General features: G+C 45.5%; 1 long non-coding RNA gene across 2 annotated transcripts; it reads left to right on the forward strand.

The window, feature by feature from the left end:
- Nucleotides 1-25,840: 25,840 nt before the first annotated feature.
- On the forward strand, nt 25,841-29,496 carry LOC119974875. Of its 2 annotated transcripts, none has more exons than XR_005462600.1 (2): nt 25,841-26,940; nt 28,888-29,496. It is a non-coding gene; the product is annotated as an uncharacterized LOC119974875 (long non-coding RNA). The 2 variants fall into 2 exon arrangements; XR_005462599.1 differs by having other exon boundaries at nt 25,841-26,921.
- The last annotated feature ends 42,593 nt before the right edge of the window (nt 29,497-72,089 follow it).

Here is a 72,089-nt window from a genome sequence, read left to right on the forward strand (position 1 = left end):
TGAGGTAATTATTGTGCTAGATGTAAAGCCTCCTGCAGCTGGACCCAAGAATGGGGGCAGTGCAGGAGAGCGTACACTTTTATACAGAGCATGAGAAGAAACATTGTGACCAGGGTGACCCACCTGCAATTCATTTGAACTCCTAATGCATCACTGGTGTGCCAAATGGCCTCAGAGGAAATCTTGAAGCTGGTAAGTATATTATCTTATCTCAACGTTATAACTTTTAGCACCTGCAACTCATGGGAATTATCTTTGTTGTTATTACAAGAACAGTATTGTGAAATTAGAAGGACGTTCTTAAAGGGACAAATATTTTGATGTGGTTATTAGGCCACTGTTAACAAGCTTACATGCAGAGGGGCTGTGCTGTGTTGCCACTGTTTTGATGCATCTGGTGACATGCAACAACCTACAAATTAATCAATTTTAATTTAAAAATGTATTTTTTAAATACATACAATGGGAAATATTCAAATTTGATGCAGCACAGACTTTTTAAAAAAAAACTTAATAGCAAAAGATTAAGCTGTCCAGGGAATCTTTGGAACTAATTAGTCTTGGCTTCTCAAGAACTGAATATTTCTGAAAGCTCTGCAATGCAGCAGCAACAGCTCTTTAAAACAAACATAAGTTTAAAAATCACAAAAAATAAATTTGTTGATGGCACTAAATCAAGCTTGAATGGTGTTTGCATGAATTTATTCTGGTATCTACTCCAGTTTCAAGTTGACAAAGAAGTCCAGAATGCACCAGGGCAGTGGCAACACAGCACAATCCCTCTGCACACAAGCTTGTTAACGGCAGCCTATTAACTGCATCAAAGCTTTTGTCCCTTTAAGAACTTCCTTCCGTTGACTTCACAATACTGTTGTTGCAACAGCAACAAAGATCATTCCCACAAGTTGCGGATATTAAATATTATAATCAGAGATCAAACAGTATACTTATCTTCTTCAATATTTCCTCTGAGGCTATTTGGCACATTCATGACGCATTAGCAGTTCCGATGAATTGCAGGCAGGTCACCCTTGTCACAGTGTTTCTGTCCACCTTTTTTCAACTTGCTGTGATGCCTTAAAAAACCCACAAATTTACCAGTGGGCCTTTATGTACTTTCAGATTGAGCGAAAGTCATTCATCCTGATCCCTATCAATACAGATAACTTTGAAGAAGTTTATTTCAGAGCAACTGACAGAAATTAACAAAGGACAAGATTTCATATTATAAGGCTTTACTGCAACAAACTAACTAAAATCAACAGAGATCAAATGTTAATTAAGAGGCAACTAATACATCCAGCAAATTAAAAGGTATTTTATTACCTAATCAACGCAATCGAGGGATGTCTCAAGAAAAAACATTTGTTGTGTGCCATACCTCTGGCAGATATGAAGTATTTAGGCCCACAGGTACTTCCAATTCTCCCAACAGGGTCACTTCTGCCCACCAGGCTAGGTCAAAACTTCTAGTGTCTTTCAAAGATTGGTCCACTCTGCCAGGTTTTCTGGATTTGATATTCATCAGCAAGGCCAACCTTGATGATTCCCAGTTCCTGCTATCTCCAAGAACCCCATATGTTCATTTTCATTCTCGATCCTTTTGAACAGAAAATGAACTCTTGCAACAATTCTGTGTGTTTGTTAATACAAAAAGTACGTTTTTGTTTCTACACAGCAGTATGTAGTATGATCTTTGTCACTCTGCCTCGAGGATGGTGTCCTTTTTCTGTGAGACACTGAAAAGGTATTAATTATTATATGGGTTTCTGTTTGAGTTCCTCCTCTCCCCTCCCCCCCCCCCCCCCCCCCCCCCCCCCCCCCCCGCCCTCAATGGTAACCAGATCATACCTGGCATGTTTCTGAGCTGAGGTGTTATCATTACCTCAACCATCCCACTTTTCAAAACATTGATTGGAATCTTACCAGAATTTGTCAAAGTGAGAACTGGCGTGTAACTCTCCAGTTGCACGGACCTGTTTTCTCTACAAATATTGAGCCTTTTAGAAAAAAATGTGGACGTGGTTTACGCTGTCATTCTGGCAGAGCGAGTCCTCATAGAGCCCATAGAGATGGTGCTCCACAGAGATTGTGGCACCATTTTTAAAGGGCGACCCGATCAGTGTTGCAGCTTAATGGCCCCCTGCACCATCATGGAGATATCTGGGGCTCTCACCCATTCTCCGACAATCCTCACTAGCATTCCCCCTCCACCCACAGCGATCCGCACTGGTTTTCCAACCCCCATCAAGCCGCATGCCCTCTCCACTGTCAGTGTCTACTTCCCCCCCCCCCCCCCCCCCCCCCCCCCCCCCCCCACCCAACCACATACAAATGTACCACCCGAAGAGTCTCTCACTGGGGCCTGGCACTGCCCCAGGCACAGGCTGGAACTTCCAGAATGGCACTTACCTCTGCCCCCCGGAGGGATCCCATTGACTGCTTCTTGACTGGCCAAAACTGTTGTGAACCTCACAAAAGTGGTAGCACGTTGAGGGGGACCATGTGGCAGAGGGGCCGCTACGAAGATTTAAATTGGTGCAAATTTATTAAAATGAAGGGCATGAACCTCGGAATTATGCCGGAAAATCGGGAAACACAATCTCCTCAGCAAGATTCGTATTTCCCGATTCTTGCAGGATTTTCCATTGATCCTGCGCACAGATAGTGCAGGCTCACAATCGCTCCCATTATTTCACCTGGGGGACATTTTAAAACAAAAACGGTGTGTGAAGTTCAGCATTCATGAAAATGCCACTCCTAAATTGGTATGCTTTTTATCTGTTTTATGCCTGAAAGATAACCACAACAAATACAAATTTTCACTCCAGAATTTAACAGGAATGGAAAGAGAAAGTGCTGTAAAAACTCAGCTACTCTGGCAGCATCTATAGATAAACACAGTTAGATAAACAGAGTTAATGGAGGAGATTCTCTGGGGCCACTGTACCAGCCAGGATTCACGATGGCCCGTTGAATCCGGCAAGACGGCCAAATTGAGATTCTTGCTAAGTGTCAAACCCATTGCGGGCCTCCCAGCCCGCTGTACCTGGCCTATTCAGGTTCTCGCCCACAGCAAGCAAGAACCTGATTACAAATAATCTACATGCATATAAATATAATTACCGGATTTGAGGTTGGATGCTCCAGCCACCTGGTATGCTCCCGGCCCAGCAGCTGGAAGTCCCCTGGGCTGGGCGCCAATCTCTCCCGTTCGGGATCAGGCACCATGGACTGGGGGGGGGGGAGGTGTCAATGCAGTGAGTACCTTCTCTACATTTACCTCTAGGGTGCTGAGGGGAGTCTTTCAGTGGAGGTGCGGGTCAGTGGGATTCGGGCTGGACTGAAAGGGCTCAGGTCGGGAGTCTTTCCCAGGATGGGGGTCATGTGCCAGATCTTCCCTCTGTAGGTTTCAAAATCCTTAAACTCTCTATCAACAAGTTGTAGATAAAGGTCTTCCCTCTGATGTGTTTGAACACTTTGATGTCTCTCCCAGCATGTCCCTCAAGTTCAAAGATCTGTCAGATGAAGATTCAAACCTTTGATGTCTCTTCCAACATGTCAATATTAATGTCAGATGAAAGTAAAGGTATTTCCTTTGAAGTGCCTTTTCACATTCAAGTTCATTCTCCTTTAACTTTTTCAAGCCTCTCGGCATGCTGAGAAGTCTTAAAGCTATGAACTGCATTGTTTACATTTAATTTCAAGGACCATTACCTTTTACAAACCTTTTGATTGACAGATCCAGGCTATTTCAAAGGAACAATTTGCTTTATTTGTTTTCATAGTTCTTCATGGTCCATTAATTCTGAAGTGCTTCCTCTTTCAAGCGGGTGTTGTTTCTAACCGCAAGTTTTTTTAAAGAGGCTGTTTCTTTGTTCTGAAGAGCTTCCTAGATAGACCAGGTGCAAGAGCAGCACTCAGAGGAAAGGCTTTTAGTTACAACTTGACATGCTGAAAGACAGTATAATGATTTTCAAAGCTACAGGGGGAAGGCCTGCTAAGCGACCCCCATCACAGGAAAGACCAACCTGAGCACCTCCAGTGCAGGCCAAGCCCCCCCGCCCCCCCCCCCCCCCGCCAAAGCCTCCTCTGCCATGAATAATTACTCTTGGCATCCTAGAGGCAAGTGTAGAGAGGGTATTCATCCCCTTTTCCCCTCCTCAGATTCCACAGTGCCAGGTTCGCACAGCCACGGGGTGGGGACTGAAAGGGGTGCTTGGGGGAGGGGCCATAATGGCTGTCTGAAGAGGCGGAGTATTTGGGAAACCTAGAACATGGTGTCGCTCATTATCGGGGGAGAGTTTGCCAGCGAATGGGAGGCTGCAGTGTTATTCTGCGATTGAGGCGCCCCTTAAATAGATCTCTGAGGAGTGGGGCCTGTCAGCGGGTTTAGGACCCACCGCTCTCAAGGTCAGCACACACCCTCTTCTCCCCCACCCAAAGATTTCAAAGTGCAGTTGAATCCCACCTCAGCAACGCTGCCAAAGACTGCGGGAAACGCACCAGTTTTCCCGCTAGCGGCAGGGTTTAGTTTTTCATTGTTTGAATTGCGGCCAATGTTCCAAGTCTAAAATGACTCTTCTTCAGGACTCAGACTTAGGCCATCTATATCATTGTCTTTTTGCTGATTTCAATGCATAACTATTTTCTGAATTTTGATTGAACATGTTTTTCCTAACATCACATTGCAAACAAAGTGTTGAATCGTTTGACAACTATTCCATTTTAATTCCCTCTTTCTAAAAAACCTTTGTTATTCCTTGTGGCCAAGTCTATTGTTGAGTACTTCCGCCAACCTTGTTTTGTATCAGCTAATAGATGCAGGGTGAACCTTTTTTGTTTACAGGAAGCAATTAATGTTTATTCCATTATCACTCCCCTTTATCACTTTGTACCTTCCCAGATTATTTGAATTCAAGACACCTGATGAAGCATCAATGTATTTGCCATTGCATGGCTTAGTCAAATCCAGTAAGTACCATTCCGTGAAACAGCAGAATCTAAAATGGCAATGGCATTGTACCTCTTCGAACATTATTAAATAGCTCAAGCAGCAGACATGTTTAATTCTAATACATGCATCAGATGTATCCTATATTGTAGCTTAAGCTGACTTTTAGAGTTGGCATTGCTTTACAAGAAAGTAAGCAAGGATGAAAATACTGTATTGTAGACTAGAAACGGAAACAGAACACACATGTTTTGCCAAGAATGTTTTTAAAAGTATCAAAAGCCACAACCTTTTCATTTGTCATGGTTAAATTCAGTTTTCAGAGAAACAGGACCTCCACGCTAAGTGTAGTACTTGGGTCTAATGGCCTCCTTGCAGCCTAAGAGCTTATTGTAATAAAAAGAGAACATGCAGGATAAAGTCAGCAGGTCTGGCAGCATCTGTGGAGAGTGAAACAGAATTAATGTTTTGGGTCCATATGACTCTTCTTTAGAAAGTTTGTGTTCCATCAACTTCTAGCTCTACCATGGTGTGGCCTTTGAAGTTACATAGGGTGCAATTAATGCACATCTTTCACAAACCTTATGATATGGATCTGTTCTGTTTCATTTTGGCCAGTGGAAAAGGCACTGAACTAAATGGTACCAAGAAAACTCCAAAGGTCACCCGTGCTTATGTCAGCTGAAGCTCAGTTGATAGCGCTCTTGTCTTGGAGTCAGGCAGGTGTGTGTTCAAGTTTCACTTCAGAGAGTTTAGCACAAAGATTTAGGTTGACACTACAGTGCAGTACTGAGGAGTTGCTGCACCATTGGATGTGTGCTTTCTGTCTGATGAGACATTAAATTGAGGCTCTAGCCTATCACGTGGACATTGTTGGCACGATTTAATCAAAAAAAACAAGAATCCATTCTGGGTGCTACAAGTGCCGAGAACGACCCCCTATCTAACGGTACTTTGTCGCTATTTTGGCCCCGGAGGAAAACGCACCCCCGAGGTCGCACTTAGCCGCGTTTCCTGCACTGAGGAGCTCCGACAAGTGAAACTCCTCAGCGCAGGAAGAGATTGGGCGCCATTTATAAATGCCAGCCCGATCTCTAGACCCCCCCCCCCCCCCCCCCCCACCCAACCCCCGGCAAGGTCCCCGGAGTCCCCCAATGCTCCAACTCACCTATAAAGGGGGTCCTTGGGGCCCCCATACCATACCTCAGACAGACAGGACACCACTGGGCCTGATCCCTGGTGTGGGCAAAATGCCAGCCCGGCAATGCCCCTGCCAGCCTGGCAGTTCCACCTGGGCACCCTGGAAGTGCCAGATATCCTGGCCAATATTTATTCCTGAATCAACATTATTAAAATAAATATCTGGTTATAATCACATTGCCCTTTGTGCTTAAATTGGCTCAGATACAACAAGTCGGTGGGATTCTCTGGTCTCGTCTGTGGGGTGACTCGTTGTGAGCAAAATGGAAAATTTGGCATCTGCCCAAAACTCCATTCACTGTCAGTGGCACTAAAAAATCCCAGCCAGAAACAAGGACAGAAGATTTCAGCCAGTAACTGCACTTCAAAAGTGCTTCGTTGGCTGTAAAGAGGATTAGGATATACTGAGTTTGTGAAAGGTGCTATATAAATGCACGTCTTTCTTCCCCTCCCCAAGAAAGACAACACCAGCATTAGAATCCAAGCAGCCTATTCAAATTAAACAGGAATATGTTTAGGTGATGATTAATTACAGGGCTGGTTTAGCGCAGTAGGCTAAATATCTGGCTTGTAATGTAGAACCAGGCAGCAGCGCGGGTTCAATTCCCATACCGGCCTCCCTGAACAGGCGCCAGAATGACTAGGGGCTTTTCACAGGAACTTCACTGAGGCCGACTTGTGACAATAAGTGATTATTAGTATAGTTAGGTTGTGTCAATTAAATATTCCCATCCCAATACGGCCAACAATCATGAAAAGCTTTAAGTCAACTGGTGGACAATGTGTGTTACACTACGTGGTCACCCATGTGCATAAGTGCATCATGGATCTGTGCATACCAAATTTTCCTATAGGCCCTTGAACAAAACGATTCAAGGGTGCATGTCATGTTCATGAGCAACAATCATAGCAAAGAATGAAATGGCTCTGAAGAAGTCATATTGACTCAAAATGTTAACTCTGTTTCTATTGCGACACACCTGCTGAATCTTTCCTGCATTTTCTATTTTTATTTAATGAAATGGCAGAGGTAGCTTCATCTCAATCGATTGATTCCTGGCTGGCAAAGCATTAGCTTCAGTTAGGGAGGAGTTTGTTTCTCAGAACCACTTTCTCGGTTCCAACTGTTATGAGCCAGGGTTTAGAGAACCCCAAAGTGTATCATGGAGTTCACCTGATAGATTGTGGTATGGGGAGCACATGGCCCACTCTACAGGTGTGATACTGCAGAAATGGAAAAGTATTTCTTAAAGCAAGTTAACCATTTTAAAACATACATGGAACATTTTAGCAACCACCAATTCAAATACAGCCCCCAAAGAATACAACACTAAGTAATCCTTAATAACTTCCCAAACAACATCCAGAAGACAAAAGAAACACCTTTTAACAGAAGCACATCAGGTTTACATTCACTATTGAGAACAATTATAATTCTGAATTCACCAAATGATCAAGAGATAGTCTTTTCATGGTAGAGAGAACAGCGGTACACCTGCTTTGTCTGGCTTCAGCTCCAACACTGAAAACGAAACCCCAAAAAAACACACACACCCAAGCTTTTCTCAAAGTGAAACTAAAAAGCAGAGCCAGAGCTCAGCTCCATCCACACTCTGACATCACTGCAGTAACATGAGCAGGCAGACATTTCTTAAAGTGACATTCTCATGACACCTTCCCCCAAGAAAAAAAAATAAACCATCAACTTCAAGATGGTTTCATTTTTCCCCATCTCACCATCCTTTAAGAAATGCACACAGTAAATATACTTTTCTGTTTCAAAAAACAACACACCCGAAAAAGTATAATAATATAGTCAATTTTTTTTTTGTTCTTCTTCCTCCAACTGAACCTGCTTCCGTTCATCACATTCGTGACAAAGCATCGGCTATCACGTTTTCTCATTCTGCCACATGTACTATTTTTAAATGAAATGGCTGTAGCAATAAACCCCAGCAAAACAGCCTTGCATTGTTATTCCGGATTCGCTCCAAAAACGTCAACAGATTATGATCAGTCTATATAATGGTGTCAGACGCATTGCTGGTCACATAAATGTGAAAATGTTGCAAAGCCAGCACCAAACCCAAAGTCTCCTTCTCAATCGTGGAATACTTTTTCTGGTGAGAACTCAATATCTTTGAAAAATAACCAATAGGCTAGCCCTTCATCGTCGTCTTGTAGAAGCACCGCACCTACACCCACACCACTTGCATCAACCGCCACTTTGAATGGTTTTGTATAATTTGGGATGTCTAACACAGGAGCAGTGATTAACACAGCCTTCAGGTCGTCAAATGCCTGTTGACACTCCGCTGTCCACTGGAATTTGTTACGCTTCTTGAGCAAGTCTGTCAGTGGAGCGACCACACTACTAAAATTCAGTACAAATTTCTGGTAAAATCCACTCATACCAAGAAATCGCATTATTTCCCGTAGTGTCAAGGCTATGGGAAACTACCCAATAACTTTTGTTTTCACATCCCGTGGGACCATTCGACCTTGTCCGATTGTATGGCCAAGGAAAGTGACTTGGGCCTTTCCAAATTCACTTTTGGCTAGGTTTATCACCAAACCCGCCTCTTGAAGGCGATCGAATAACTCCATCAGATGTTTCAAATGTTCTGTCCATGTCTGGCTGAAAATTACAAAATCGTCGATGTATACCGCACAATTAGGTAATCCTGAAATGACTTTCTTAGTTAACCATTGAAACGTGGCTGGGGCGTTTTTCATGCCAAATGGCATAACTTTGAATTGGTATATACCATCTGGAGTCACAAAAACTGAAATCTCCTTTGCCCTTTCGGATAAAGATACCTGCCAGTAACCTTTAAGTAAATCCAGTTTGGAAATAAAAGCTGATTGTCCCACTTTCTTAATGCAATCCTCCAAATGTGGGATAGGAGAAGAGTCCATTCTTGTAACTGCATTAACCTTTCTATAGTCTACACACAACCGTTGGGAACTGTCTGGTTTAGGCACCATCACTATGGGTGAGCTCCATTGGCTACAACCCACTTCAATTATGCCATTTTTAAGCATACTCTCAATCTCTTTGTTAACCTGTACCAATTTTAAACGGTTAAGTCTGTATGGACATTGTTTGATTGGAACAGCATTTCCCACATAAACATCATGTATAGCCATTTTAGTGCTTCCCAATTTATCTCTACAAACTTGCCCATGTGATATCAATAACTCTTTCAGGTCAGTACGTTTTTCCTCTGGAAGGTAACTCAACAATTTATCCCAATTTTTAAGAACATCCTCGTTTTCCAATTAAATTTGAGGTATGTCAAATTCCAAGTCATTTGGATTTGATTCGCCACTTTGAGTTACAATCATTAAAACCGCCTCTTTTTTCTCTCCTTCCCTTTTTTCTCTCCTTCCCTTTCAAAGTACCTTTTAAGCATATTCACATGGCACACTCGGTGAGTCTTCCTTCTATCTGGTGTTTTTAACCACATAATTCACCTCACTTAATTTCCTTTCAATCTGATATGGTCCACAAAACCTTGCTTTTAAATGTTCACCTACCACTGGTAACAATACTAAAACTTTATCTCCACTGGCAAAAATACGAACTTTGGATTTCTTGTCCGCTACCCATTTCATCACATTTTGTGCAACTTTTAAATGTTGTCTAGCCAATTCACCTGCTCTATTTAATCGTTCCCTAAAATTTGGCACATAATCCAATAATGTAATTTCCGATTTCTCACTCTTCAATTTTTCCTTAATCAATTCACCTCATGACCAAAAATTAGTTTAATAGGACTGAATTTGGTTGACTCATTAGGTGCATCCCTAATTGCAAACAGTACGAATGGAATTCCTTTATCCTAATCCTCTGGATAATCTTGACAATAAGCCCTCAACATTGTCTTTAATGTCTGATACCACCTTTCTAATGCTCCCTGCGATTCTGGATGCAGTTGATTTAAATTGTTTTAGTCCTAAGCTATCCATAACTTCTTTGAATAACTTTGAGGTAAAATTTGATCCTTGATCCGATTGTATTTCTGTGGGTAGTCCATATCTGGTAAAGAATTTAAGTAACTCCTCCACAATCTTTTTAGCTGTAATATTACGTACTGGAATGGCCTCTGGAAACCTAGTAGACACATCCATTATAGTCAAAAGATATTGATTCCCACTTTTCGTTTTAGGAAGTGGTCCTATGCAATCAATCAGGACCCTTGTAAAAATCTCTTCAAATGCTGGAATGGGTATTAAGGGCACTGGTTTTATCACTGCTTGAGGTTTCCCTGTCACTTGACATGTGTGACATGATTGACAACATTTAACTACATGTTTATGTAGTCCAGGCCAATAAAAACATTTCTGGATTTTAGCTTGAGTTTTCCTTATCCCAAATGACCTCCCACTGGTACCTCATGTGCCGCTCACAATACCTCCTTTCTATATCCTATCGGCAATACTACTTGATGAACTTCTGCCCACTTTTCATTCACCTGCATATGTAAAGGTCTCCATTTTCTCATCAAGACATAATTTTTACGGTAATAACACTCAGATTCCTCTTCCATATGTACTTTCTGATACATACGTTTTATTTCTACATCGTTCTGTTGTAACTCCGCCAATTTTCCTGAACTAAAAATATCTGCCTCATCCTCTAACTGTTCTTGTTCTTTTTCAAACATCTGATCTACCTGATCAAAAATTGTTTCTGATAATTGTACTTCAACTTCGTCTTCCTCTTTGATTTCTCCCCTTGTCTTAACCTGTGACTTTGCGATCTTGTTACTACACAATCCAGAAAAATCCAAGCATATTCGTCCTTCAACACTTCAATAGTCTGATTTTCCACTGGCTTATCAACCACAGTCGGCATCACTCCCACCTGCGATCCAGCTATATCATTACCCAAGATAAACTGTATTCCTGGACAAGATAGTTTCTCTATTACTCCTACTACCACTTCACCACTCTTCACTGGACTTTCCAACCTTACCTTATATAATGGAACACAACTCCCCTCACCCTGAATTCCACATATTACCACCTTTTCTGGCAACATTCTTCCCAAACTACATAACTCCTCATCTCTTACCATTAAAGATTGACTAGCTCCCGTATCTCTTAAAATTGTGACTTCTTTACCTGCTCCTCCTGATACACATGAGTAAACTTTATCCACAGAAGTAAATTCTTTAAAGAGATCTGGCACCTTCTTATCAATCACCTCTTGATCAGCTGTACAATCTTTTGCATCTCCTTCACTTCACTTGGGCTTTCCTTTACCATTTCAACAAACCGCACTGTTTTATCCTGTTTTACCACATCAGCCTTCCCAGTGCTTTTCTTCAACCACCAACACTATGACTTTACATGGCCTAGTTTATTCCAGTGAAAACATTTGAAACTTTTCATACCTTTTTCACCCTCCTGGATTTTCTTTTTAATCTGAGGTACACTCTCCTTATTATCTCCCATCAGATCACCTTTACCACTTGAGTATTTCTCATGTCCCCAGTTTCTATCCCTCACAGGATGAAACTGATGTCAGAAAGCAAACTTTAATTTATGAGCTAATTCATAATCATCTGCATTTCTGCTGCTAATCTCACAGCTTTAACCCTCTGCTCTTCCACATGAGTTCTCACTACATCAGGCATTGAATTTTTAAACTCCTCCAAAAGTATAATTTTTCCGAGAGCTTCATACATTTAATCTATTTTCAAAGCCCTTATCCACCTATCAAAATTACTCTGTTTGAGCCTTTCAAACTCCATGTATGTTTGACCAAATTCTTTCCTTAAATTTTTAAACCTTTGTCTGTAGGCTTCAGGCACTAGTTCATATGCACCCAAGACGGGTTTTTCTTTCACCTCCTCATACGTCCCAGATATCTCCTCCAGTAGTGATGCAAATACTTCACTAGCCTTACCTATCAGCTTTGTTTGAATCAGTAATACCCACATGTTCTGTGGCCATTTCATTTGTTTAGCTACCTTCTCAAATGAAATGAAAAAGGCTTCCACCTCCTTCTCATCAAACCTTGGCAATGCTAGGACATATTTAAATAGATCCCCACCAAGCCTTAGACTTTGACGCTCTTTCTCACTATCCTCATCACTATCATCAAACTGTACGGTTCCCTTTATGTCTGCCAATTTTAACTGACTCGTGTTTCATGGCCATTTTCTGAAGTTCAAACTCTCTTTATCTTTTTCCCTGATCTGTATACTCCCTTTCTCTTTCTTTTTGTTCTGCTAGGGTTATTCTTTCTTTTCTCCTTTCTTCTCTCTCCTTTTCTTTTTCCTCTCTCTCTCTTTCCGCTCTCTCTCTCTCTCTTTTTCCTCTTTCGTATTCAAGCTGCTTTAATTCTTTCTCATGTTCCATTTGTTTAATTTGTAATTGCATTTTTGCCATTTCCAATGAGTCAAACTGTATCTCAGGCAACTTTAAATGCTTAGCCACCACCATGATTATCTCATCTTTTCGTATTTTGTCAGATAATGTTAACTGCAATGTTTTTGCCAAATCTAACAGTCTGCTTTTAGTTTCTGTCCATAAGGTACTGCGTGTGACTGTTTCCACCCCCAAAAACTTCAGAGCCTCTGAAAGAGCCATTGTCCACAACACACTCCCCACTTAAACTGGAATACCACATAAGAAAAAACAAGCACAATATGCTCACCTCTCACTGTCTTTAAGTTCACTAAGACAATCCAATAGATAGATTTCTATCCCCCTCGAGCCCCCAATTTGTTATGGGCCAGGGTTTAGAGAACCCCAAAGTGTATCATGGAGTTCACCTGACCCACAACTTTTAATAGATTGTGGTATGGGGAGCACACGGCCCACTCTACAGGTATGTTACAGCAGAAATCGAAAAGTATTTTTTTAAAGCAAAACAATGTTTATTCTATGAACTCAAGTTAACCTTTTTAAAACATACAGTGAACATCTTAGCAACCATCAATTCAAATACAACGACTAAAGAATACAACACTAAGTAATCCTTAATAACTTCCCAAACAACATCCAGAAGACAAAAGAAACACCTTTTAACAGACGTACATCAGGTTTACATTCACTACTGAGAACATCTATAATTCTGAATTCACCAAATGATCAAGAGATAGTCTTTTCATGGCAGAGAGAGCAGCAGTACAGCTGCTTTGCCTGGCTTCAGCTCCAACACTGAAAGCGAAACCAAAAAAAAACACACACCCAAGCTTTTCTCAAAGTGAAACTAAAAAGCAGAGCCAGAGCTCAGCTCCATCCACACTCTGACATCACTGCAGTATCATGAGCAGGCAGACATTTCTTCAAGTGACATTCTCATAACACAACAAATTATGCAAAATCAGAGAACAAGGCAGGGGAAAAAAATAAAATGTAGTGTGATACATAGGGAAATTTAAAGCTCGAGAAAAATCGCTGAGGTCAAAGTGGAGGATCGTTGCTGTAGAAGGTTGAATAACATATTTATTTGTGGAAATAGATAATTTATTTTCCTTCACCGTTGGAAAGAGAAATATGTTCTCAGTGTCCTCAACCTTGCAGCAAGATTGAAAGATTACAAGGGGGTCGAGTATATACGGTCTTAAGGGTATTTAAACCCACATAATACCTAGTGTGTTGTACAAAGAACAAAGAACAAAGAAAAATACAGCACAGGAACAGGCCCTTTGGCCCTCCAAGCCTATGCCGACCATGCTGCCCATCTGAACTAAAATCTTCTACACTTCAGGGGTTCGTATCCCTCTATTCCCATCCGATTCATGTATTTATCAAGATGCCCCTTAAACGTCACTATCGTCCCTGCTTCCACAACCTCCTCCTGCAGCGGGTTCCAGGCACCCGCTACCTCTGTGCAAAAAACTTGCCTCGTACATCTCCTCTAAACCTTGCCCCTTACACCTTAAATCTATGCACCCCCCCCCCCCCCCCAGTAATTGACCCCTCTACCCTGGGAAATAGTCTCTGACTAGCCACTCTGTCTGTGCCACTCTTAATTTTGTAGACATCTATCAGGTGGCCCTCACCTCCTTCGCTCCAGTGAGAATAAACCAAGTTTATTCAACTTCCCCTCATAGCTAATGTCCTCCATACCAGGCAACATTATGGTAAATCTCTTCTGCACCCTCTCTAAAGCCTCCACATCCTTCTGGTAGTGTGGTGACCAGAATTGAACACTATACTCCCAAGTGTGGCCTAACTAAGGTTCTATACAGTTGCAACATGACTTGCCAATTTTTATACTCAATATCCCGACCAATGAAGGCACGCATGCCGTATGCTTTCTTGACTACCTTCGCAACCTGTGCTGCCCCTTTCAGTGACCTGTGGACCTGTACACCTAGATCTCTCTGACTGTCAATACTCTTGAGGGTTCTACCATTCACTGTATATTCCCTAGCTGTATTAGACCTTCCAAAATGCATTACTTCACATTTGTAATTTAGGAAGCTAATTTTGATGTGGCTTACACATAAATCAAATTAACTTTTTTAAAAAATCAAATGATGAATGTTGTACTTAAATACTGCACAAGCAATTCCAAAGTTTAATTCAATAACTGCAAATTATATATTGCAGTTGGTGGTTGGGTTGCCAGCCTTACCCTTTAAAAGGCCCTCCAAATCAGTTCAAAATAATAGTTTTGCCAAATTCTGTTGCTCCTGCTCTCAGAAACTTGTAAAAGTAATTTGATCAGGAACAAGCCAATCCAAGAAGCTAAATAGAGGCCTGAAAATACTAAGAATGTTGAAGACCTGTTAACTTTCCTCATAGTAAGTGTGGTATTATTGACTAGTTACACACTGCTTGGGATAGTCACTAGCCAAAGCTGTAGAATATTCAGAGCCCCTAACACTAATAACTTAATAAAAGGGAGTGCACTACATTAGCTTGAAGAGCAAGATCATGCTCAGAAACAGATATGCCTCTAAGTGACAGTCAGCAGTCTAAATATAGTTACAGCCCAACACCTGCACAATATTTAGTCCTGATGAGTCATACCCACAAGCCCAATTAAACTATCTGAAATTAGGTTGATTTATGCTGAACAAACCAATCACATTTTAGAGTTGGATAAAGTGAATATTTCCTCAGCTACCCCCACATAAAGGCCAAGGGACAATTCTGGCTCTGACCTGGTAATGCATTCCTAAACGCACCTTCCATCATTAGTCTGAAAAGATATCATTCAAAATGCTTTTGTTCACGCAGCAAATTGTTTGCCTATGTATTGCAGAGTGCTGTCAAAACTGATTAATGTCCGACAGGCTTATCTATTTAAAGCAAATACCATGCATTTAATTGTTCAAAACTAGTCTTGTTCTAAAAGCTTTCTTAAAACAGGCAAGAGCAATCACAGATACCAGCTGCTAATATGGTAACACATTATATACTAAAGCATATATAGTGTGGCTGTCATGTAAAATATTCAGTGTAGGTTGGGCATCAGCTCTGCTATATCTATGTCATCCTAAACAGCTTGTTAATTATACTAGTTTCAATTGCAAAAAAATATTCAATGTTGTCCCAGTGTTCATTGTCCTAGTTTCATCCAGTATCTTACATTTTGAACATGTATACAAACTGAAGTCAGGAATATATACTTTGTTTTCAGTTTGGTAGAATGTAATAGAATAATTTGATGTGACCCCCAAGGCAGTGACGCTGGAAGTGTACTGTCTAGTGCAGGTGTGTGGCATAATTTAATGCTGATTCTTTTGGGACAACGGGCAAGATTCACATCATGACATCTCACGAGATTGCATTAAATCTTGCAAGGTGTGCTGAGCCGGGTAGATCCTGGAAGTGGGATCTCCGGGCTTCCACCAGCCACCCCGCGCCGCTTTTCAGGCAATGCGCCAGTAGAACTCGCCCAGAAACTTGGGCAATGTTAGATTGACTGCCCCTCCCAACACAATAAGTAAGCATTTACAATTTTTGCATGGTGTGATTGATAAGTGAACTGAGTATGCGCAAGGGAAATAGCTGAGAGGAACAGTAGTTGGTGAAGTGCAAGCTGTGTGCCTTGACTAAATCTCTCATATGTATCAGTGGAAGACTCAGTTCAAGACTGTTCAGGAATAGTTCAAATTCGGATGTTAGATCACAGATACTGCTCTGAAAGAAAGGATTCTGGAATAACTTTAACTGCCATATAAAAATTGTCACAGAAGAGTGGAGTCACCACATGACTACAGCACAGGAGGAGGCCATTTGACCCATCATGACTGTGTTGACTCATTGCCAACATGAGGAAGAACCTTCTTTACACAGCAAATGGTTAGTATCTGGAACACATTGACTGAGAGTAGTGGATACGAACTGCATCAAGGCTTTCAAAATGGAATTGGATAATTATCTTCATAGAAAAGATTGAAAAGATTCAGGAAACAGGCACAGGAGTGGGACTAGGTGAATTGCCCTTGCAGTCATGTTTCAGAAAACCTATTTATATTTGGTAATAACTAACAGGCCAAACTTAAGGCTTGAAAAACTTCTCCTTTGGCAATTTACTTTCCGTCTTGAATTCATAAGACCATAAGATGTAGGAGCAGAAGCTGATCATTTGGGCAGCATTGTAACACAATGGTTAGCACAGTTGCTTCACAGAGCCAGGGTCCCAGGTTTGATTCTCGGCTTGGGTCACTGTCTGTCTGCACATTCTCCCCCACATCTGCGTGGGTTTCCTCCGGTTGCTCCGGTTTCCTCCCACAGTCCAAAGATGTGCACATTAGGTGGATTGGCCATGTTAAATTGCCCTTAGTATCCAAAATGGTTGGGTGGAGGTCTGCGCTTGGATAGGGTGCTCTTTCCAAGGGCTGGTGCAGACTCGATGGGCTGAATAGCCTCCTTCTGCACTGTAAATTCTATGATTGGCCCATCACGTCTGCTTTGTCATTCTGTGAGATCACGACTGATGCTAACCACTGTGCTATGTGCCACCCCAATAAAGTTGCCTCTCATTCTTCTAAACTCCAATGGGTGAAGGCCCAACCTAGTCAACCTCTCCTCATAAGAAAATCCTTCAGACGTCCGGTGACAGCGGCGGGAGGCAGCCGCACACTGGATGGCTCCTGCTTGGGACCAGGAATTTTGGAGTTTTAACACCCGGTCTCGGGGGCAACGGAGGCTGAAAACACTGTAAGAAGGCACAAGGAGGAGAAATTTCCAAGTTTGGGAGAAAAACGGCCGTGAAAAAAGGGGGTTAATGAAAGTCTGCCGGGGAGTGAAAAAGTCAGTGCAGAAACTGTAAGGAAAGCGGAGGCTGGAGCACCAGGGGAGGCCGCATCGTTCACAGCAGAAGAAATGACCACGGTGATGGCTGTGAAACTTGAAAAACAGTTCACAAACACATGGAAGCGATGAAGGAGATGGGTGTGGTGAATGTATAATGCATAATTCACACTGTGTGTCACTGTGTCCCTGTGGGCTCCGTCTGTGAGCCGTTGCGTGGCTCTGCCCACAGGGGGAGATGAGGAGCTTGTACAGGGCTCCACCCTTGGCTCCGCCCATGTCTCTGCCCATGGCCCCTCCCACTACCGGAAGTATAAAGTGCTGCGGTCTTGTGAGTCTGCTCTCAGTTCTTCTGGTCTCAGGCAGGCTCAGTTGTAAGTCGATTAAAGCCACAGTTTACTTCTTCTCGTGTCTTGAGTGAATTGATGGTCACATCAATTTAATTGACTTAAAAAAAAACCCACCATGGAATCAGCCCTCAAACCTGATCGACTGGAACTCGACCCGCAGGCTCAGAAGCGAAGGAAATCTTTCTACACTGGCTTTGGTGCTTCAAGGCCTACCTGGCTGCGTCGACTACCTCCGCTACTATTGAAGAGCAGAAACTCAGTCTCCTACACGCACGGGTGAGCCATCGCATCTCTACGCAACTCGATAGTACCGACTCGTACACCGAAGCCCTTGCTATACTCGACCGCCTATACGTGCGGCCTGTAAACAAAGTTTACGCGTGGCATATTTTCACTACACGCCGCCAGCGCCCCGCAGAGTCACTAGAGGACTACCTGTACGACCTAAAAGCTCTTGCATGGGAATGTAACTTTCAGGCTGTAACTGCCTCTCAGCATATGGAACTCGCTGTCCATGATGTGTATGTTGCAGGGGTCCGGTCCAACTACATGCACCAGCGTCTTCTCGAAAAAGGGGCCCAGAACCTGGAGGACACTGTAACGCTAGCAACCTCGCTGGAGGTCGCGTTTCAAAGTTTGAACTCGTTCCCCACCGACCACGCGACCCCATCGTGGACCCCCAACCAGAGACTGCCTCAGGCCTGCGCCGCGCGGCCACCCGCCCGCTATGGAGCGCCATCGTGCCATTTCTGCAGTCAGCCCCAACACCCACGGCAGCACTGTCCGGCCCGCAACACGACCTGCAGCAGCTGCGGTCAAAAAGGACATTTCGCTAAGATATGCCTGTCTAAATCTAAACCCTCTAACTCTCCCACTATCCAGAGCAATCGCTCCCCCAACTCGCAGGCCCCGCAATGTTGCAGCGTGTCTGCCGACTCCGCCTCCGCACAACATGTGTGAGTCATGGGGGCCGCCATCTTGGGCGCCATCTTCCTCACCGACCGTCACATGCGATCCACGGGTGCGGCCATCTTGGACACCATCTTCTTCATCACCCGCCATGTGCGATCAACGGGGGCCACCATCTTGGCCATCACCCGATGTTCATATCGACGACTACAACCTCCGCGGACAGTCATCGCGGGGCCACTCCAGCACTGCTGATCAAGCCACCGACTACCTGCAAATCAACGCAGTCACTTTGGACCAGTCGCGGCCAAAGCATCTCAGAAGCTCAATGATGTCTGTTCAGGTCAACGGATACAAGACACTGTGCCTCTTCGACTCCGGGAGCACTGAGAGCTTCGTTCATCCAGATCTGGTAAGACGCTGTTCGCTCCCTATCTTCCCAGCACGGCAAACTATCTCCCTCGCCTCGGGATCGCACTCGGTCCAAATACAAGGGTGCACCGTTGCGACATTAACAATAGGGGCAGCAGGGTAGCATGGTGGTTAGCATAAATGCTTCACAGCTCCAGGGTCCCAGGTTCGAATCCCGGCTAGGTCACTGTCTGTGTGGAGTCTGCATGTCCTCCCCCTGTTTGCGTGGGTTTCCTCTGGGTGCTCCGGTTTCCTCCCACAGTCCAAAGATGTGCAGGTTAGGTGGATTGGCCATGCTAAATTGCCCGTAGTGTCCTAATAAAAGTAAGGTTAAGGGGGGGTTGTTGGGTTACGGGTATAGGGTGGATACGTGGGTTTGAGTAGGGTGATCATGGCTCGGCACAACATTGAGGGCCGAAGGGCCTGTTCTGTGCTGTACTGTTCTATGTTCTAGGGCGCCAACTACTCTAACTTCCAGTTGTACGTACTCCCAGACCTCTGCCCCCCCCCCCCCCCCCCCCCCCCCCCCCCCCCCCTACTCGGGCTCGATTTTCAATGCAATCTCAGAAGCCTCACACTCAGCTTTGGTAGACCCCTACCCCCTCTCATTATATGCAGCTTAGCGACTCTAAAAATCGACCGCCCCCTCCACTCTTCGCTAATCTCACTGCTAACTGCAAACTCGTAGCCACTCGCAGCAGGCTGTATACCCTGCAGGACAGGGTATTTATTAGAGCCGAAGTCCAGCGGCTCCTACGTGAGGGAGTCATAGAGGCCAGTAATAGCCCCTGGAGAGCTCAGGTGGTGGTCGTCAAGACCGGGGAAAAGTTCCGGATGGTGGTTGATTACAGCCAGACCATTAACTGGTTCACACACCTCGATGCATACCCCCTCCCCCGAATTGCAGACATGGTCAACCAGATCGCCCAGTACCGCATCTTCTCCACGGTGGATCTGAAGTCTGCATACCACCAGCTCCCAATCCGCCCGGAGGACTGCCACTACATGGCATTCAAGGCAGATGGCCGCCTCTTCCATTTCCTCCGGATCCCCTTTGGCGTCACGAATGGGGTCTCGGTGTTCCAACGAGCAATGGATCGAATGGTGGACCAGTACAGGCTGCAGGCCTCGTTTCCGTATCTGGATAACGTCACCATCTGCAGCCATGACCAGAAGGACCACGACGCCAACCTCCACCGATTTCTCCAAACCACCCAGAAACTCAACCTCACATACAATAAGGAGAAATGCGTTTTCCGCACAACCAGACTAGCCATCCTCGGCTATGTCGTGGAAAACGGGGTCCTAGGGCCTGACCCGGACCGTATGGGCCCCGTCTTACAACTCCCTCTCCCTCACTGTTCCAGGGCCCTCAAGAGGTGCCTTGGATTTTTCTCCTATTACCCCAGTGGGTCCCCCAGTATGCGGACAAAGCCCGCCCACTATTTAAGACCACACTCTTCCCACTGTCAGCCGAGGCCCGCCAGGCCTTCAACTGCATCAAGGAGGACATCGCCAAAGCCGCCATGCGGGCGGTGGATGAATCCATCCCCTTTCAGGTGGAGAGCGACGCCTCAGAGGTCGCTCTCGCTGCCACTCTGAACCAGGCAGGGAGGCCAGTAGCTTTCTTCTCCTGAACCCTCTCCGCTTCAGAACTTCGACACTCCTCAGTCGAAAAAGAAGCTCAAGCCATTGGTGGAAGCCGTACGGCACTGGAGGCACTACCTCGCAGGTCGGAGGTTTACCCTCATCACCGACCAGAGATCGGTTGCCTTCATATTCGACAACTCGCAACGGGGCAAAATAAAAAACGATAAAATCTTGAGGTGGAGGATCAAACTCTCCACCTATAATTATGACATCATATATCGGCCGGGGAAGCTCAACGAGCCTCCAGAGGCCCTGTCCCGTGGCACATGCGCCAGCACGCAAGACGGCCATCAGCCTTCAAACTCTTCAGGTGCGTGCAAGCACCCTCAGCCTCTTCACTGGGCCTCCCAACCCCCTCACGTTCCACGTAACTATACCTCCTCTTCCTCCCTCCCTTCCTATCCACCATCACCATCACCATAACATCATCCCTGGCCTCTGAGCCTGACCCACCCCAATTCATTGTTTTTTTAAATATATTTTATTACAAACATGTATCAAAACAGGTTACAGCAAATAAACACCCTGGGAAACATACTTCCCAACTATACCCAACTATAGGGGCAGCACGGTAGCATGGTGGTTAGCATAAATGCTTCACAGCTCCAGGGTCCCAGGTTCGATTCCCGGCTGGGTCACTGTCTGTACGGAGTCTGCACGTCCTCCCCGTGTGTGCGTGGGTTTCCTCCGGGTGCTCCGGTTTCCTCCCACAGTCCAAAGATGTGCGGGTTAGGTGGATTGGCCATGCTAAATTGCCCGTAGTGTCCTAAAAAGTAAGGTTGGGGGGGGGGGGGGTTGTTGGGTTATGGGTATAGGGTGGATACGTGGGTTTGAGTAGGGTGATCATTGCTCGGCACAACATCGAGGGCCGAAGGGCCTGTTCTGTGCTGTACTGTTCTATGTTCTATATACAGTCGTTCCCTTTTTCACCTGTCACAAACTGGCTCTGCAGCGGGGTTTGAGAAAAGGTGCGGGATGCACCTTTTCTCAATTCCCACTGCAGAGCCCCTTAACTCATACTTTATCTTCTCTAACTGCAGGAAGTCGTACAGGTCACCCAACCAAGCTGCTACCCCCGTGGCGATGCCAACCGCCACTCCAGCATAATTTGCCACTGTGCAATCAGAGAGGCAAAGGCCACGACATCGGCCTTCCTCCTCTCCATGAGCTCCGGCTTCTCAGAAACCCCAAATATCGGCATCAAAGATTCCGGGTCCACCTCCTCCTCCACTATCCTGGCTACGACCGCGAACACCCCTGCTAAGAAGCTTCACAATTTTTTGCAACCTCAAAACATGTGCGTGTGATTTGCTGGACCCCGCCCACACCCTGATCCATTGTTAACATCGAACCCCACCCCATCCCATCCCAGAATCCACTTCCACTTGAAAAAGCCTCACCCAGTATCGATCCCCTACCCCTCCACCTTTTCACACCTCCTAGGTCCATCGTAACCTGCTCACCAGGCTCCAATGTCCGCAGCCCCTCCCTCCACCACACTGTTCACTAGCCGACTAAAGATTGCTAGTGAGGAGGCCCCTGCTCAGGCCCCCCTTCCCTCCCACCCAGTTTCAGGAAAACAAACAAACATTCTTCACTTCTTCCCCAAGCCTTTTATCTTCACAAACACCTCGGCTACTTCCGCCATCTCAAAATAGGCGTCTCTGGAGTTGTAGGTCACCCTCAACTTCGCTGGATACACCAAACCGCACAATGTACAATGCTGTCTTCACTCGGCCGAAAGCCGCTCACCTCGTTGGCAGTTCCACCGTCAAATCCTGGTAAATGCGAACACCAGCACCAGCCCACTGCACCTCCCGCTTGTGCTTCTCCGTTTCCAGACCTTCTTCTTTGTGCGGTACCTGTGAAAACAGATGATCACTGCCCTTGGCGGCTCATTCAACTTCACTTTAGGCCTCAGAGACTGATGAGCCAGGTCCAGTTCATACTGAGAGGGTTCCTCTCCCTCCCCCATCAATTCCGCCAATATCTTGGCAAAGTACTCCATCGGCCTTGGGCCCTGCACCGCCTCGGGCAGGCCCACAATCCTCAAATGCTGCCGCCTCGATAGGTTTTCCAAGTCTTGCAACTTTGCTCACAGCCCCTTGTTGGCCTTGACCACCCTCCGCAGCTCATCCCCCATGGAGGTGAACAGATCACTGTGCTGTGACATGCCCTCCTCCGCTCCCTTCATCTTCTCGCCTTACTCCCGCACCTCGGCCGATGCCTTCGCCACCGCCACCCTCACCGGGCAATTGCCTCCTCCACCAACACCTTCAATGCCACTGCCATCTCCTTTCTCAGCACCTCCATATGCTTCGCAAACTTCTTCTCCAACTCCAAGGACAGCACCTCAGTCATTTTCTCTGCCATAAGCAGTGCAATCCCACCCAACAACCCAGCCTCCACCATCTTGCCAGCTCCCAGGCTGGCCCTTTCACTCGATGATGAACCCTCACTCCCTCCTTTCTTCACGGCTATTTTCCTCTGACTCTTCGACATTCTTTGCCTTCTTTATACCTTCCTACACTCAATCATTAACAAATTGCCCCCGGGACCAGGCATTAAAACTCTTACAACCAAGCCTCCAGCAGGAGGCACCGAACGTGTGATTTCCCCTCTACTTGCTTCCACCAGAAGTCACAAAGGATGGTTCTTAATCAGTCTTTCCTTTTTACAAATGTTGACTTAACTGCCATGCATTTTCAGCATTTTCTTCTATTGCAAGTGGTTCACTGAAGTTAAAAGTGCTTAAGAATTCTGAGTACATTAAATATCTTCAAACTCCAGCTTTTGTACACATTATTTTTTATAACATAATACTGCAGAAAATACAAATTACATATATTTGGAACACAGCTAGTTTTCATCCCGGATATGGCGCCATGGTGGCACAGTGGTTAGCACTGCTGCCTCCCAGTGTCTGGGACCCGGGTTCGGTTCTGACCATGGATGACTGTCTGAGTGTAGTTTGCATGTTCTCCCTGTGTGTGCGTGGTTTTCCTCCGGGTGCTCTGATTTCCTCCCACAGTCCAAAGATGTGCAGGTTAGGTGGATTGGCCATGACCAATGCGTTGGGTTACAGGGATAGGGCGGGGTGTCCGCCTATTATAGCGCTCTTTCAGAGCGTCATTGAAGCCTTGCAGGGCCAAATGGCCTCCTTCTGCACTGTAGGGATTCTATGTCAGCTATGTCTCAGTCAGTAGCACTCTCACCCTGAATCATAAGTTTCCAAGGTTCAAGTCTCACTATGGGACTTGAGCACAAAAATAAAGACTGACACTCAGAGCTGTACTGAGGGAATATGTGTTTCAGATAAAACTTTAAACTGAGGCCCCATCTGCCTGCTTGAGTTTATGTAAAATATTTCGAAGAAGAGCAGAGGAGTTATTGCCATGTCCTGGCTAATATTTAACCCTCAAACAAATAATAAAAACAGATTGTGGGTATTATCATGATGCTTTTGTAATGTCAGAAACACACAGCTGCTGTGTTTCCTACATTACAACAGTGACTACATTTCAAAAGTATTTCATTGTTTGTAAAGTACTTTGTAAAGTCCCATGGTCTAGAAAAGCACCATATATTATTGCATGTCTTTCATTTTTTTAAATTTTATTTCTGGTGTGACTGGCAGTTTATGCCATTGGAGGAAAGGAATAGACTTTTCAGCCATAAGCACCGTACCAGCCTCCCCGAACAGGTGCTGGAATGTGGCGACGAGGGACTTTTCACAGTAACTTCATTTGAAGCCTACTTGTGACAATAAGCGATTTTCATTTCAAGCAAAAGTGTGTTGGTCGTAAAATATTTGGAAACAATAAAGAACACGTTTAATTCCCTTTCACATATTTGAGACCACCCAAAGTGCTTTTCAGTCGTGGTGCATTTGGTGTAGGTATGTAGTGAAACATAACAGCCTATTTGCACTCATATAAAGTGATGAATAATCATCAGATTTAATGATATTGGTTCATGGATAAATGGTGGCGAGGACATTGGGAGAAACCTCTTCCTCTCCCTCAAACAGTGCCGTTGGATATTTTACATGCCATGCATACACGTAATTTAATATACCTGAAAAGTTGTATCCAACAATACAGCATTTTGTTGGTACAGCACTGAAGTGAGGTTTGAAGCCACAGCCTTTTGAATCTTTTAAGTAATATATTTTGAGATGTTTGTCATTACTAGGTTATTAATATAATTCATTGCACATGATTATCCTTTACCAGCTTAATGGTAGTGCAGATTTGTATTTCTTAATTTTAGCTTTAAATACTAGTATGTATCTATCCGAACCAGTAAATTTCGCGCAAATATTATTAAAGACATTTGAGTTATAATGGACGTAACTTAGAACTTTGGAATCGTAGAATTGAATTGATGCTGTGAGACAATATTTGGAAAGTTAGATTGTCAAATACGCATTGAGCAGTTGCATGTTAGGAAAAACCCAAAGTACACGTTCTTTGCATTCAATTGCATGATAGGGCAAGGGCACAAAATGCGATCATCACATGACGGTGGTCTGTCCACTCAGGGAAAGTACAAAGTAAATTTGCTTATTAAAATCATCGTAGCGACTGCAGGGAAGCCAGTGAAAAAGATCAGAAATCGCTTATGTGATTAAGTCATTAAAGATCAAGGAAGAGATTATCGCATTTAATTTTGTCTTTAAAAAAGTTACATTTTTTGTTGGTCAGCGGCAACACGTGATCGGCTTTGATTACATCACATTATACTGTACGTCCGCGAGTCACAAGGGCGAGACATGAAAACAGCTGATCGCCCCCATGAGGTCACTGGGTTCGCAGCGCTCAGCTGTGGGGGGGCGGACACCGCTGACGTGCCTAAGGGGGCGGACACCGGTGACGCAGGTTTTTCTGACGAGTCATTAAATTGTCCGCCTCGCCCAAACCCCGCCTCCCTCGAACCCGTGACAGCCCCTTAAAACGCCAGCTTTTTTTTGGGAGGTTGCAGTTCTGATTGGCTAGGGAAGCTGTCAGTCGTCGTGGTCTTTGACATGCAAGGTTTTGTCATCCCCGACTGTCCATGTTATTTTCAAAATAAGGTTATATTCAGATAAAGTAGAATTTCTAATTCCCATAATTGGAAATTGATTCATGTTTGGATGATCATTAGAATCAACACACCAAAAAAAGAGGACTGTAATGAGATGGGACGCTCAAGATGTAGAAAGAACGCAACCTTTCATGGTAAAACTACCCTGAACATTCCTCCACAGACTCCTGTTTTCATCAGTTCCAACGAATTAACCCGACAAACCTCTAAAATCGCCATTCACAAAATGCTAAGTCATGTAGGCGCAGTCTGTTGTGGGAGCTGTACTTTGGTCACGCGCGATGCGTCCTCTAGCCGTTAAACAGTTGGTCCCGGAACGACAGGTCCCACAAAGCAGCGCGCAGCTGCCCTCGCGGCCGTGGGGAGGCGGGAGTTGGCCTGGCTGACGTCAGGCAGTAGGAGGACGCGACCCCATTGGTCTATGCCGCAGTCAATCATTGTGCGTCACAGAAAGCCGGCCACTGTTTTAACTCCCCACCCCACCCCTTCTCGGGCATGCTGGCTGGAATGAAGTAAAGGCGTGGCCGCCCAGGCCGGTATCCTCCTCCTAATTGGGTGGCCGGCGGCGGACGCCCCGCCCCGCCGCCCTCCCCTCGCGCGCGGCGAGTGGTCAGGGCCGCCCGTCAATCAGCGGGAGGCGCCCATGACGGCCGCAACTGTCAAATGAAGTTGAGTGGGGAAGCTCGGCCGGTCAGGCAGTCAGTGAGTTTGTTCGCCGGCGCGGTGAGGAGAAGCTGATTTGTAACTGGGAAGGGAAAAGTACTGAGTCACTAAGCCGGGGCGGGCATCGTCCTCTGACTTGAACGAGAAGGGAAAGATGCCGAGCTCCGCTGAGCGGATGATGATGATGGGGCGCCGGCTTGTCATTGACGGAATCATCCAAGGCAGCCGGCTCAGCCCTAGAGACTTGGACGGGCAGTTTATTCACACTTCTGAAGCCTTGGAGGAGGGTGGCGATGCGAATCTGCGCAAGTTCCTGAAGTTTTAAACAAAAAACTTGCCAGAGAGAGAGAGAAAGATTCTAGACTACTCCCTTTTAAAATTAAAAAAAAAAGTGGTATGAAAAAAAATAAATCCAATGTCTTAACTTATTTCCTCTGGGTGGAGAGAGATCGGCTGCCTTTGCTGAAGTAAGATTTCGCTTTGGGGGTATGTTATTTGCGCGTTCTCTTTTTAAGCGGAATAAGCTTATTTATTCCGCGTCAAGGAAGGAGATGTGTTTTAAATATCTTTTAAAATGCGTGGAAGATATGCGTGGAGGTCAGGAAAGTTCTAGAAGTGCAGCAGAATATTATGGGTGGGGGTGGGAGGGGGAGGGGACAGAGTGATTTGTCTTTTTTTTTAAAAAACTGATTTGAATTGATTGATTTATTTTTGGGGAGTGGAGGGGAGATGGAGAGTGGTCTCCACCTGGCCTGACCCAGACGATTTCTGGGTGAATCTTTTTTTTGCGTTTCCATATGGAGCAGGACGGGGATGAACGTGAAGCAAGTGAGAAAATGTTTTCCTGGAGGCTATCACCCAATATCTGTGCAGCAGGCAGATATGAACGCATCTTTTTTTTTAACCCAGTCCTTAAAACATTTTTTTTTTGGGGGGTGGGGGTCGAGTTGGGTTGTTTGCATTTATCTTGGTGCTTACGCAACACTGCAGTCGAGTTTCTGCCTTTTACTTTGCAACTGCAGGGTGCAGTCTCGCTCCAATGTCATTGGTCTTGCGTTCGTTAAAATGGCCCTCTCTTCCCCCCCCCCCCCCCCCCCCCCTCTCTCTCTTTAATGTAAGAATTTAAATAACTTGTCCTGCCTGTGGTGAAAGTATTCCAAAGTTCCCCTCTCCTAATAATTTCATTTTTTTCCTGGGGCGGATTTCCCCTGGAGCCGAGAGTGAACTGGTGAACAAAAAAAAAATCTCTGCGGGGGAAAAAAAAAGTGAGATGAGTAATGCGGTTTACTGTAAATCCTGAACATTTAATCTGGAGCTTGTTACGTTCGGTATTTCTCACCGGGGGTCGTAAAAGTGTGGAGGGGCCTTTAATGTCACAAGTAACCAATCGATGCGTTTTTATGTGGGTGCGGGACGCTGGGGTATGTGCAATTTCCTGCGAATCTTGGTGTGTCAGAAAGGGACGTACTGGGAATTATATTTTTTTGGCCGATACTGCGTTTCTCACAATGACTAAGTGTGTAATGGAGCTGTTTTGTGAGCAGGACGTTGGGTGTTACCAAATTGGGTGTTACCAGACTGACCTAATCTTAGGGGTTCAGATGCTGATCGGCGAATAACCTTTTTAGTTTTCCCCTTGGACAGTCGATACTATCCCCAACTTATAGTTAAAATACAATCTGTTGAAATACGTTTTAATAGGCACTGAATCAAGTAAGGATATCGTATTGTTTCAATAATTGGGGTTTGGATCTATTTGCACTTGTGCATCTTTACAGAAATGCTAATGAATTATGCAAGAAGAGTTTTCAAATACTTTTGCCGGGACAGCAGATGTTGTCTCCTTCCTCTTTCTTTACCCCCCCCCCCCCCCCCCCCAAGACTTTGTTTCCTGTCAAGTCACTGGATAAAAGTCTCGGATTTGGCCTATTGCTGAATCATGCATTAAAGCCAAGGTGAAGGGCGGTACTGAAGTTTGTATCGCAGTTCAGACAAATAGGGGCCGGCAGACGGATCGGAATTTATGCCATATGTAAGAGGCATCTCAGGAATTCATAGCATCATGAGTTGACTGAGTATAACCCACAGTACTGGAAGGCATGCCTGTGCAGTTTCCATAGCTAGAATAACTTCTGGGTTATTTTCTGGTAAGTCTATCTTGGGAGGGTGTGGCCAATCTACTAAGTAGTTCCATATAAAAAAGAAAAATATTTTTTTTAATGAAAAATGTCTTGTATCTGATTATTTTCAGTAAACCTTTTACTTCCAAGTGTTTTAACTGAAACTATGGCAAACTGCCTTAAATATATTATAAAGCCAATAATGTTAATTGTTTTAAGTGATCCTAGTGCTCAAGTGGCTTCATAAAATATTTCAATTACTGTGCAGGTTAGCCAGGGAGATAAACAACTTTGTTTTTTTTTTCCTTTGTAGGAAGGTTGAATTCCATTAATTACTCTGGCTATCCTACAGCCGTTCTTCACTGGCTAGTTTTATGTCACTGTCAAACAGCTAAAGCTGCCAGTTGAAGAACTGTTGAGGTTGGCTATTTACGACGAGACACTGACGAAGATGAGAATGTGCAGCTTTTGTGGACCAGATGGGAATTAACTGTTCTAGTCTTGTGTGAGTAAGCATTGATTACTTGGTCTGGAAGAAATGTGATTTTGTTGTACTGCACACTCTAATTGGCATGATACATATATTTGTGTAGTTCTTGATAATATTGTATAAATGCACATTTGTGACTCCCTTGTCTGTTGGGTGGGGCTCCTCGTGTTCTTTTGCAATTCTTAATTATGTGTTTTATACATTTTTTTAAAAATTCCCATGGACTGAAAGTTTGCTATGCTACTTTGTTACGGTTGCATTAGAATGGACTTTTATCGCCATGTGAATTTTGCTGGGCTTTCAAAGTACTTCGTTTGAACAGAATTCCTTCATTAGTCAATTCCTTTGTGCTGACATGTACTCCACAGCAGCTTATGTTAAACCTGAGTTGTACTGAATAACAAAATACAATTAAAATTATTTGGTTCTGTGTGTATGCGTTTGAGTTGTTGGTCTAGCGTATTTTGCCACTTATAACCAGTACTTTATAATTGTTCACAAAAAAACAGTGCAGTTATTCATATCTGCAGATCAGTAGTCAAATGGTAGGCTCCTTTCTGATTTTTGTTTTCCTTGTTTTGGGGCCTGTGGTTTTGAGGCAGGGAGAACAAATCCACCATATCATTAAAATGAAACCATTTATTGTTTTTATTTTTAAAGAATAAATAATCACTGTCTTCCGGAAAGACAACAAGTAGCCCTGTATCCTATTTTGTGCAGCTGTCTCTTTCCCTTTCTATACTGCCTTTAATGTAGGGGAATGTCCCAAGATGCTTTGCAGAAGTGTAATCAAACAAATATTTACTCCAGATCAAAGGAAAGATGACAGTTTTGTAGAAACATTTGCTCTATATTAAATGTACTTTAGATGTATGTCTAAAATACAATTTTTATTCAGAAGTTCAAATTCAACAGAATAAAGTTGCTTGAATACTGATATTTTAGGATGGAAATTTAACCTTTGGTCAGAAGACAAGTGTTATGAGCCTTGTAGAGACCTATAACTTTTTCAGAGAAATTTAAATTCCCAATGGTTAAATTCCCTTCTTAATGCTTTAATGCAACCAGAAATCTCCTCCATGGTTGTACTTCTTTCCTTTAAATCGACACTTCTTCTGGATCCAGGCCAAAGAGATCTTAACTCCCAAGGGCTTGTTTCCCTTATCTTTTTCTAGCCAGGTAACTTCTAATCCCTGAAATGTTTTTTACAGTTAGGTTTACCCTTGAGATTCCTCCTCCTAGCCTAAACAAGGCAAATTCTCCAGTCTTATTTAAATCATCATGAACTTGGCCAGTGCAAACTATCACCAGCGTTCTTGCATCTCTCAAATAGTTGGGATCCAAAGGATGGCTATCTTGAAAATAGACAGTTTTCATTACCTGACATTCATAACAACTTCCTTTTGGATTTTGGAGATTAGTAGTTTATTCATCATTAGCACAGATGCTTTAGTCATTGTTTACTGGTGTGGGAATACCTTGGACCCTCCCTCTTAAAAACAACCTATGGCCAATTTAATCCCCAAGCCACTCAGGCTCGCAGACAGCAGAATTCAGAACAGGTCACATGACTTTGATTCCTCCATTTTATACTAAATTAAAGATGGTCTCTAAACATAACAATCTTTTAAAACCTTGTATTTGTAACATATGAATAGACTGGAACAGGATTGGAATTAATTGTTCTTTATGTTAAGTCTGCTGGGTAACAAAATTCTTGCAAAGCCTTTTACAGGTTGTTTGTAGAAATAACTAACCATGAAGCTAGTGTGGCTGTACGAAATGTTTAAAGTATTTTTAAAATTTGAAAGATATTACAGTAAAACTGCATGTAAGGGCACTATTGACATGGATCTGACTTGACGAAAGCTCAGTGGCAAAATACTAGTGGATTTATTTCAGTCGATGAGTAGCTACCAGTAGTATTTTAGGCATTCCCCCAACTTGATCTGCCATTTTTAAAAATTTTGTTTTAGCAGGTGTTTCTCAAAATGCAGAATACTTGCCATTGAAAGTGAAAACCACCTAGCAAAGCCTTGTCTATGGAATATGAATAAAGCCCTTAATCCAAAATCATGACCAACATGAGGTGTGAAAAGGTGCCCCTGTTCTTCATAAAGCATATATTTTAGGTATTATGTGCTTCTATGACAATTGACTGAACTCTCCTGTTGAAGTTTGACACCCTTTTAAAGTTAGAATCTACAAGCATTTTTACTAGACAGTTGTAAAAGAGCTGCCTAACCAAGGTTTGTTACAGGTTAAGCATAACTTACCTAATTTTCAATTTTGCTCCCCGAGAAATAAAGCTTGATTTTCTTGTTATTAATGGCCTCGCTAACCTGGGTTAGAATGTTTCAGTGAATCACGCATTTATACTCTGATTCATTTGTTCCTCTACCCACCTAAACTGGCACCTTTTTTCAAGTAACTATGTTGTTCATCCTACCAAAATATACTAGCTCACATTTATCTATATTAGACGTAATTTTCCATGTATTACTGTCCGCTGTAATTTGTTGCAGTCCCCCTCTGTATTGACTGTTCTCCCAATTTGGTGTCATCCTCAAATTTAAAATTGTGATTTTGATTCCAAACATCAACGTAAATTGTGGACAGCCGAGGTCCCAAAGCTGTTTGTGGAACACCATTTCCCAACTTCTGCCAGTCTTTACTCCCTTTCTTTGCTTGTCTGAAGCCAGCTAGGACTGCACTCTGCCACCTAACCTCTTATTCTGACCTTATTAATTAGCCTATAATGGGCCAACGTATCGATGTCTCTTTCAAAATCCAGATAAATTTGATCTACTGCATGACAGTTGTATACTCTTTTTTGTTACCCCTTCAAAGCTTTTGATACGGTTAGCCTAGTTCTTCTATTCTTCCCTTAAGTAGGGTTTCCATCAGTTATGCTGACAAGTCTATAATTTCTTGGGCATGTTTAGGAATTACATTAGAGTTTCATCAGGTTCCTTGCTCTTCACTTTTTATAAATCCATTCAAAGCAGTGGTTTTGTCCTCATTGGAGTTTGATTTTAGTTTGCTCATACATCTATCTCATTCTTCAGCTCATCATTTGATTGTCTACCTCTATTCCCCTCTTACCTGATTTTTTAAAACAAACTTTTCTCCTGATCTCTTTGCAGTTCCGCCTTTCATTCTCTCTTTCCATGCATTCCTCTGCTGTTTACACACTTAATGGTTTGAATTCTCTAGTCTCGTCTGTGGCGGGGACCTGTGAGAACGAAACATTTGCTATTCCAGCCAAAACTCCCACCATTCAGCGGCACCAGAAAATCCCAGCTGCAAACAATGATGGAAAAAAATTTGGCCAATGTGTTCTACCTTCCTAATCTCTTTCTAATCTCTTTGTCTTCTCTCTTTCCATATGCCTCCACTGCTTACATAATGTATGCTTTCTTCCTAAGCTTCAATTTTCCCTTGTGTTTTTATTTAGTCATGGATTCACTAGTATTTATTTTGATAATTCCTTTTTAGTGCTTTTCCTGCGCGCTCAGAAACATCTAATGGTGTTCGTTGTTCAGTATTATTATTGCCCATTTTATTTCCCCAAGTTTAGAATGTTGGAACCCTCTACAGCACAGAAGGAGGCCTTTCGGCACATCACGTCTGCACCAATCCTCTGAAAGAGCACCTTACCTACCCATCCTATCCCTGTAACCCCACCTAATCTACGTGTCCTTGGACTGGGGGAGGAAACCGGAGCACCCGGAGGAAAGCCACACAGACACTGGGAGAATGTGCAAACTCCATACAATCACCTAAGGCCGGAATTGAACCAGGGTCCCCAGTGCTGTGAGGCAACAGTGCAAGCCACTCTACTGTCCCCTTTTCTCTAATCTTTTAACTCGGTTTTTATCATACTTCAGTCCTTTTCTATTCTTATTGTAAAACATTTTATTATGGTCACATCGCCAAGATATTCTGCTACTTTTACTTCCTTAACAATCATTCCCCATTACTAGATCAAATAGAAAGTCTTCGCTTGTTATACATTTTACATGTTGAGTTGGAAAGGAGTCATGTACCTATTGTAGGAACTCCCATTTCCTTGGCCCTTTTTACCTCTTCTGTCCAATTAAAATTGGGCTATTGAAATTCCCATGATTATTCTTTTTTTCACTCATTCCTTAATTTGCATTTTTTTTCTCCACCCTCTTGGGTGGTCAGTCACCTATTAATGTCATTGGAAATGGTTTACATTCATTATTGGGTGGTCTGAATCTATTAATGAATGTCAGACAATGCAAAAAAATTGACTGTTTAAAATTAAAATGAGCTGTGAATTTGCAGTGACTGGTTTGGCACAGGACTAAATCGCTAGCTTTGAAAGCAGACCAAGGCAGGCCAGCAGCATGGTTCAATTCCCGTACCAGCCTCCCCGAACAGGCGCCGGAATGTGGCGACTAGGGGCTTTTTGCAGTAACTTCATTTGAATCCTACTTGTGACGAGCAATTTTCTTTAATTTCATTTCATTGTTACCTGTTATTCGCGGCTGCACCAGATTAATTTAGTACCTCTATTTGCAGATTTGTAAAAGTGTTTAGAAATGGCTAATATCAGCCTGGTATGAGACTAGCAAAGCACCTAGTCACTAATTTGTGCTTTATTAATTGGATGCCTAGATATTCATAGATTGCATAGAATTTACAGCGCAGAAGGAGGCCATTCAGCCCATTGAATCTGCATCAGCACTTGGAAAGAGCACCCCACTTAAACCCACACCTCTGCCCTATCCCCATAAACCAGTAACCCCATCTAACCTAAGGGCAATTTAACATGGTCAATTTACCTAACCTGCACATCTTTGGACTGTGGGAGGAAACTGGAGCACCCAGAGGAAACCCACATAGAGACACTGGGAGAACGTGCAGACTGCGCACAGACAGTGACCCAAGCCAGGAATCGAACCTGGGACCCTGAATCTGTGAAGAAACTGTGCTACCATGCTGCCCACCGTGTTGAGGCCATTGTCTGCTTCCGGTTGCCTAAATAGTTCTTGACTTGTATGTTCTTTCTCTCTAACAATGGAAAAAAAAACTGCTACAAGAAAGACATTGGAAAATTAATACCTGCTACCAGTGAAACTCTGTTCCTGTGGTGAAATAAAAGCTGAGTAAAAGCGAGCATTCTAATTATATGTATGGGGATAATCTTAACCTAACCTGCTGAGTTGGTTTGGTTGCTTGGCTATTTTATGTAGTGCATTGTTTTATTCATAATTGTAGTCAATTTCTTGGTGCTGCTGCTTCATAGAATATTATCAATTGGAAACTGTTAAAGGTTGGATGTTTTTAAGACCATAGAAAAGTTAGGCATGAAGTCATTCAGCCCATCATACTTGTGCAGGTGGGATTTTTATAGTGACTTCATTGCGGTTTAATGTAAGCCTACTTGTGACACTAATAAAGATTTTTTTTTCAACTGGCTGTCCATCCTAATTACCTTTCAACACCTGGTCTGTAACCTTGCAGGTTACAGAACCTCGGGTGCAGATCCAGATATCTTTTTGAATGAGTTGAGGGTTTCTGTCTCCACCACCAAACCAGACAATGAATTCCAGAGATCCTCACCTCAAAGGACCATTTTGAATCCTTCTATGAATCACCTTTTAAATCTGTGCAAAAGCTTGCGTTTGCCTTCCAGCAGATGTAAATCCTTTTTTAATTTTTTTTTTTTTTACATTCCAGCAGAACATAGTCACCACACTCCAGCTCCTGTTCAGGTACACAAAGGGAGAATTCAGAATGTCCAATTCACCTAACAAGCACGTCTTTCGGGGCTAGTGGGAGGAAACCGGAGAACTCGGAGGAAACCCACATAGACACGGGGAGAACGTGCAGATTCTGCACAGGCAGTGACCCAAGCTGGGAATTGAATAAAGACATGATGTAAACTTTAGAACAATGATGAAATGATTGAATTGGCTCAAGGTGGCAGACTGACTGCATCTGCAGAAATAAAAGTGGTCATCTAGTAATTAAGAATAAAATGGAATTGTGTTTGGGCAGGAGCTGGAGACTGACTTACTCGTGATACCAAATAGATTTATTTCCAGGTTATTCTCGAGTTTGATGAACTACCTCTTGGATTTTGGACCCAAACAAATTAAATTTCATTACAGAGCACAAAATGCTTGTATGCAATAAACACTTTTAAAATAAATATTGATGACCCATTCGAATCCACAATAGGGGAGTCCACCCCCAACTCTGATTCTCTACGTAATTTTTTTTCGTTTCAGTGGATCTTGATGCAGGTTAACAAGCCAGTTTGCTGGCAGAACTAATGCTCTTGGATGGTTGAGCAGACAATGCTTCTGTAGTGAGAATTTGCCATGTGGTATGCAATGTGAGCTGGCAAAGTTCAATATTTGATAGCATTTCAAGGTCAAATTACACGAACTAATCAAACAATTAGCTTGTGATGTTTAAGATTATCCAAAGTGTACGGAGTTGCTGTAGTCTAAAAATATAAAAATGACTTCTTTGAGGTACACCGACAAGCTCAGCTGTGCTGCTTGGTGCAGCATGGTGGCACAGTGGTTAGCACTGCTATCTCACAACGCCAGGGACCTGGGTTCAATTCCAGCCTTGGGTGACTGTCAAGTGTGCAGTTTGCACTTTCTCTCCATGTCTGTGTGGGTTTCCTCCAGGTGCTCCGTGTTACTCACACAGTCCAACGATATACAGGTTAGGTGGAGTTAGGGTGGGGAATGGGCCTAAGTAGGGTTCTCTTTCAGAGGATTGGTGTAGACTCAATGGGCTGATTAGCCTCCTTCTGCACTGTAGGAATTCTATGATCAATCATTGTCATGTGGGAACAGTGCTCTCAGTACTGTAATGTGTGTTTTCACTTGTCTGATACCTTGGTGCATGTAATGAGCCCATAGGTTGAACAAAGAGCTTTAATTTACTTTGGTTCAGTATAGAACGGGATGGTACTTGTCTAGCAGGGGAGAGTCAATGATCACGTAGGTTGATCTCCCAGGATTCTAACCATGCTTCCCTCTGCTTTTGTGTGAGAATTGATTTCTTGTGGGTTTCATTCCTATTATCAGGGGATTTCAGCTGAGGTTTTTTGACCCCTTGCCCTTTGGTGTTGGAAACTCTTCAGTGTTTTTGTTCTCCTTTTTAAGAGACCTCGGTGCCTGACATCGGGAACTTGATTTGAAGCTACTGACGTCTACTGTCTGCAACACTTCCCCAGTGCTGGATACTTTGACAAGACCTTCAAGAATTCTGCCTCATCAGGCTCCTGAAAGTGTTTGAGGAGAAGAGAGAACTGTCACACCTGAGAATCCTCAAAGCAGAGCCCTTCTCTACTCTGCCATCTCCAGGTGTCTGTGCACCTCTATCCCCCTATGTTCCGGTCCTAAATCTGCTTGCCTTCCTCGCTAACATCGATGAGGTTGGGAATTGCTCTGTGATCAGGCATGCCTTCGGAATCTGGACTAGAAAACACCAGGCCAAGATGACACTCCAGACTAATGGTAAGGGAGTAATCCTCCAATCTGCAGCGATGCAATTGGGGGGAAGCTGTGGCTATCTCATCTCTGCAGGGCAGCTCAAAGTTTTGTTGTCCCTGTGGAAAATCTTGTCGTATGACAGCCAACTGCAGCGCACACTCCTGCAAAAATTGCAAGCAACAAGGACATCAGACAAAAGTGCTGCAACTGTGAGGCGGAGCAGGCCATCTATAATAATAATCTTTATTGTCGCAAGCAGGCTTACATTGACACTGCAATGAAGTTACTGTGAAAAGCCCCTAGTTGCCACACTACGGCATCTGTTCGGGTACACAGAGGGAATTCAGAATGTCCAATTCACCTAATAGCATGTCTCATAATATGCATCCATGTATATGATGGCTTGCAGACAGGCAGTGATTGACACACAGGATGACCAGTGAGCACACAGAACACAGCAGCCAATCACCAGACAGGACACAAACACTATAAAGCCAGAGGGCACCAGTTTTCCCGCGCTCTTGGGATCCAGCCTCTGAGACAGTCCGAGCGCGTGAGCAGCAGCCAGTGCAAACACCATGTGGTAGTCAGTCTGGTCAGGCTAGCCTCGGGTCTCCAGTCAAGTCAGCATAGTGTCAACCCCCAGTTAAGCATGTAATATAGTTAGATGTTAAATAAAATCGTGTTGCATCTCGAGTGTTGAAAGCCTGTCTCTCTCTACACTGCATCAAATGCAGTCCACATAGACCCAGCCTACCCAACCCATCATCATGTATTTGGGGACTTGTGGGAGGCAACCCATGCAGTCACAGAGAGAACATGCAGACTCAGCAAGGCAGTGACCCAAGCCGGGAATCGAACCTGGGACCCTGGCGCTGTGAAGCAACAGTGCTAATCACTGTGATACCGCGCCGCCCGACATGGGCGGCACGGATCTCTCCAAGACTGCCCCAAACGCGACCATCCTTGTGCACAGGGGGGTGAGAGCAAAGTATGGCCAAACAGACATAATGGACAGCCCGACTACCGCCAAGGAGATGTGCAAACCTCCAGCCAGCAAAATGGGACAAAGGAGGAGAAAGCAGAAGACGAGGGGAACGGAAAGAGGGAGACCAAACAACCCCACTGCATTTCCCACCTCTGATGTACTGAACCAATGGAGGAGCAACCATCAGAGGGGGTGTTTGGCTGCTGTTGAAGAGGAACAAGGAGGGGGGGAGGAAAGCACAAAGCCATCCCCCAAGTGAGCAGCAAGAGACCACTCCTATCCGACACCGATGACCAGGATGGCTGCACTTCAGATGAGGATGAGAATTCGCATCCGCAGTGGCTTCCAAGATCATCTTCCGGTCCAGAATCTGCTCCATAGAGTAGATGAGACATGCTTTCATCCAAACTGTACACCGCGAGCTCTGTGATCAGCAGTCTGAAGAAAGTAGATGGCTCAGTTTTGTCATCGCAGTCTGACATTTTGATCAAATACTTTTATGCTGGACTATATGAAGTGAGCATGGCCTTCAGTTCTTCCTGTTCTCTATCGCAGAGGCCTTAAAGGACAGTAAGTGGGATAGTCTGTATATACTGCTAATGGATGAGTTGACTAAGGCCCTTGTGAACTCAGGACAAGTAAAACTCCAGGAAGCGATAGCGTACCAGCTGAGTTGTATTCGGCTCTGCAGGACTGGATTGGCAATGACCCGCTGGTGATATACGAGAGTATGCTTCTGCTCGGGAACATGTTAGAATCCATGAGGAAAGCCATAATTATACTCGCCTACAAGCAGAAGGGGGAAATTAGCAACACATTCAACAGTGAAATGGGGACAATAAAATTCTGTTCAAGGTAATCACCAATCGGGTCAGGTCTGCTCTCGAATCTGTAATCAACCCTGACCAGACCTGGGGCGCGATTCTCCGCACCCCACGCCGGGTGGGAGAATCGCGGGAGGGCCGGGCGAATCACGCCACGCCGCCCTGGCACCCCCCGCTATTTCCCCCCCCCCCCCCCCCCAAATGGCATGTCGCGTTTTTCGACAGGCAGCTCGGAGAATCGCCGCTCGCCGTTTCTCACGGTGACCGGCGATTCTCCGGCCCGAATGGGCCGACCGACCTGCTGAACCCGGCCGGTTCTCGCCCGCGCCAACCACACCTGGTCGCTGCCGGCGTGAACAGCGCGACCTCTGTGTGTGTGTGTGTGTGTGTGTGTGTGTGTGTGTGTGGCCTGTAGGGGGCGGAGGGAGGATCGAGCACCACGGGCGTGCTCAGGAGATGTCTGGCCCACGATCGGTGCCCACCAATCATCGGGCCGGTGTCTCTAAAAGACGCACTCTTTTCCCTCCGCCGCCCCGCAACATCAAGCTGCCATGTCTTGCGGGGCAGCGGAGGGGAAGACGGCAAACGCGCATGCGCGGTTTGGCGCCGGCCAACCTGCGCATGCGCGGCTGACGTCACTTAGGCGCCGCCGGAAGCGTCATTCCCGGTGCGCTGCTTTGACGCAAGCGTCAAGGCCGAGCGCTCGGAATTCACGCATCACCGCTCCTAGCCCCCCGGGCGGGGGCGGGGGGGGGGGGGAGAATAGGGGGTGAGGAGCGGCCTCTGACGCCGGAGTCGGCTGTTTGTCTCCCTTTGGGAAAATTGCGCCCCTGGTGTCTACTAGGCAGGAATACCTCTGATAGGCCTATGAGCAGGACAGGGTTACGAACACCTGCCTCATCAGCCCGGGCCAGAAGAATGCCTCTGACAGAATATTGCGCACACATATGATTGATGTCCTCTTCAAAATGTGGTTTGGGGAATTAATCTGCAATTGGATCTAACTGCTCTACATAAACATCAATGTAGTTTCAATCAACAGGTGGGAATTGGAAAGCTTTCTAATTTAAATCTGGTGTCGGGCAGAGCTGACCATTGTGTTGTATAGAGCCTTTTCTGAGTCCATCAGGGATGATGCGGGCATAAAAGGAGCGACTATCCCAGTCCCAGGTAGTGGAGGCATTCCAGTCAAAGCCTCCCTGTTCGGATCCACTGTCTGTGCATAGACTGATCAACATTGCGACTAGTTTGAACTGTTCTTTGGTGTCAAGGTAAATTGTGGCAAGAGCGAGGCTATGTTCTTTGGGAATTGGGCTGACTGATACCCTTCACTGTCAGGTCAGAGGTTTTGGAGGTGCTAAGAATATGGGGCGGGAGGGGTCGGAGAATTGTTGAGGGCCAGCATAAATCCCGTCCCGCTGCTCCGGTGCCGGATTTTGGGCGGGGGCGGGGATTGCGCTGGTCTGGGTCCATTGGCAACGCCCCCCCCCCCCCCCCCGGAAATTCTCCAGGCCCTGATGGGCCGAGCAGCCGCACGTTTTCGGCCAGTCCCGCCGGCGTGAAATGGACATGGTACATCCCGGCGGGACCTGGCTTGTCAGCCTTCTAGCGGGGTCCTCGGGGAGGGTGGGGGCGTGGGGGAATCCTGCCCCGGGGGGCCCCCCCACAGTGGCCACCGATCTGCGGACGGGCTTGTGCCCTGGGGGCACTCTTTCCCTCCGCGCTGGACTCTGTAAGGCTCCACCATGGCCGGCGAGGAGAAGAAAACCCCCTGCACATGCGCAGGAAACATGCCGGCGGTTCTGCGCATTCGGCAGAACACGCTGGCAGTCCTGTGCATGCGCCAAATCACGCCGGCCGGCGCCGGCCCTTCGGCGCCGGCCTAGCCCCCAGAAGTGCAGAGGATTCCCCAACTTCCGGGCGGCCCGACGCCAGAGTGATTCGCACCGTTCTTGGCACCGGTACTGTTGGAGTCTGGTCTGGGATCATAATAAATTTAGGGGGGGCTCGTCTGAGAACTTAAGTATAGATGTGTGTGTTTGTGTGTGGAAAAGGAATGGGATATTGGGCACCTGAAGGATGATGGTGCACATGCTTTAAAAGGTTCTTTTGGGAAGTGCTACTGTATCCCTGTTGGTTCACATACAGGTAGGTATGTTTTCAAGCACTCTCTATGTTGGTTGCAACCTGCAGTGGTTCTCTGAAGGGCTGCCAGTTGGTGCTGCAGAAAGCCAATGCTTCTGACGGGCTTATGCAAAGGATATTAAAAGTTTCTGGCATGGGCCTTGGATGCTTTTTCAAATTATTCCTTTACTAACATGACAGATTTCACACATTAGACTCTGTAATGAGTGTACATTTCTTGCCGAAATTATTAGTAAGAGGTTGTTTAAGATTTGACAAACAGTTGCTGTGTAGTGAATTTCTGGCTGCGAACTGGTTTTTTAAAAAATAATTTTTATTGAAAAATTTTGTATTTATATAACAACAACGAACCGCAATAAAGTACCAACAATAACAATAATGATAACAGTCATAAACATTCGCCCATCCTCAATGAACAACAAAACATATTAACAACAACTTAAATTAACACAATATTAAGTTAAGTAACCATAGAAAAAAAAAGAAAAAATATAAACAGTAGAAACAATAAAGAACACCCTCCCCCCTGGGTTGCTGCTGCTATTGACCAAGATACCTATCTTTGAGCCAGAAAGTCCAGAAAAGGCTGCCACCGTTTATAGAACCCTTGTATTGATCCTCTCAGGGCAAATTTGACCCTCTCCAATTTTATAAATCCCGCCATGTCATTGATCCAGGTCTCCACACATGGGGGCCTCGCATCTTTCCACTGCATCAAGATCCTCCGCCGGGCTACTAGGGACACAAAGGCCAGAACACCGGCCTCTTTCGCCTCCTGCACTCCCGGCTCCGCCGCTACTCCAAAAATCGCAAGTCCCCAACCTGGTTTGACCCTGGATCCAACCACCCTCGACACCGTCCCCGCCACCCCCTTCCAGAATTCTTCCAGTGCCGGGCATGCCCAGAACATATGGGCATGATTCGCTGGACTCCCCGAACACCTGGTGCACCTGTCCTCACCCCCAAAGAACCTACTCATCCGAGTCATAGACATATGGGCCCGATGCAGCACCTTAAATTGGACGAGACTAAGCCTTGCACAGGAAGAGGAAGAGTTGACTCTCTCCAAGGCATCCGCCCAAGTCCCAACCTCTATCTGCTCCCCTAGTTCCCCCTCCCATTTAGCCTTCAGCTCCTCCACTGACGACTCATCCACCTCCTGCATTACCTTATAAATGTCAGACACCTTCCTTTCTCCGACCCACACCCCCGAAAGCACTCTGTCCATCGCCCCCCGCGAGGGCAGCAAAGGAAATTCCTCCACCTGTCGCCTAGCAAACGCCTTTACCTGCAAGTATCTGAACATGTTCCCTTGGGGGAGCCCAAATTTATCTTCCAGTTCCCCCAGGCCCGCAAACCTCCCGCCAATAAACAGGTCCCTCAATTTACTGATGCCCACCCTATACCACCCCCTAAATCCCCCCTCGGTGTTCCCCGGGACGAACCGATGGTTTCCCCCTAATGGAGCCTCCATCGAGCCCCCTGTTTCCCCCCTGTGCCGTCTCCACTGTCCCCAGATTCTTAGGGTCGCCGCCACCACTGGGCTCGTGATATATCTCTTAGGAAAGAGCGGCAGCGGCACCGTTACCAAGGCACCCAGGCTCGTACCTCTACAAGACGCCATCTCCATTATTTTCCACGCCGCCCCCCCCCCCCCTCCATCACCCATTTACGCACCATTGACACATTGGCCGCCCAGTAGTACCCCAAAAGGTTGGGCAGCACCAGCCCGCCTCTATCCCTCCCTCGCTCCAGGAAAACCCTCTTCACTCGCGGAGTCCCATGTGCCCACACAAAGCTCAAAATACTGCTAGTCACCCTCCTAAAGAAGGCCCTGGGGATGAAGATGGGCAAGCACTGAAAGAGGAACAAGAACCTCGGAAGCACTGTCATTTTGACGGACTGCACCCTCCCCGCCAACGACAATGGCAGCATGTCCCACCTCTTGAACCCCTCCATCTGATCCACAAGTCTGGTGAAATTATGCTTGTGAAGAGTCCCCCAGTCCCTGGCCACCTGCACCCCCAGGTACCTAAAACTCTCCCCTGCCCTCCTAAGCGGGAGCCTACCAATTCCCTCCTCCTGGTCCCCAGGGTGCACCACAAACACCTCACTCTTGCCTAGATTTAGTTTATAGCCTGAAAAGGTCCCAAACTCAGCTAGCAGCTCCATCACCCCCGGCATCCCTCCCACCGGGTCCGCCACATACAGCAGCAGGTCATCGGCATACAACGACACCCTATGTTCCTCCCCACCCCGCACCAAACCCCTGCACCTTCCCGAATCCCTCAATGCCATCGCCAACGGTTCGATTGCCAATGCAAATAACAAGGGGGACAGGGGGACAGGGGGCCACCCTGCCTGGTCCCTCGGTAAAGCCAGAAGTACTCCGACCTCCTCCCGTTCGTGGCCACACACGCCATCGGGGCCTCATATAGCAGCCTCACCCATCTAATAAACCCTTCACCAAATCCAAACCTCCCCAACACCTCCCATAAGTACCCCCACTCCACTCTATCGAAGGCCTTCTCCGCATCCAGCGCCACCACTATCTGAGCCTCCTCCTCAATCGCCGGCATCATGATGACATTTCAACAACCTCCGCACATTCGTGTTCAGCTGCCTTCCCTTAACAAAACCTGTCTGGTCCTCGTGTACAACCCCTGGCACACAGTCCTCAATCCTGGGGGCCAGGATCTTTGCCAGCACCTTGGCATCCACATTAAAAAGAGATATGGGCCTGTATGAGCCACACTGCTGGGGGTCCTTGTCCCTCTTTAAGATTAAAGAAATCAGCGCCCGCGACATCGTCGGGGGCAAAGTCCCCCCTTCCCACGCCTCATTAAGTGTCCGCACCAGCAGGGGGCCCACTAGGTCCACAAACTTCTTATAAAACTCCACCGGGAACCCATCCGGCCCCGGCGCCTTCCCTGACTGCATCTGCCCGATCCCCTTAACCAGCTCCTCCAGCTCAATCGGTGCCCCCAACCCCTCCACCTGCTCCTCCTGCACCTTCGGGAAAGATAGCCTGTCGAGAAAACTCTCCATTCCCCTCCTCTCCACCGTTGGCTCCGACCGGTACAGTTCCCCGTAAAAGTCCTTGAAGACCTCATTCACCTCTACCCCCTTCCGCACCACATTCCCACTCTTATCTCACTCCAGCAATTCCCTAGCCGCGTCCCGCTTGCGGAGCTGATGAGCCAGCATCCTACTCGCCTTTTCACCATGTTCATACACTGCCCCTTGTGCCTTCCTCCACTGTGCCTCCGCCTTTCTAGTGGTCAACAAATCAAATTTAGCCTGTAGGCTGCGCCTCTCCCCCAACAATCCCTCCTCTGGTGCCTCCGCATACCTCCTATCTACCTCCAGGATCTTCCCCACCAGTCTATCCCTCTCACTCCTTTCCCTGTGTGCCCGGATGGATATCAGCTCCCCACGAATCACTGACTTCAGGACTTCCCAAACCATCCCCACCCGGACCTCCCCCGTATCATTCACCTCGAGGTACCCCTCAATACTTGCCCGGACCCTCCTGCACACCTCCTCCTCCGCCAACAACCCCACATCCAACCGCCACAACGGGCGCTGGTCCCGCACCTCCCCCATCTCCAACTCCATCCAATGTGGAGCGTGGTCGGAGATTGCAATGGCCGAATATTCGGCCTCCTCCACTCTCGGAATCAGTCCCCTACTCACCACGAAGAAGCCTATCCGGGAATAAACCCTATGTACATGGGAGAAGAAAGAGTACTCCCGTGCCCTCTGCCTCAAAAACCTCCATGGGTCCACCCCTCCCATCTGGTCCATAAACCCCCTCAGCACCTTGGCCGCCGCCGGCCTCCTACCCGTCCTTGAACTGGACCGATCCAGTGAAGGATCCAACACCGTATTGAAGTCCCCCCCCCCCCCCCCCCATAATCAGACCTCCCGACTCTAGATCCGGGACACGTCCCAGCATACGCCTCATAAAGCCCGCATCATCCCAATTTGGGGCATACACACTAACAAGTACCACCTTCTCTCCCTGTAACCTGCCCCTTACCATAACAAACCTACCCCCCATATCCGACACCACCTCAGATGCCTCAAACGACACATTTTTCCCCACCAGGAACGCCACTCCCCGGTTCTTCACATCCAACCCAGAGTGGAAAACCTGCCCCACGCACCCCTTCCTCAGACGGACCTGGTCCGCCACCTTCAGGTGGGTCTCCTGCAGCATTGCCACATCTGCCTTTAGCCCCTTCAGATGAGCAAGTACCCTAGACCGCTTCACCGGCCCATTCAGTCCTCTCGCATTCCAGGTGACCACCCGGATCACAGGGCGTCCCGCCCCCCTCCCCCGTCAACTAGCCATAGCCCGTCGACTGCCCGCCCCAGGCCAGCACCCCCCGCCGGACCCAGTCCCCATGGCGACAACACCTCACCTCTGTCCCCCCGGCACATACCAGCTCCTTCCTGACCCTGCCAGCAGCAACCCGGTATTACCCTTCCCCCCCCCCCCCCCCCCCCTCCCCCCCCCAGGCTAGGAACCCTCCTAGCCGCGAACCATCCTCCATTGTACTTCCGTGGGTCAGCTAACTTCTGCTGACCCCGGAAACTCCCGCCAAAAACCTGACCCCTCCCAATGTGGGACCATCCCCCATCCTGTCACTTCTCAAGGCACCGCTCCAGCGCGGGGCGGAACCAATTAAGGCCCCCCCCCCGGTCATCGTCTCCACCCCCAGCCCCGCAACGCGGGAAACCAGAGGAAAGCCCGCGCTTTCGCACTGCCCCACCACACCCTTCTGACGCAGCTCCCAAATACCAGCACCACTCCATACCCCCAACCCTATACAGAATACAACAAACCCCCCAACCCCCCCCCGCAAAATACAAAACTCAAACAATGCCCCCCCAACAAAAAAGACAGAACACCCCAATAAATAACCATATCAAAATTACAAATGTACAGAAAAAACACAGCAACAGCAGAAACCAGCAATAAAGCTTAACAACCGACCCCGCAACCCCCAACCCCTAGTTCGAGTCCAGCTTCTCCGTCCGCACAAAGGCCCACGCCTCCTCCGGGGAATCAAAATAATAATGCCGCTCCATATAAGTTACCCACAGGCGCGCAGGCTGCAACATTCCAAACTTTATTTTCTTCTTATAGAGCACCTCCTTCGTCCGATTAAATCCGGACCGCCGCTTAGCCACCTCCGCACTCCAATCCTGGTAGATCCGTACTACCCCATTGTCCCAATTGCTGATCTTCACCTTCTTGGCCCAGCGCAGCACACACTCCCGGTCACTGAACCGGTGGAACCTCACCAGCACCGCACGCGGGGGTTCGTTCTCCTTAGGCCTCCTGGCCAGTACTCTGTGGGCTCCCTCCAGCTCCAGGGGCAGATGGAAAGATCCTGCCCCCACTAGCGAGTTCAGCATCGTGGCCACGTAGGTTGTCAGATCCGACCCCTCCAGCCCCTCCGCAAGGCCCAAGATCCTCAGATACTTCCACCTCATGCGGAGATCAAACTCCTCGAAGCGGTCTTGCCACTTCTTATGGAGTGCCTCGTGCCCCTCCACCTTGCTCACGAGGACCACGGCCTGAACCTGCAATGCCTGGATGGCAGCACCCTGGGTCGTCTGAATCTCTGAAAGCTTTTTATTAGTTTCCTGCAGAGAGCTCAGCACCTCAGCTTTAAAATCTGCAAAACAGCGCAGGAGAGCATCTTGCTGCTCCTGCGCCCACAGCCTCCACTCCTCTGGTGCTCCGCTGGCCGCCATTTTGGAATCCTTCCCCCGTTTTTTCTGGGGAGCTGCTGCAGTTTTTTCCCCCTTTCCACTTCGAGTTCGAGGCATGAAATGTGGAGAAAGTTGATCACCACACCTTCTCCCACCGGGAGACGTCAAAAATATTCCGTTTTGGGCTCTAAAAAGAGCCGAAAAGTCCGTTTGAATCGGGAGCTCCCAAATGTGCGGCTTCCTACGTCATCGCCGCCACCGGAAGTCCGGCTGCGAACTGGTTTATAGCAACAATAAAGAAAACTTTTTTCACAAGCTGACCGTTTCCTATGTCTTTGCCTTAAGTGGAATTGCATACTGCAGGATTAATAGGATGTTCACCATGCTCTGCGTTATGCTCAAAAGGTAATAAATGTCACGCTCTGGTTGAATCTGATTTTATTTTATCAGTAAATAATGTCACATGGAAAACATGGAAAAATATTGATGGTGCTCTTACTGATTTATTTCACAGTCTTGTAATCTGAAAACACTTAGTAGACTTTTTTGAAGTGATTTGATTTGCATGGGTTGATAGTCACCAACTTCTGAACCTACTGATTTTAGGAACTTAAATAATAATAATATTATAATAATAATCGCTTATTGTCACAAGTAGGCTTCAAAGAAGTTACTGTGAAAAGCCCCTAGTCGCCACATTCTGGCGCCTGTTCAGGGAGGCCGGTACGGGAATTGAACCTGCGCTGCTGCCGTGTTCTGCATTGCAAGTCAGCTGTTTAACTCAGTGTGCTAAACTAGCCCCTGGAAGTTTAACTACAAGATATTGAATGATGAATATAATATGAATTGCTATGGTGCTACTATTTTGCACTCAAAGAAGCCCTTCGTGTCATCAGGTGTTAATCTCAATGCATTAACAACTGGCTCTCTATCTGGTGCCAGGTGTAGGCAATTTCTTTTTTTAGATAAATTTAGAATACCCAATTATTATTTTTTTCCAAGGGCCAATCCACCTAACCTTCTTTGGGTTGTGGGGGTGAAACCCAGGCAGACATGGGGAGAATGTGCAAACTCCACACGGACAGTGACCCAGTTCCGCAGTCCCAGTGTTATCCACTGTGCCACATGCCGCTCTAGATGTAGGCCATTTCTGATGATGTCTTCATCTTCCTCTTCCAATTTGCAAACTCGCATACAGTAACATTTCAAAGGTCCAGACTTGAGAATGAATTGCTGAATAAAAAAAGTAGTGCTACCACCACTTCCATATAAACAGGGCTTCATTTAGTTCTGTAAACAGTTCTGCATTGGTTACTGCCTTTTGAGTCAGTTACCTGAAATCAATTTACAATTGTAAAATAATTTAAAACAAATACAGAATATCTCTTTGCAGGATGAAACTTGTATTTTGACCTCTGAGCAGCATCCTATTTTTTTGCTTTTTGCTCTTTTCAGATTAAAAGAAACAGAATTTGCTCTTGGAGATCTTGTCTTTTGTACTGGTTAATTCAATCGCTTTTCAGTATTGGGTCAATGGGGGATCCTTGTTTCGATATTATCTTGTTCCATGTTTGTTTCCTCCCTGTATTTGCCAATTCTGATAATCGTATGTTTTACAATGTTAAAATCTACACAAATAAAAGTGTTTATTGTGAGCATAGAGAACTGAATTTATTTCAGTTTGAGCAAAGGTTCATTTTAAGAATTTTGGTTTGCGTTTATTTGCTTCTTAAAAGATGCAACCTTGTTTTGTGAACCAAATGAAAATATTTGTGAAGTAGATGTATACCCCCAAGACAAAACACGTCCCTTTAAATATTTGTTCCTTTTCCCCCAAAATTGTATCTGATCGCAACATCAAAAATGCTCTTTAATTGAGTTATGTTGCTGATTAAATAATTACTGTTTCAACAAAAATTGTTTACCTGTTGATGTAATGGATGTGCATCAAATCGGTCAATCAGCTGATAATTTGGAATCATGATCCCAAAACTAACTTAGATTTTATTTGGTTTTGACTGCTGATTTTTCCAAGTAACAGTAAGTCTGACTTGAGGACAATATAAATGAGATCATACTTTGACTAAAAGTCTAAGTTAGAAAATTGGCTGAGGAGCATGAGATATGCCAGCCCACCGTCCTCCCACCCACCCTCAACCAAATCCTCATAAAAGGTTAGCGGGTGTCAAAATTGACAGCCTACCCAACATTTTTACATAATTACTGAGCAATGAAGTTGTGCCTCTCCACTTGGCCTCCAAACCCATCCCCTTGGGCGCCCAATTCTTTCCCATCCTAAATGCCAGGGTCTCATATTTAGTCTCAGACCCATTGCTCTCCTTCCTATGGCCTGCTTGCAGTCCCAACAGTTCCATTAGTGTTGGGACTGCTGGAGCTGCAGGCCAATTTAATTGGCCAATATATTTGAATATCAAGTCATTTTTCATAACATAAAATTCGAAACCAGCAAGATGCTGCCTTCTGACAGGCTCTTATGTCTTTTTCACTTGTTGATCAATCAGTTTCTCCATAAGGGGCTAAATGGCTCTCCTAATGATCAGACATTATTAACTTTATCCTTGCAAAATAATTGCTCATCCCACAATATTTCACCTGCTATGCATTCATAATTCAGCATGGGGCTGTTTAGAGAAACTAACATTAACAAACGCCAGCAAGCCCATATTGAAAAAGTCAAAGAATTTTGAACAGTGCCAGTCACAATTGATCAATTATTGAAACTTGATTGAAGACCTAGAAATAGATATTGGACGTGATTTTAATGTCCACACTGTGCCCGAAAAGCAGCTTGCCGTGGCACAACGTAGCCAGGAGACCCCGCTCCCGGGATCTACCAAGCTTGAAACGTGATTTTGCGAGATCTAATGCGATCTTGTGAGATCAACATCACGATGTGAATCCTCCCATTGTGGGCGGGATCATTTTTAACAAATCTATGTTTTGGACCAGACAGCTAGTCTCACTTTAATGGCAGACTCCTGAGTTACCAAGGCATGGGATCTAAGGAATGGAACTGAATCTAAGTGGGGGACCCTCCCATAGTGCATTGGGGCTTGGGGGGTCAGGGATCACTTCGGGGGCCTCAGAGATTGGGAAGCCATTTAAAAATAGCCTTCCGATCTTTTCCTACACAGAGGAGGTCTGGCAAGCGGAGCTCCTTTGCCCCTGTGCAGCCTCGGCCGCACATTTCCTTTTGAGGCCCCTTATCAAACGCGAGTTGTTTTTTATAGCCTTGTGTTTCTCGGCGCTGAGAGCATTGGGAAACATGCAGCTAAACTTTGGGAACATTTAGTTAAATTGCACCCATTATGTATCTGTAAAGTACATTGCCTTGATATGTGGTCTGATTTTAAATCATTAAAGAAGAAAAAAAATAGTTTATACACCAAAAATACTTTGTAGTTAGCATTTTACAACCTTACTCGAGACTCCTTGTTTTTAATCACCCCACCCATTAGCTGCCAAGGTCTTTTTCTTTTCTTTCCTCCTTTTAAAAATGTTTCCTAAAACCTACTACTTTGACCAATTTGGTCAAGTTCCCTAATATCTCCATGTGATTTGATGGCAAATGTTGCTAGCGCTCCTGTGAAGTGCCTTGGGATTTCTTTTTGTTGCTGTATGGCTTTGTTTCTTGGCCTGTATCTTTTCATAACCCATGTTTCAGTATTAAATTATATAATTCAGTGTTGCATTATAATCTCTCTTCCTGCTTCTAGACCACATTTGCCTTTGTTTGAGAATTATAGATTTTTGTATAGAATTACCTTGTATCTCATGGAAATGTGACTGCAATAACTATCTTCTGTTCATGATTACTGTTTATATACATGACACCAATGGAGTGGGACAGGATGTGTGGGTCAAGCGATCTAAATACCAATAAGTACCAATAAGTGGGGAGTGGCTTCAGTGATCGTTGCAGTAGTAACTTAAAGTCGGAGACATGAGATGAACCAGGAATGCCTGCTCAAACCATTCACGTATCAAGAGGTATTGGAGCCTTTACAAGATATGAGTAGGTCTTGGATAGACTTGAGGTTTGGAGAGTGAAATTGTTGAGGGGGGAAATGCTTGGAATAAGAGAAAATTGAGTTGTTTGGATACAAACTAAAAAAAATATTGCCAGCTGAAGGACTAGCGGTGGCATATTCCAAAGTAAGAATTGGTACATACTGGTTAAAACTTGCGTTTTGTAATGGCTGAAAATCTGTAACTTAACTTCCTTTGTGGCCTTAATGTTTTTCCGAAGACACTATTTTAATCACAACCTGGAGGTTGTAAGCCGTGATGGCTTGCAATCTGATGGATGCTAATGAATGAGTGCAATCATCGGCAGAAGTGTGGATTTGATAATATAAGTAAAGATAAGATTTGAAGAGCAAGAATGGTGACATGTGACAAGATGGAGGGTACTGTCAAGACTAAAAGTTTTATTGCGGCCTATAGAATGACCAAACATACCTGCGGTCTATAGAATGACCAAACATACCTGCTAAGGATAAAACGCATACATTTAGGATGAAATGGAGCATTGGACGGGAGTTCCTTACTGAGATCATTGAGATTAAATTTGAAGGAAAATAAGACTTTTTTCCAAGAGAATTATTAAACTTGTTATGGGCCAGGATTTAGAGAACCCCAAAGTGTATCATGGAGTTCACCTGACCCACATCTTTTACTAGATTGTGGTATGGGGAGCACACGGCCCACTCTACAGGTGTGGTACAGCAGAAATGGGAAAAGTATTTTTTAAAGCAAAACTATGTTTATTCTATGAACTCAAGTTAACCTTTTTAAAACATACAGTGAACATCTTAGCAACCATTAATTAAAATACAACCCCCAAAGAATACAACACTAAGTAAATCTTACTTTCCTTTTAACATTCATAAGACTTTAAAAAAAAACTTTGAACAGAAGCACATCAGGTTAAAGTCACTACTGAGAACAGTTATTAGTTTTAAATCACCAAAGGATTGATTTACATTCTTTAGATTGCAGAGAGGGACTCTAATACACCTTCTGGCTGTGACTGCAGCTATCCAGCTCTGAAAACTAAACTAAAACACACCCTGCAGCAAACAGCCTAAAATAAAAGTAAAAAGCTGGCAGACAGCCCAGCTCCACCCATACTCGGACATCACTGATAAACACCCATTTCTTAAAGGTACATTTCTTAAACACCCATTTCTTAAAGGTACTCTCACATGACAAACTGAAGATGAAAGTGCAAAGAAGGATTTGCAAGTATTATTTATGACAAACGTATTAATTGAGGAAGATGAGTGGGTGGTGAAGTAGAAGAAAGTCAATATTTAATTCCAGTAAATCGCCATTTACCAGTTCAAACAATTAATTTCCACTATTAATAGGCCAAGATAACATTGCCTTTTATTTCAAATTGATCATCAGATTTTGGGAGCAGCTGTTAGAGCTCAACTTGAAGTATAATGAACATTGAGATATTTGGGGAGATGAAGTTTCGCAATAAATCTTTTGTTTTTAATATATTTAAGCGAAATGATTCTTAATGATCCAGTTTACCATTACTTATTGTAATTCAAAATTGACATGGTCAGTCAAGATTTGTTGAAAGTTCACGAGAATTCATCTTGTTAATTGTTGAATTATGTTAATCAACTCACATTGTGAATTTTGTGGGCTGGTCAGGACCACTAAATTGACAGCTGCATTGTTAACTATAGCTAGGAAAGGCAATTTGTGTAACAATGGATTTAATTGGAAAATAACTTGGAAGTCCAAAGATGTGCAGGTTAGGTGGGGTTACGGGAATAGGGTGGAGGAGTGGACCGAGGTATGGTGCTCTTTTGGAGGGTTGGTGTAGACCCGATGGCCGAATGGCCTCCTTTCCAAATAAAAACTAAACAGCAAGGGAGGAGACTGGCAATGATTTGAACTTTCATATGCTGTCCCTTATGTTAGGATATGTAATTTGCAAGAAAATATTAGAAAAGAAGGATTTAATTTGTATTTGTGTTTATGTATGTATTCTGTGTAGGTAAAACTGTGTCGCTGTCGTCAGGTTTAATCAAGGGAGAGGTTGATGGAAACAGATTGTGGAGTCCAAGGGGATAAAAGGCTAAAGGTGTTATCATCTTGTATTTTATAACAAGGACTTATGCTGATTTTTAACTTACAAGTTGTCATGGGTCTGCTGCAACAGGTAAAACCTGCCTGGTAATAACATGAATGTAACAAGGCATGATGGGATGCGATCAACAAATAGAAATCTTTCTAGCGATAGCAGTAGCCAGCATTCAAAAGGCACAATGAGATGTGAATTTAAAGTAATGAGATGCTAATAACTAAACAAATGATATATAGTTGCCAGCACCCTCGGAAGCAGAGTGGTAGTTTATACCTAACAGCCAGGGAGAGCAGTTTTACATCGAACAGTCTGAGGCCAGTCTCCAATAGCCAGGAGACCATCTAAGTCTTCAAGCCAAGGTCATGCAAAAACCTTCATATATACAAGGAAAATATGTTTCCCAGACTACACTCCGCACAGTAGTGTGTGGTAACTGTAAGCTGAATTTGATTTGCAGATTTGTTTAATTTGGATGTTGTTTGAGAAAGGGGAAATCTCAAGTTTTCAGGGATTGTAGATATATTATTGGAACAAGGGATACATTCTACACAAACTGTATGTGTTTAGTGATTCATATACTTAATGATATTAGAGTATTGTCTTTGTATGTATTTATCTTTTCTTTACCTTAATAAATAGTCTTTAATAATTGTTACACGACAACCGGGCTGGTTATTCTCATTGAGTTGCATTTGACTCCCCACACTATTTCAAAAATGAAACTATATACCCCCCACGAATCGGTATTTCAAGTTGGGGTACCCTCGTTAATAGCATCAGCGTGGTTTTGTGACAAATTAAACAGTAGATCTGAAAATTGTATTTGAAGTTAAGGGCTGCAATTAGTGTGTAGTTGTTACAGTTCGAAGGTGGCAAAGAACAGTTGCGTATTTAATAGATTTGTGTGAGCAAACATTTCTGAGCAAACAGGTGAGCATTTGTCAACAAACCGGCAGGCATTTTAAAACTTTAATGACTCACTAAAAGAGTAACGTGAAAAGTTTTAATATTTGGGAGCCTGAATTGTCAAAGAGATTTCGGAAGACCATGAAGAAATAAGATGAAAGGGGCGAAAGGAATATTTATGACAACAGGGCTTCAGCTGTAATGAGTTGCTGTGGGGGAAGAGCCACTGAAAGCCCCCACCTGTGTGTTTGGAGTATGCTGAAAAAAAAGCTGTGACCAAGTATTTTAATTGAAGGGGAAAAAACGTGTTTCGATTCTCTCTTTCTGGGGGGAAAAAAATCTCATCAACTTGGATTTATTCTGAGAAGTCATGTGTTGTACTTCAGTGTAAGCAATTCTCAGTTTGGGTAATATTCGTTGGATATTTTGGTTAAGAATTTATAAGGGCTGTTGCCAGAAAATATGGTTTTATTGTGTACCTTTAGTTTGTGGGGGAAGGGGGTTATTTTGTAGGATTTTCCAGACCATCTTTTTATATTGTGTGTTTATTATCTTTAAATAACTTTTAAAATTTGAAGAAAATGTTTATTATTGGAGTCCTGCGCTTTTTGTTCAATAGCATTCCCCCCTCATTTCCACAATCCAAAAAAATATATATTACGACCAGACAGGACTGATTTTAATCTGAGATCTGCATTAACATCAGCTGTGGTCAAGGGAATGATTTCATTTTTAAAAACAAACTGTTCCATTTGGAGAAATTTTGGCAATATTGTATAACCCTAATTTACTGAGTATTTGAAACAAAATTGTATTTTTTTGTATTATGCCTTGATCAGAATTTTAAAAATGCATTGATGAAATACCAGCTTGAAGATTTTATTCCTACAAGAAGGTAAATGCTGCAGAGTTTGGGATTTATGAACTTTGATACCTTCTATTTCCATATTTGGAAACTAATGTCTCCTCCATTCTGATTTGGGATTAGAGTTGGGGCTTGCAAAATAATGTACATATTACTCTCAGACTATTCTAGAGATATGGAGCACAGCATTCAAAATATTTTTTGATATCATGCTAATGAGCATTAATATTCTGGTGGAAAGTCCCCAATTTAGAATGGTACCAGGAATACTGGACTTCAGTAACACGAAAAAAATTGAGAGGGTAGCTCTCCTTGGAGCAGATGTTAAGGGGAGATTTGATTTGAGGTCTTCAAAATTAGTGCTTTGATAAATAAGATCATGTTCCCAAGCCAGAAGAATCCATAACCAGAGAACACAAATGGATGGTAATCCGAAAAGGTACCACAAATAAGATGAAAACTTATTATTCAGAGAGTTATGATTTGGAATACATTGCCTGAAAGGGAGGTGAAAGCAGACTCTGTAACAACCTGCAAAAGGCAACTGGTTAAATACTTGAAGGAGAAATTTTGCAGAGCTACAGGAAAAGCAAGGAAACTGGACTAATTGGATGCCTCTTCCAAGAGCTGGCAGAGTTACATTGGGCTGAATGATCTCCTGTGTTCTATCATTCTATAATTTAAATAGGAAACAAAAATCTGAATAAGATTTGGATGATAAATATTAACATCTACCTAATACTTTGTCCTCTGTTTATGGTAAATAAAATGAACATTTATTGTACACGAGTTGGGGGTGCAGGTGGCATTAAAATAGTTTGTGGCTGGAGGTGTACAGCCTCACATGCTGGTAATTTTTAAAGATGTTGAGGTGTTTGAGTCCACTGCTGTATATAGAAATTGCTCACACTATTATATCTAGACTCTGGCAACACTGCTACATTATTATGTCTATACATGGAATTCTAGACCATCAAGTTAGTATTGTTGGAATCCATGTCTTAAGGCAACACACTCTGGTAGCAACAGTGGTTTGGATGTATTAAGGACGAAATTGCTTGAAAACTTATTTATTAGCATTTTTAGTATCTCTTGAGCACTGTCTTGTCAGCATTTGCATGAAATGCTCCCTCACTGGATTATGAAATGGTGTAAATTAATTTATGGCTGGGTAAAGGAGATACGATGCTGTACAGAGATTTCAGCCTAGAGGAGGAAAATGCAGACAGAAAGTAGGATGTTGCCTTGGTCCCCTTTGCCAAAAGGAAAATAATATCTGAGCAGGGATTAATTTGTAGAATAAGAGGCCATTCTTTTTTTCTGTGGAGCAAGCACAATTTAGCATAATTTTGTTAATCTATTTAATCCTAAGGAAAAAATTATACAAAGTTGAGTAAAACTCCAGATACTCATCTATTCTTGTGCATCACATTGGTAGCTGCTGATTGGATGATGATCCACTGATCCTATTCTCTATAGTATTAAAATATTATATCTATTAGCGTTACCTCCCATTTCCAATCACTTCAAATCTTAATCAGCAGCACTGGAATTGTGATGTCAGATGTATTGACATGCAAACTGATGTCTTTCATCCTAGTTTAACATTCCTGTCACCACAGGACATGATGCATCTCAGTCAGGCACTTGAGACATATCATTATCTTGCCTATGTGTCCTTTTGTATTTTGAATAATTTGTCCAAAAAAAATCTATGATTTGATTGGTGAACCTCTTGTTTGTCTTATCTCCTAAATTAGCAGTTAAAAACTAGATGAATGAAAATTGGGAAAGGTTTTAACAAAAGAGATTGGAATGAGCAGAATTGAAACATCTAAAATGTTTTCTTCTATTATTAATATTGGAATGAAACTCTGACATTTTAGCTGTATTACAATCTTTGGTTTATAAACTTCTAAAAAAATTGCAACCCTGATTATTGTGCTGGATCTGACATTACTTGGGGTTGAACTGCTTCACATAAAGGTCTCGTTTGCAAATCTGCAACACATTATTTCACATAAATTTGTGGCATTTGAGAAAGTGGTGGTGAGCTTGAACTGCTCCAGTCAACGAGATATAGGTTCTTTAACTTCCCTAGTGGATCAGGATTGCTGATGTCTTTCCTGAAGCGCATTTTAAAAAAAAATTAGAGTACCCAATTCATTTTTTCCAATTAAGGGGCAATTTAGCCTGGCCAATCTGACTAGCCTGCACATCTTTGGGTTGTGGGGGCGAAAACCCACGCAACACGGGGAGAATGTGCAAACTCCACATGGACAGTGACCCAGAGCCAGGATCGAACCTGGGACCTTGGTGCCATGAGACAGCAGTGCTAACCACTGCACCACCGTGTTGCCCTATGAAGCGCATTTCTAAACCAAATGAGTTTTTACGACATCTGGTAATTTCATGATCATCTCCCAAGCTAGCTTTCTATTCCAGATTTATTCATTAATTGAATTTAAGTTTGTGGGTTTTGAACTCCTGTCCCCAAAGTATCAGTCGAGGCCTCTGGATCACTGGTCCAGTAACATTACTATTATGCTACCATCCCTCTGGGAGGACATTTCCCAAAACAATTGTGTTTAATTATTGTTCTTGAATAGATTTGTACTCACCAAATGTCAGTCGACTAATTCATTCTGATTTTCAATATTAGTAGAATTATTAACTTCTGAGTGACTTTTTCTTTCAATGGTTACCTATTAAGTGAGTGAGACTAGAATGCACCTTGGGTTAGTGCAAAGTCCTGCAATAGTGCCAGAAATGTGTGGAGACTGCAAGATGTAGATAGGTAAGCCAATGAAAATAAATGACTGGAAGAAGTTGGTTATGTTTGGGGGAGGTGGACTTCTGGTGGTGGCCATGGAGTGAAAGGTCACACATTTGGCAGCTCCCACTCATGGTGGTCTTTTTGTGGCTTTTACGCCGGATTGTTGTAGGAATTTTGTGAAGTAAGGGTGTAGAAGCAGGAACAGAAGAAGGGGATTCCTAGTTAATGGAGTAGCACCCCAGGAAAAATCGTAAAAGGAGGAATCAGAAGTTGGTGGCGAGTAAGGACCAGATTTTGTGTGGCAATAGCGGATGCACAGGGTTTGGCCCCACCAGCTTCTTGAATGAGAAGTTCTCCCAACAATGTAAGGAGTGTGCAGAGGACCTGGCCCGGCCGATGGACTCAATTTAGGGCGGTGGTTGACCGTCAGGAGGCGAGACTGACGACCCAGGGAAGGGGCAGGCGATCCAGGGGTTGGAGGAGCAGGCGGGGGAGCATGAGGAGTAGTCCTTCTAGATGGCAGCAGATATCGGGATGGACCAGCTGAAGCGAGTTGGAGAAGCTGGAGAACCGTGCTCGGAGGCAGAACATCTGGATCGTGGGTCTGCCGGAGGGGAAAGAAGGATCGGATGCTGGTGCATATGTTGGGAAGATGCTGGAGAAGCTGATAGGGGAAGGTTCATTCACAAAGCCATTGGAGGTGGACCAGGCCTACAGGGTATGTAAGCCCCAGGGGCATGAGCCCCGAGGTCGATGGTGATACAACTGCATCAGTTCCTAGACGAGGAACGTATTATGAGATGGGCCAGGCAGACGAGGCGGTATATGTGGGAAGATACTGAGATCCGGGTGTACCAGGACTTGGGAGCAGAACTCGCAAAGAGGAGGGCGAGTTTCAACAAGATCAAGATCGGCCCTGTATGCAAAAGGAATAAAGTTTGGACTGCTTTACCCGCCCCGTCTATGGGTGACCTATGAGGGTCGGGAATTGGACTTCGGCTCGCCGGACAACGGTGGATTTAATGAAAGACAATAAGCTGATGGGAGGATTAAGACCTTGAGCTTTGACTGTGGGGAACTGAGCTATGAGCTATGTTTTGTAAAACATTAAACTTTCAACATTCAATTTGCGATGTTCGGAATGACATTTGAGACTTTGTATTTATATTTTCTTTTTCCGTTTTTCATTTGGTTCTGTGTGGGGTTAGCTGAATAGATAATACTTTGTTGAGGGAGAGGGAGAAGAGGTGGGCCTTTGTGCTGAGACCTTGGGGGGGATTGTTTGTTTGCTCTTGCTTCTTGCAATTGTTTTGAGAGTTTGCAGTAAGAGCAGAGGTTTGGGGAACCAGTGGGGAGTAGGATGCTAGGCGCCAGGGGCGGGGGGCTGCCAGGCAAGCTAGGAGGGCTATTTCACAGAAACAAAGTGGGGGGGGGTGAACTGAAGACCAACATGAGGGAGAGGTGGGGGTCAGCTGATAGGGAGAGGACTTTTAAGGTGGTGGAGAAGAAGAGTTGATGACGGAGCTGCCGGAGGGCTGGCCTAAGAGAGGCTATGGCTGATCAACAGGGGAGAGGTGTAGGGTTCCCCCGGACCACGTTGGTCACTTGGAACGTTCGTGGACTGAATGGGCCGGTCAAAAGAGCCCGTGTGTTCGCACACTTGAGGCAACTGAAGGCGGACGTGGCCATGTTGCAGGAGATGCACTTGAAGTTGGGAGACCAGGTTAGACTGAGGAAGGAATGGGTTGGACAGGTGTTCTGTTCGGGATTGAACTTTAAAATGAGGGGGTGGCAATTCTAATCAACAAAAAGGTGGCATTCGAGGTGGGGAAGATAAGAGGCAGACCGGGGGGTAGATTTGTTATGGTTAGCGGGAAGCTCGAGGGAATGCCCCAAATGGGGATGATGTTGAGTTTGTTAGGAGGGTATGAGGGAAGATTCCAGATTTGGATTCTCACCGACTGACTATGGGGGATTTCGACACGGTCCTGGTTCCGAGATTGGACCAATCGAGTCCCAGGTCTAGAAAGGTGTCAGCAATGGCAAAAGAGCTGCGGGGGTTTATGGAGCGCATGGGAGGGGTGGATCCGTGGAGATTCGGGAGGCCAAGGAGTAAGGAGTTTTCATTATACTCCCTTGTGCACAAGGTGTATTTTATTTTTTTTTAGATCTTTTTGTTGGCATTTCCCATATTTATAAACAGTGGTATATACACATCACATTTTTATCGCCCGCACTAATTTTCTTTTATTATACTGAGAGGTGAAATGAAATGAAAATCGCTTATTGTCACAAGTAGGCTTCACATGAAGTTACTGTGAAAAGCCCCTAGTCACCACATTCCTGCGCCTGTCGGCCTTTGACCATTGGCTAGCTTGCTTTGTAGCGTACATCGGATCTGCGACAGAACAACCCTCAGAAGCACAGAAACTCCAGATCCTGTACTCATGGTGAGCTCCGATATTTTTCCCCTTATCCGGGATGCGCCCAACTACACTGAGGCCATGGTGCTTCTGAAAGGGAACTACATCCGGCCGATCAACAAACTCTATGCCAGGCACCTGCTGTCCACGCGGCAACAACTCCCCGATGAGTCATTAGACGATTTCTGGCGTGCCCTGCACATCCTGGCAAGGAACTGCGATTGCCAAGCAGTTTTGGCCATGGAACATACAGAACTCTTAATCAGGGATGCTTTTGTTACGGGCATGCAGTCGGCGTACATCCGCCAGCGTCTATTATAAGGGGGTACACTCGACCTCGCGGCGACCAGGCAACTCGCGAATTCACTAACGGTAGTCTCCTGCAACGTACAGTCGTACGCCCCCGACCGCAAGGCATACACCCCCAACTGCACAGGGCCCTCATGGATATCGTAGGCCCCACCAGCGGCCGCCCCCAGCCAACCCAGGGGGGCCCCAAGTGCTATTTCTGCGGGCAGACAAAGCACCCCCGACAACGCTGCCCAATGCAGGGCGTAACCTGCAAGGCCTGCGGAAAGAAGGGACATGTCGCTGCCGTGTGCCAGGCCCGGTCGATCGCTGCTGTAGCCAGGCCCATTGTTCCTGCACCCCCCCACATGCGACCTGTGGGCACCAACGCCTTATTCCTCCCAACAGACCATGTGCGCCCCTTGGGCGCCGCCATCTTCGGCGCCATTTTGGACGGTGCCTCAGGACCCCTGCTTGTCGGGGACTTCATCGGGCCGTTCATCACCTGCCACCGCCGCCGCACAGCCTGGGGCCTACCAACCGCAACTCGCCTCCATCACGCTCTACCAGTACCGGCCAAACAACCTTGCAACCGCCACGACAACGGTAAAGGTCGATGGGCACGACATCCGGCTTACTTGACTCCGGGAGCACGGAAAGCTTCATCCACCCCTCCACGGTAAGGCGCTACTCCCTTGCGGTACACCCCATTACCCAGAGAATCTCCCTGGCCTCCGGATCCCATTCCGTGGAAATCAGGGGGTACTGCATTGTCACCCTCACCATCCAGTGTGTCGAGTTCAACAACTTCCGACTCTACGTCCTCCCCAACCTCTGCGCTGCCCTGTTACTCGGCCTGGACTTCCAGTGCAACCTCCAAAGCCTAATTCTAAAATTCAGCGGACCCCTACCACCCCTCACCGTCTGCAGCCTCATGACCCTTAAGGTCGATCCACCTTCCCTGTTTGCAAACCTCACCCCGGATTGTAAACCCGTCGCCAACAGGAGCAGACGGTACAGTGCCGCCTTTACCATTTCCTTAGGGTCGCCTTCGGCATCACTAACAGGGTCTCGGTCTTTCAACATGAGATGGACCGAATGGTTGACCGGTATGGGCTGTTGGCCACCTTCCCGTACTTAGATAATGTCACCATCTGCAGCCACGACCAGCAGGACCACGACGCTAACCTTTTCAAATTTCTCCAAACCGCCAAACACCTGAGCTTCACTTATAACAAGAAGTGCATGTTCAGCACCAACCGCTTAGCCATTCTTGGCTATGTGGTGCAAAATGGAGTTTGAGGGCCCAACCCCGACCGCATGCGCCCCCTCATGGAACTCCCACTGCCCCAGGCCCTGAAACAATGCCTGGGGTTTTTCTCCTATTATGCCCAGTGGGTTCCTAACTATGCGGACAAGGCCCGCCCACTCATTCAGTCCACAGTTTTTCTTCTGACGGCTGAGGCCCGCCACGCCTTAAACCACATCAAGGGTGACATTTCCAAGGCCACGATGCAAGCAGTCGACAAGACCCTCCCTTTTCAGGTTGAGAGCGATGCATCGGACATCGCTCTGACTGCCACCCTCAACCAGGCAGGCAGACCCGTGGCATTCTTTTCCCTCCACTCTCCATGCTTCCGAAATTCGGCACTCCTCTGTCGAAAAGGAGGCCCAAGCCATCGCAGAAGCTGTGCGGCATTGGAGGCATTACCTGGCCGGCAGGAGTTTCGCTCTCTGTGGTAAACCACTGTTACACCTGTATTAGGTGATGCAAGGTAGGACCTGTACTACAGGTTCGTCGGTAGCCCCTGCCTGCTGGCCCCGCCCAGTAGAAGTGTGTCCTCTATTCAACAGCCATTTCGCCAGCTGCTGTGGGAGGCCAGACATCTTACTGCAATAAAACCACAGTTGTATCCAACCTCAGTCTTTGTACAATTGATTGTGCATCACTCTCCTGGCTGACCAATGGTCGGTTGCCTTCATGTTTAATAATACGCAGCGGAGTAAGATCAAAATTGATAAAATCTTAAGGTGGAGGATCGAGCTCTCCGCCTACAATTACGAGATTTTGTATCGCCCGGTAAGCTCAACGAGCCACCCGATGCACTACCCTGAGGTACATGTGCCAGCGTACAAGTGGACCGAATTCGGGCCCTACACAACAGCCTCTGTCACCCAGGGGTCACCCGGTTCTTTCACTTCATAAAGGCCCGCAATCTGCCCTACTCCATTGCGGAGGTCAGGGCAATCACCAGAGACTGCCAGGTCTGCGCAGAGTGCAAGCCGCATTTCTAACGGCCAGACCAAGTGCACCTGGTGAAGACCCCGCCCCCTTTGAACATCTTAGCATGGACTTCAAGGGGCCCCTCCCCTCCACCGACCGAAACACTTACTTCCTGAACCTGGTCGTGAATACTCCAGATTCCCGTTTGCCATCCCATGCCCCAATATGACGTCTGCCACGGTCATTAAAGCACTCAACACCATCTTCGCCCTGTTCGGTGTCCCCGCTTACGTCCACAGCGACCGGAGATCCTCCTTTTATGAATGATGAGCTGCGTCAGTTGCTGCTCAGTAAGAACATTGCCTCAAGCAGGACGACCAGCTACAACCCCTGGGGAAATGGGTCAGGTGGAGAGGGAGAATGGGACGGACTGGAGGGCCGTCTTGCTGGCCCTGCGGTCTAAAATCTCCCGGTCTCCCGCTGGCAGGAGGTCCTCCCCGACGTGCTCCACTCCATCCGATCGCTACTTTACACTGCAATTAATGAAACCCCCATGAACGTCTCCTTGCCTTCAATGGGAAGTCCATCTCTGGGGTTTTGCTCCCAACGTGGCTGGCAGCTCCAGGACCCATCCTCCATGTGCGACTCCACAAGGCGGACCCGTTGATCGAGAGGGTACAGCTGCTGCATGCAAACCCGCAGGACGCCTACGTGGCATACCCCAACGGCTGCCAGGACACAGTCTCCCTCAGGGACCTGGCACCAGCTGGATCCCCCCCCCCCCCCCACAGTCCACCTCACTACAGCCCCCACCCCAGGACGATCCGTCCTCCCACTGGTTCCACCGAGGATGAAGATGAGGACAACACGCTCCCGGAGTCACAGGAGACCAAGCTGGCATCTGTATCACTACCGGCACTGCGGCGCTCTCACCGTAGAATCAAGGCAACTGACCGGCTAAATTAGAATTTTTCAAAAGACTGTAAACTTTAAATTCTCACATACTTGTAAATAGTTTTTTTCCACCACCCCCGCTGGACTCTTTTTTTTTAACAGGGGGTGAATGTGGTAGTCACCACTGTTTGAATAACACGTGTATTAGAGGTAATACGATAAGGCTCCTTCCTATACTACAGGTACGGGGGTAGATCCCTGCATTTTGGTTCCGCCCAGTAGGCGGAGTATAAATGTGTGTGCATACTGAGCTGCTGCCATTTCTAGTAGCAGCTGCAGGAGGAAACACATTTCTGCTTAATAAAGCCTCGATTACTCTCTGCTCTCGTCTCGATGTATTTGATAGTGCATCAACCTGGCCGGCAGAGGCGCCATCAAGTGCCCCCAAGCACGAGTCCTTACAAGAGGCTGCCACCATCCGCTCCCATACCGACCCCTCCCCCACTACCCACTTACTGACCATAGCTGTATTCGCCGCTCAATAATAATTCATCAAGTTTGGAAGAGCCTGCAACCCCATTCGTCCCTGCTCTAGCAGCACCTTTCCCTGCAGGGCTTTACCCACCCAGGCAAACCCCAAAATGAGCGCATTAACCTTCCGGAAAAAAAAAGACTTTGGAAAAAAGAGTGGACGATACTGGAACACAAATAAGAACCTCGGGAGAACCGTCCTCTTCACAGATAGCAGCTGTACCACCAACGACAGTGGTAGCACATCCCACCTCCTAAAATCCCCCTTCATTTGTCCCACCAGCCGAGCCAAATTCCGTTTGTGTAGCTGCTCCCACCCCTGAGCCACTTGGATACCCAAATACCTGAAGCTTGCCTCCACTACTTTAAATGGCAACTCCCCCCACCACCTACTTCCCCCTCGCCATGATCGGGATCATATATAAGAGGAGTCCCATCGAATCTGCACCGGCCCTTGGAAAGAGCACCTACCAAAGCCCACATCTCCTATCCCCATAACCCCAACTACCCTTTTTTGGACACTAGAGGTAATTTAGCACAGCCAATCTACCTAACCTGCACATCTTTTGACTGTTGAAGGAAACCAGAGCACCCGGAGGAAACCCACCTATACACGGGGAGAACGTGCAGACTCCGCACAGACAGTGACCCAAGCCGGGAATTGAACCTGAGAATCTGAAGCTGTGAAGCAACTGTGCTAACTACAGTGCTACTGTGCCGCCCAGCTTCCCCATATTCAATTTCTGTCCCGAGAACTAACTGAATTCCTTCCAATATGTCCATAATCCCCCAATACCCTCCAGAGGGTTTGATACATAGAGCAATAGATCGTCCACATACAGCGGGACCCTACGCTTCACCCTGCCCCCCGCACTATCCCCTGCCAATCTCTTGAGGTCTATGTGCTATCACCAAGGCAAAGAGCAATGGGGAGAGTGGGCATTCCTGCCTCGTCCCACAGTGCAACTTAAAATACTCCGAACTCACTTGGTTCATCCGTACACTCGGTGCCCGGCACAGCAGCCGGACCTAAACCGCACCAACGCCTCCCACAAATAGTCCCACTCCACCCGGTCAAAGGCCTTCTCTGCATTCATAGCGACAGCCATCTCCTCATTTCATCCCTCCGGGGCATCATTATAACGTTTAACAGATGCCTCCACTTTACAAACCCTGTCTGATCTTCCCCTATCATCCCCGGCACACAGTCCTCAATCCATGATGCCAAGATCTTGGCCAGCAACTTAGTGTCCAGATTTAGCAAGGAAATTGGCCGGTAGGAAAAAAACTGCTCCAGGTCCTTATCCTTCTTTAAAATTAAAGACATAAGAGGCCTGTGACAACGTGGGAGGGAGCTCCCCGTTCTCCTTTGCCTCATTCAATGCCCTTACCAGCAGGGGCCCCAGGCCCCCTCTTTAGAAAATTCTACCGGAAACCCATCCGAATCCAGGTCCTTTCCCGCTTGCATCGCCCCATACCCTCCAGCACCTCCACCAGTCCAATGGGGGCTCCCAGCCCTTCCACAAGGGAATTCCAACCCTTCTTAAAAAATGCCTCATTCCCTCCACTCCGGCCGAGGGTTCCAAATCATATAGCCTCTTATAAAAGTTCTCAAACACCCCATTCACCCTCACCAGTTCTAAAGACCGTGCTCTTCCTCCTATCCTTCACCTTTCCGATCTCCCTCGGCGCCTCCTGCTTCCTCAATTGCGCCAACATCCAACTTGCCTTTCCCCATATTCATAGACTGCCCACTGGCCTTCCTCAACTACCCCACCGCCTTACCCGTAGATATTAGTCCAAACTCCATCTGGTGTTTCTGCCGCTCCCTCAACAACCCCGCCTCCGAGAACCTCCTAGCCACCTGCAGGATCTTATCCACTAACCTCCCCACCTTATCTCTATGCGCCCGTATTAATACAAATTCCCCCCTCCGCCCCTCACCACTGCTTTCAGTGCCTCCCACAGGGTGGTGGCCAAAACCACACCTGTGACATTCAGCTCCACATACCCCCAAGTAGTAGCCCTCACCGTTCACAAACCTCCTCATCTGCTAATAGTCCCACATCTAACCTCCACTGCGGGCGTGACCCCCCCCCCCCCCCCCCTCCCCGATGCACCTGCAACTCCACCCAATGCAATGCGTGGTCTGAAACCACAATCGCCGAGTACTTTGAACCGACCACCCCGCCAAAACGTCCTGTCCATCACAAAATAGTCGATCCGGGAGTGCATCTCATGTACATGGGAGAAGAAGAAAAATTCCGTTGCCTTCTGCCTACCAAATCTCCACTGGTCCACTTCTCGTATATGCTCCATAAACCCTTTTAATTCCCTCGCCACCGCTGATACCCTCCCTGGCCTCGGACTCAACTGATCCAATTTTGGCTCAAGAACTGTGTTAAACCCCCCCCCCCCCCCCCCCCCCCCCCCATTATCACTCGGTGCGAGTACAGGTCCGGGATCTTCCCCAACACCCGTCTCATAAATTCAACATTGTCCTAATTTGGGACGTAAACATTCACCAAAACCACTGGCATCCCCTCCAATTTCCACTCACCATAACAAAGTTCCTCCGAGTCTGCTACTAAGTTCCCCACTCAAAAGCTATCCACTTATTTATTTATTCGGACCGCCACCCCCTGCGTCTTTAAATCTAATTCTGAGTGAAATACTTGACCTACCCACCCCTTCCTTAGCCTGGTCTGATCCCTGAACGTCAGGTGTGTTTCCTGCAAGAATGCCACATCCGCCTTTAAGTTCCTCAAATGCACGAACACACGGGACTTCTTGACTGGCTCATTCAGCCCCCACATTCCATGTGATCAGCCTGGTCAGGAGACACCCTGTTTCCCACCCACCCTCCACCGGCCCGCGTCACACAACCCTCCAGGCCCACCCTTGGCTGTCCACCGTCCACCTTAGAATGTACATCAAAAGCCCCTCTCCTGTCAGCATCCCCCCCCCCCCACAAACAGAACAACAATCCTAATCCCCACTAACACATTAATTGTCTGCTCACCCCCCACTGCGCTCCCATGAACTAATTAGTCGAGTTAGCCTGGCAGCTTTCACCCATGGCGCCTAATATCCTACCCCACACTTATTCCCCCCACCCCGCTCACACACTCCCTTGGTGCAAACGGCAATAACAACAAGCTAAGAAAGAAAAAAAAGAGGAGCAAAGGAAAAAAACCATCCAAAAGAAAACAAAACTCAATGCACTCACCTAATACGACCCTCTACCATTCCATCAAATAGCAATGAGTGGGGCGGCACGGTGGCACAGTGGTTAGCACTGCTGAGGTTCGAATCCCGGCCCTGTTCGTGTGGAGTTTGCACATTCTCCCCGTGTTTGCGTGGGTTTCGCCCCTACAGCCCAAAGATGTGCAGGGTAGGTGGATTGGCCACGCTAAATTGCCCCTTAATTGGGAAAAAAATAATTGGGTACTCTAAATTTTTAAAGAAAGAAAATAAAACCCTGAGTAAAGCAATAAAAAAAACGCAAAGGAGATTCTCCCCAAATACCCCCGCCACCGAAAGACAAACAAGTTGCAACAATAACAATCAAATAATAAAAACAATCCCCCAAGGATTGTCTAAGGGGGAAAATATGTCTAAGGGGGAAAAACCCCAAACTGCCCAGCAAGGGGGCCAGGGAGAACTAACCTCCCCCAAATGTCTCTAACAAACTCCATCGCTTACTCCGGTGTACCGAAATAATATTCATTGTGGGTCACCCATAGACTGGCCGGGTACAGCATCCCGAACTTCACCCCCTTCTTAAAGAGGGCAGACTTCACTTGATTGAACCCGCTCTCTTGGGCAGCTCTGCACCCAGGTCCTGATATACCCGAAGCTCATTACGCTCCCAGGTACATTGCCTTGTCTGCCTGGCCCATCTGAAGACCCTTTTCTCGTCAAGGAATCGGTGCAATCTCACCACCATCGCCCATGCGGCTCATTAGCCTGCCACTTCCTTGTCAGTGCCCTGTGTGCCCGATCCATCTCCAAGGGCCATTCAAAGGCCCCCTCCCCCAGCAGCTTCTCCTTGCATTTTGGCGACGTAAGAGCCAGGATCTGCTCCCTTCATACTCTCTGGCAACTCCACAATCCTCAAATTCTCTCTCCGGGAGCGGTTCTCAAGATCTTCCGCTTTGTCTTGAAGCGGCTTCTGGGTATCCCCTAGCACCCCAATTTCGGCCGGCAATGAAGTGAGCTCCTTGTGCTTCCCCACCACCTCCTCCATCTTCTGGATTGCCTGGCTTTGTCTCCAGCCTCAGCTCCACACAATCGATCCCCACCTTCAGCAGGTCCACCGTCTTAGCCAGGCCCTCCAGAGACTCTTTTCTCTGCTGACTAAACTTCTCATTCAAGAAGTCCACCAGCTACTCCATCCACCACTGAGATGGCTGGACCGGCACCTTGCTCTCTACCATCTTTCCCTGTGTTGCAGGAAAAGTTTCTTGCTCCAACAGCTCCTTTCACCTAAAACCACTTATGGTCCACGAATCCATCCACCGGTGGAATATACTCTTCCTCCACCACTCCTGCACCTTTTTCCATCAAACCATCCACTCATTAATTGGGGAAAAGGATCAAAAATAACGCCGCAAGCGGGAGCTGCCAAATGTGCGACCACTCACACCATGGCCACCACCGGAAGTCCATTTACCTGCACATCTATATCATTATGGCCCCTCAACAGCACTATTTCCCGACAATATGTCTTAGTTTATTTTGGTAAACAGTTTCCAGTACCAATGAAACAGCTGTACCATTGTCCAACTCCATTTTCACCAGTTGTCTGTCCAGTAAAGGAGTGACCCAGAAACGGTTTGTTGGCCCATCGTAATCAGACTATTACTGTGGTCCCTTTTCATATCACGTTTGATGTATTTGGTGGTTGCATTTTATAATTCTTGTTCGAAACTTTGTTCCTGTTGTGACCATCGATTCCCATGAGACGATTAGTAGAAGTGAACAGTGATTTTAATAAGCTATATCTGTGCCTGCCTGTGACTGCTCTGTATTGAATGCCGCCTACAGGCTGAAGATCTATATACCTCCCCTGAGGGGGCGGGGCCATAGGCGGAGCCCACAAGGGCATCAACATATTACAATGCAATACAATACAGTGGTGAATTGTAGCAGCAATACGTTCACCACAGTTCCTTCCTCCAAAAAGCACGTTCAGTGTGCCCCTTTTTAACCACAATTCTTTCATTTTGCAGCAATCAGTTGGTTTGTGCCCAGTTTTTGCACACAGATAATTTCGATCCTGTGTCAGTGTTCGGGTCCCAGCTGATATTTTATGGATTTTAGTGCTGCAGCCTAATTGTTGCGCTTCCTTAGCTGCTAGTTCCATGGAGATCGCAAAGTTCCATGGAGATCGCAACTTATAAAGCCTTCTTTAGGTTTAAGTTGACAACCATTTTTGGATAACTTCACTTCTTGACCCACACACTAGTCTGTCTCTAAGGGTGTCGTTCAAAACATTTCCATATTCCTAGTTTCAGCTAATTTCTTGAAAGTAGCTATGAATTGTGTGATTGATTCACATCTTGGTGGTTACGTTTATAGAAGCTGAACCTCTTGGCAATGACCAACGGTTTTGGTGAGAAGTTGTCCTGCAATATCTCCACAATCTCATCATAAATTTCCGAGCTTGTTTTTTCTGGTTGTGTCAGACTTCGCAGGAGGTTGAACATAATTCAAATGTAAATTCCAGAAATATTATTTCAATGTTCTTTTTCTTGAATTCTTGTGGCCAGATTTGTGTTGGGTAATCTCATTGAAAGTAAGCAGGTTTACATTGTGTGTAAGATTATACGCCTTTGCTTCAAAGTGGCATGTATCTAGAAAATTAAACTCCTTCAGCAGTCTTGATGTTGAACATAATTTTAGTGCTCTTGTTTGTAGAAAGCAGCTGATAGATTTTAATTAAAAATGTTATGTATTTAGATTATGGAGTGATTTCAGTGCTGAATTTCACTTTGGATTTAAGAATAGCAATGTTTGGATGGTTTGTAAAATGTAGATACAATAAAACTGGGCAAACTTTTTAACCTGAATATTGGTTTCACATATTGTACTCTAGAACCTTGCTTTGATGTTGTGAAAAAGCCCTTTGGGTATGTAAATGAACTAGGCTACCTCTGATTTGATTTACTGTATCAATAGGCGAGCTTTAAAATGTGAAGGTTTCTATTATGTGCAGTAAATTCAATATTAAATTTTTAAGATGCAGCAAATCTTTTCCTGAGGTTGGTTTGTCCTAACTGATTTTCCACTCATGACCAAAATCCACTGAAGAACAAAGTGTAGAACATAACATAGAACATACAGTGCAAAAGGAGGCCACTTGGCCCATCAAGTCTGCACTGACCCACTTAAGCCCTCACTTCCACCCTATTCCCGTAACCCAATAACCGCTCCATCCTTTTTGGTCACTAAGGGCAATTTATCATTGTCAATCCACCTAACCTGCATGTCTTTGGACTGTGGGAGGAATCCGGAGCACCCGAAGGAAACCCACGCAGACACGGGGAGAACATGCGGACTCTGCACAGACAGTGACCCAGCAGGGAATCAAAGCTGGGACCCTGGCACTGTGAAGCCACAGTGCTATCCACTTGTGCTACCATGCTGCCCACACATAGTGTTGTGTGTGCAGTGTTCACCACTTCAGTTAACAAATCCACAAGAAGTTGTGAAGTTTGGCCGTGCATTCAGTGATTCATGAACAGGCATTACTGTATTATTGGAAACCATTTCATGAAATTAAATGAAATGAAAATCGCTTATTGTCACGAGTAGGCTTCAATGAAGTTACTGTGAAAAGCCCCTAGTCGCCACATTCTGGCGCCTGTCCGGGTAGGCTGGTAAGGGAATCGAACCGTGCTGCTGGCCTGCTTGGTCTGCTTTAAAAGCCAGCCCAGTGAGCTAAACCAGCCCCTGGTCATTGTCTGGTTTAAATGTATTGCTCAACCAAGACATAGTGTCAGTGTGGAAAAAATGGCTGAAAATCTGTGCTTCAACCGGGTGAACTTGTATAATTTCTCAATTTAACATTTTTAAGCGACCTTTCAAAATGAATTATGTTAATGAAGCCTTAATGAAACCAACACCAAGTCGGGACACTACTTTCACCAATTCACTATGCACGATACACAGATGTTTGGTAAAATGAAGCTGCTTTGCAGCTAAATCACAGAATTAGTCTTTCATAAGTGGAATCCTTTGCTAAACGATCAACCTGGCAAGCTCTTTTTAATATCAAACTTAACCAAATGTTTTTGACTTTCCAAGCATATGTTTTTAAATACTTTTTGAAATAGTTTGGGACAAATGCTTAAATTCTTTCAATTCTAGAATAGATGTGTTTGTTTAATTGTTAACTTTAGAATTGTGTCCAAAGCTTTGTTCTGCACTGGAACAGCCTGTGCTGCAGAAGTTGTCCTGATCATCACTGGCAATTACATACTCCTTTTGTGCCTGAGTTAATTTTTTAACAGAGTTAATTTTCTAACCAAGTCAATTTTGGCTTTCTAACTTGAAATAGTCGGGCAGACCTAAAAATCCAAAATATGAGCAGTATTACTTTCAAAATTGTATTCATCCTGTGATTACAGACTTTGACACGAGATGCTGTGTATCTTGAAGTTCTGTGTAATTTTATGGTTCTGTACATTTTTTTAAAAACTTGCAATATTTTGCGACATATTGCATACTTAGGCAGTTGAAGAAAACCTTTGCAATTTAATTTCCTTCCTCCTGTGAACTTTAGAACTTTTAGTTTGTTGAATAGAAATGCTCCTTCAGCAAGTCTGTTTGATTTGGTTTAGCACCTACAATTTTTAAGCATATTCTGTTTGTAGACTAGTGAAGGCCAGATTAATCAACACAGTATGAACCTTTTGACATTGACTTTGAATTATTAATAAGTTCAAGCTCTGATAGTAGCTGATTCCTCAGTTGAGCTCTTCGGAAGAGATTGAATGGTTAATGCTGCCATCATTGAATGGCGGAGCAGGCTCGAGGGGCCAGATGGCCTACTCCTGCTCCTAGTTCTTATGTTCTTATGTTCAATCCTAAAACATTGCCTCCGCTAGTACTGGACATGAGTATTTGATTTGTTTGCTCCCTTGAGGTAAGATTCTTTTTAGTTTTAATAATTTTTATTGAAGACATTTTTCATTATAACAATATGATACCACACTAAAGGTACCACACAAAAATAGCACAATCAATACTTAACAACCAATAAGACATATGAGCAGAATTAGGCCATTCGGCCCATTGAGTCTGCTCTCCCATTCAATCATGACTGATATTTTTCTCAGCCCCACTCTCCTACCTTTTCCCCTCAACCCCTCATCCCATTATTAATCAAGAACCTATTTGTATCCCCTTATTAATCAAGGACTTATCCATATCTGTCTTAAAAACACTCGATGATTTGGCCCCCACAGCCTTCAGCGGCAATGCGTTCCACAGATTTACCACCCTCTGGCTAAAGCAACTCCTCCTCATCTGTTTTAAAGAATCGTCCCTTCAGTCTGAGGCTGTGCCTTCGGGTTTTAGTTTCTACTACTAGTGGAAACATCCTCTCCATGTCCACTCTATCTAGGCCTCTCCGTATTCTGTAAGTTTCAATGAGATCCCCCCTCAGCCATCTAAATTCCATTGAGTACAGGCCAAGAATTCTCAAACGCTCCTCACATGACAAGTCCTTCATTCCAGGGACCATTCTTGTGAACCTCCTTTGGACACTTTCCAAGGCCAGCAGTCCCTAGATACAGGGCGCAAAAC

Source organism: Scyliorhinus canicula, chromosome 12 (assembly GCF_902713615.1).
Source record: "Scyliorhinus canicula chromosome 12, sScyCan1.1, whole genome shotgun sequence".
Lineage (NCBI taxonomy): Eukaryota > Metazoa > Chordata > Chondrichthyes > Carcharhiniformes > Scyliorhinidae > Scyliorhinus > Scyliorhinus canicula.